The sequence below is a fragment of the Choristoneura fumiferana genome, chromosome 22 (assembly GCF_025370935.1).
Source record: "Choristoneura fumiferana chromosome 22, NRCan_CFum_1, whole genome shotgun sequence".
In the NCBI taxonomy this organism is placed as follows: domain Eukaryota; kingdom Metazoa; phylum Arthropoda; class Insecta; order Lepidoptera; family Tortricidae; genus Choristoneura; species Choristoneura fumiferana.
Genome location: NC_133493.1, coordinates 4,822,532 through 4,879,776, shown reverse-complemented (window position 1 = coordinate 4,879,776; position 57,245 = coordinate 4,822,532). Strand labels below are relative to the sequence as shown.

Here is a 57,245-nt window from a genome sequence, read left to right as displayed (position 1 = left end):
GTAATTAACTTTTTACTCTGACCTTGAATAGTCCAAAATTTTATGCTAAGAACTTGAAACTGAGTATATTCGAATTCAATGGAATCAAGCATTCTGGTAACAAATGTGGTGACTGACATTGACGCTTGACTGACGACTGGCTGCGACTGACTGACTGACGTTGGCTCTAGTGATGTAAATGCTCTTTAAGATACTTCAATCAGCTAAATAATTATTTAGAATTTATTCATATTTCATTATTTAATGTTTTCCCTAAGTGTTACAATCCCAACTTAAAAACATTCCGTTTTTCTTACGAATTTTCCACCAACCTTATAGTCCCCTTAGGGCTGAAATTTTTAAAAATGGCGAATCACGTATTCTCTTATCTGTTCAATTCAAGAGTCATTCAGAATGTTTCCATGTCCCTTTTAATTTTAAATATTTAATAACATTTTCACGTAGTTTTAGAATTATCTTCAAATATACCTAACGTTTTTTTCCATACAAACTTCACTCCTCTTTTATACCCTTTAAGGGTAGAATTTTTAAAAATGGGTTACATGTATCCACATATTTTTTGACGAATATTTTCCCTGAGTTTATGATGATGGAGAATTCTAGAATTGAAAGGGCCAGTCAAATATTTATTAATTTAGAGACAGGCATTTTTAAATTTACATTAGACAGGGAAATGAGAGTAGACACAGGGAAGTGATTATTACAAATGATTTTTGGTCCAAAATGGACTCCACAGTTAATTTATGATATTAGTAAATAGAAAAAAATATATGAAATCTATATAATATGTAGCTACTACAAATACCATTCTCTTGAATCTAAGCCTAGCTGTTGTTATTTCGAGATTTTATCCCTATCCCGTGGGAATATGGGGATAAAAGTAACCTTATATGTTATTTCAGACGTCACGTCCACCTATCTACATACCAAATTTCATGACTCTAAGCCCAGTGGTTGTTATTTAGAGATTTTATCCCTATCCCGTGGGAATATCGGATAAAAAGTATCTTATGTTTTAATTCAGGTTATAAAATAACTTTTTTGCTAAATTTCATCCAAATCCGTCCAGCCGTTTCAGCGTGAAGAAGTAACAAAACATACTCACTCATTCACAAACTCACTCACTCACAAACTTTCACATTTATAATATTAATAGGGTCACTGGTCTCCGCGATACAGGTGCAGAGTCTATTGCTAAAGTCGTCGAAGAACTATCATAGTTAAAATGTTTTCGCGTCACATTTTACCAATATCTTAGAGCAAAATACCATTGCTTATGGAAAAAATGTGATACCATGCTTCCTACATAATAATTCTGGTTCTACTACCGTTAAATCTCTATTTGCTTATCCATTTCTTAGGTACTATTACACAGCAAGAGATTTACTAACTTATTTTATTTTATTAAATGGGTTATTGTTTGGAAACAATAGGTACAAGTTATTTTTGCTAAATTAAATTAAAGTACCCGAGCGACCGAGCTTTGCTCGGGCTAAATCTCGTTAATAAGCGTTTTCCCATATTTAGAGCTGCTTATTTCGATACAAAAATGTGTATTTTATGCGTATACATTCCACAAAAATTAACTTTAGATCCTTAAGTAAAAGGATTGTTGCAGTTAATGTTTGCTGAATATACATACGTTTTTATTTTTGTACTTACTATAAAAATAAATAAATAAAAATCATTCATTAGAAAAACAGGTTCCATGTGTCTATGTCATTCAACACGTACTTAAATTTAAAGTCAAATCAATAAATAGGTAAAATACTGGTTGTGAAAATTCAAGACGTACGAGTATTATTTATGTGAAGTTAAATGAAAGCTTTTAAAAATGTGACATAGCTAAGTGAATTGGTTCGTTGAATTGGCAATGGGCAGGCCATATAGCACGGAGAACAGATGGCTATTGTGGCAGAAAAGTTGTTCTCAAATGGAGACCGCAGGCAAGCGCAGCGTAAGACGTTCACCAACAAGATAAAATAAATTAAAATTATTAATTCTGCAATCAACCTTATGATATAAGGAAGTTATTGAATGTATCTGACTGAACTTGTCAGCGCTTATCGGTGAGTTTCCGGGATGGGGGCCTGGAGATCTGTAATACAGGTTTTACCTAGTTCAGTTCAGACTCCAGTCCCCCACAAAAGTTACCAGTACCAGTACCTACTTATTCTAAAACTACATTATATATTTTTCACAACTATTGCTGTCCTGTGTGTATTGCTGCTGTATTGTATGTACCTATGTACTTTTGTGAGGAGAAAATAAATGATTTTTATTATTATTATTATTAACTTAAAGCAAAATACAACGTTCAATAGATGACGTTCAAAACATGGACGGATGACGTAGTCAAAGCCGCGAGCGCACGGGGTATGCAGGATGCTTTCAACTGAAGCAACTGGAGCCCTGGAGGTATATGGGGGAGGGCTATGTCCAACAGTGGACGTCCTACGACTGAAAGATGAGTTATTTATTTAAAAAAGGTAACTACAATGAACGATCCTTGGCGGTAAATGCGGGGTATTAAGAATTTCGATAATAAATTAAAAATGTGCAAGTTACGAAATGGTCCTAAATAAGCAATCTGCCACTGCCTGCGAACGACGCTAATCTTTCTTTGAGACTATCTGTTCATCATACATTGAAAAATAAAAAAAACATTAAAATGAAGTCAAACCGATATTACGTGGGCAACGTAAGCATTCAGTGACATACGAGGCACACATGTACGTAGTATTATGTGAAACCCTAAAATAAGGGATGATCATTTATTTATTTTATGGGACAATGAGCCAAAGTGGATTCTTTATCCGAAAACAGACAGCGGATTGTAAATAGAAATATTAACATCGTTTTAACGAGATATTCTTCTTCAAATTACTGGTTTCTATAAGTTCGTGAAGTGCCTAGTTTTAGAATAGTACGGTTCTATAATATCTTCTTGTGGGTATCATAAAGGTTCTCTCTTCTCTTCTTCGTCGTGCTCTTCGTTCCTGAAGATCGTGCCCGTCTTGAAAAGCATTACGGACGAACTGCTTCCACACCACTCTGTCCTCGGCTTGTTTCAGAATTGCATAAAAGGTTACTAGGGATCTAATGTACGAGAATTCCAGACTCCTAGTGAGGGTTTTCAAAGAGGCGAAATATCGCTAGATGGCGTTAGTATCGTGAGGTCCGTTTGACGTTTGATGTTTGTTTGCGATTGGCTCGTTTTAGTACATTGTGTCTTAAGGGCGGTAAATAAGGAATTACGAACGAGAGTCTATTAGAAGCCCGAAGTCGAAGACTGAGGGCTTTAATGAGTCGATGTTCGTAATTCTAGTACCGCCCGTGCGACATACAATGTTTTTCATCACATTTGCAAGTAAAATTTTATATTTGTAAAAGAAAAAATATAATTCTTCCTATATTGGCGATACCTTAGGCTGTGCTCTTGGCAACGTCGCCCTCTACCTCCCTCGGCATGCGCCGCAACGTGCGTGTGCATGTGGTCCATGTAGTCCTGCAGCAGCGCGCGCAGCGCCATCAGTACGGGCACTGACTCATTTACCGACCTTGGGCTTCATGGCAAGATAATGTGTACGCGCAATGACTCATTTACCGACCACGGGTTTCATGACAAGCACATTAAGGTCGAGGGTTTTATTTGGGGGGTTGCAGCCAAGGTAGCTTGCATGTTACGACACTGTTTACGAGCAAGTGTGATGAAAAGTTATTTTACCAATCACGAGCAAACGTCAAACGGACCTCACGACACTAACGCCATCTAGCAATATTTCGCGTCTCTGAAAACCTTAAATTTGTGGTGTGGAACTCAAGAGAAACCACTACCATAATTTTCTTCAAGAAATTCGTAATGAAGATTCATTAACTGATCCCTATCTGACAATCATGACCACTCTGTCAAAACTGTACCGACATGGAAGACAGTTGAACAATACAATAGAATAACTTTTTATTGATGACCTCATAGTAAGCCATCGACATTGTGAGAGTTGGGATGGATGCAAGTGGCGAGTTGTCGTTGATTGCGGCGTTCGAAGAGGCCTTTGTTCGGAAGTAGACGTTTTCCGGCTGAAGATGATACTGTTGATCGATTGAACTTAAAATTAAAACAAATCTTTTTTTACAACAGCACGGAATTGTTGATTAAACTTTTGATAATCTATTTCAACTTTCGTTGATCGGAGGTATAGGTACTCCATGCGTCTCTCATAAAAATGATCTTAACTGAATAACAGGTGAAAGATACTGTGATCCTAATATAAGAATTCCATAATACCATAATCAAGAAATTAAGCAATTAACAGTCAAAATGAAAAACTTCATCTCTAATCATTTATTCTCTGAAATAAATTACTCCCGAATCAGTAGTCGTTGATGCTGTAGAACTTGTCCTAGAATCTTCTTCTATTACGCTATGAATCCAATCCTTGTAGGCGAATACTTTAGTGTATACTCCTGGGATATCTTGGCCGCAAATTTTTGGTCCAAAACTTACAATGCCACCAAGCTCCATCTTATTTCTATTAAAGTACATGAGTGGACCCCCAGAGTCACCCTGACAGGCATCTCTGTTCTTACTTCCAGCACATAGCTGTTTATCTGTCAAGGTAACTTTAGATATTGGTTTGTATTTTATTTCACAAATCTGTGAACAATATTTTGTGTTAGAAATATACACACTGCTATAAAATAAATCAGGATTATTTCAGCAGACAGTTTGTAAGTTTGATTGAATAGTCATATAAATGGTTTTCAGGCTTTTTGAGTAAGTTTTTTTTTTTCGTAGAAAACTTAATATTCATAAAGAAATTTCAATTTTACATCAATACCAATTTGACCACCACTTAATTTTATCACCTTAACTCATAGGTACATAATAAAAACTTTGCATTTAATTTTACAACTAAGCAAATTTTCGTAGAAGTAAGCTAATTTAAGACAAAATATCAATGAAATCTTACTTGCATATCCACAAAAGGTACATGAACTCGTCTTAGAACGTTGCTTTTTTTGATTAAATAATTGACAGCTCCCCAACCTGCTACTGTCATGTATAAGTTCTTCGGGGCGTGAAGAGTAATGTCCAATGAAGGCAGGCAGATGGGTCGAATAAAATCTGAAAATTAAATAAGGATAAACTGTAAGACATTAATACAGGCAAAAAAGTTGGCTGGTAAAACAGACAAACTTTGTTGACAGTGTAAATAATTTCGTTATCTTTTCCTTTTTGTTCCATATTAGTTTTTCATCATCATTTGGAGCTAATATTTAGATTACCGTCATATCATCATCATTGTTTTCTTTTTCTTCTTTATAACTTTATTTTTATTATGTGAGATAAAGTGCTGTTTATAATAAGTCTCCTGAAATGACTATGTAAGAAATAAAAGCAAAAAATTAATATAAAAAGAATAAGTGCATAGCAAAAACTACCAGTTTATTTAAAATGTTTGCAGATTTAGCAAAATTAATATTCCATTGCTAATAATAATTTAAAAACATTATTTTACCGGTATAAGGAACTGTCCTTGCCAGTTTTAACAAAACAATATCATCATTCTTTTCTGTTACTTTATAATTAGGATGCGATGTGACTTTTTCAATAGGAATAGAAATAGCACCATCATTGCAGGTTTTTGGCCTGGTTTAACTTCAACACAGTCTTTTCCTTCATTATTTGTTTCATATTCTCCAAAACGAATATTGACCCTGAAAATGATATAGCATTTAATTTTGTAAATGAACTCAAACAGTTACTTTGCTCGCCCCGACCCTACGATAGCTAACAATGTCTTTACAAAAAATATGCGTTCATGCATTTTCTCCACCTCCACACTATAAGAGCACACACAAATCACCCAAACCTAACTATCCCACCACAACAAGAGTTCATCCTCAGAGCAGAGTACAATAGTGTAGTGTGATGATAGTTGGGTTTGTGTGATTTGTGTTTGTTCTTACAGTGTGGACGAGTAGGAACTACAACTGAACATTTATTGCATAGACGTAGCTATTAAGTCGCAGTTGAGCAAAATAATTACTTTCGTTGATTGATATAGACCTCCGCAACATAACAGCTGATTTAGTAAAATAGTATATTCCTCTTGCCGGGACACAGCTGCAGCAGCGCAGGGTTATTGATGCTTGGTTCCATAGAAAAACTAGGTGACATTTGGTAGCGATCCGATGGATTGTACACACAGATCTACCGTTCAATGACTATCATCATCCTTATTATCATCCTCATGGTCAGCGGAATAATGTCTACTGTTGTTGGAAATAGGCGTAGAAAATCATTGTGACACTGTCCGCATGCAGGTGGTAGGACCTTGTGCAAGGTCCGCCCGGATTGCTATCTGCTCGCTAATCCTGCATTGCCTTGAACTGTTGTGTTTCGGCGGGAGCAAGAGAAATTTCTGCACTTGAGGTACCCTTGGCCTATTGGCAACGCATTGCATATTCGCATTGCAATTCGGTGTCAGGTCGCCACTACCATCAGGAGACCCACTTGCCATCAAAGCACGCGGTTTATCAGACATTCATCTCGTCATTATCATCATTTCTGCCGTAGGACGGCCATAAAGAACACAGGCCTCCCATATCGACATCATCAATTCATCATTCAGAGGGTCAAGTTGGTGCCTCCCCCTAGACCTCTTTGGCTTTAACCAGGTCATCCGTCCATCTCGTTGGTGGACGTTAGCATTGAACTCTCTGTGCTTTAAATTTGGTAATTCTTCGATCTACCTACATAATATGACGTTTACTCGTTCGTTCGTCTGCGGATCTCTCTCGGACAGAATTTTTGATCATGCATAGTCCTTGATTACGGCAGTTTAAGTGACTCAAGTGATCACTATTAGGATTAATAAAATAAATGAAAACTTACGGAGTACCAATTGCACGAGCATGTTCAGTGAAGCATTGTGCAGCAGAGAGCGCATACTGACCACTAATCAAAACAGCACTGCAAAGCAATTTTATTGTGTCATTCTTCTTATATTCTATAACAGCCATCCAAGGGTATTCGTCAATGTCAGCTGCTGAAGAATCTGAAAAAATCATCATTTCAATTTAATGTGAGGTTAGAAAATTATTTATTTATTCGACAAGGTTGAATAAATGAAAATTACTCATTCTTTTTCTTATTATTATTATTTAGTCTTTCTCTTACAAAAATATAGTTTTTCACAGAGCCCTGCAGAACTGTTTTCACAGTTTGTCTGCAGGATAAAGTCTCTATAGCAGCGGTTCTTAACCTTTTAGTCAGGAGGGACCATTTTACAAACTTTCTGTCTTGCCAGGGACCACCAACTGTTTGAAGGTAATATACGGTAGGTAAAATTAAAACTGTAAATGAATGAACGGTTGCGACTGCGCTACTTGACTGGCGGTTTTGCCAATTCGTTGTCGATGGCTTCGCGGACCACTTCGAGTTCTTCGAGGGACCACCAGTGGTCCGCGGACCACCGGTTAAGAACCACTGCTCTATAGGAACATAAAACTGAATTAGTGTTTATACTTGGGCACAAACGGTACATTATTCTTAAACCTAATAAACATAATTACAATTGACATATAAACCAACGAAGCTGCCACCAATTATTAAAACAATTATAATGTATGAACAAACGAACAGGAAAATTAAGCCGACAGTTTGCTGGCTAAAAACAAATGTAGTTAGTAATTATACAATTTTGGATTTTTATTACAAGGTTGGGTAGGTACTATTTTATGGAAGAGTTTCTAAAAACTTCATTTACGGAGCTTTTAAATTAATTTTTGACAGTGTCTAGGTAGATTTTATTAGGTAAACTGTTAAACAAATTGGTAAACTGTTAAACTGTTTGTATCTAGTATAATTTAAAAAAAAACTGATAACATTTATTAATTTGAAAATTTAACTTCTCTGTCAACACAAACAGTTTTATTTGTAATATATTTTATACTCATTTTTCTTTTTTAAGTTCTGCTAACGCTCATTCAGTATGATTCTAAATGAAATGTGTTCATTACATTAAATTGATCGTCGCATGTGTCAATTTTACACTGATCACTATCCTTACAACTCACTTTTCTTCAATGAACTTCCATTGGCAACTCCGCAACATCCACTTTTAGGGTCAGGGGGGTTAACAGATGGAACACATTGTTCAGCGAAACATAGGTCTAGAATGAGGCAAGAACTAAATTATCAACACCAACAATCGACTTATTGACTTACACTTCGCCATCGACGTCAGGGATTTTGAAACTAGTGAACAGATTAATATTGATTTTTAGTCCTGTGGCACTCGCAATCACATTCGCCTTCTCATTCTACTCTCGTTTAACACCGTATTATGGAAATAAAATGGTAAAAACTATGGTGTTTCCGAGTGCGTTAGATAATTAGGTCTGTAAGTGAACTACTCTTTAATTAGGTTTCTGATATTTTATGCTTAAATAGAGAATTATAAAATCCCTGAGAAACTTCGATATTAATCGTCGTAATACGTACACAATTGACACAAAATCACATAAAGAATAAACAAACACTGATACATGACTTAAATGAGATCATCAAAACACGTCTGTAGTAAACCAAACCAAACAGGTATACTTCAAAAATGTTGTAAAGCGCGTAAGCGTGACAAAATTAATAATGCTGCCGATGTAAATTGAAACCAGTTCCTTGTCTTCCATACTTACTTTATCATGGATTGTAAAAATAAGTTTGTACAGGAAAAACCAGTTGCTGTATAGCAGGGGTCTTCAAACTTTTTGACTCAAGGGCCACACTGCACTTAATGTAAATTCGTGCGGCCAAGACTTTGGCTGGTCATGGGGATAATACATTAGTTAAGTAGACTTAGGGCTTGTTTCACCACTTGTCGACTAACTTTAAGTGATGGATACCAGTGATGCCGTCTCTGTTTGTTGATTCAGAATAAACAAAGATGGCATTACTTTGATCTGAAACTTAAAGTTAGTCGACAAGTGGTGAAACAGGCCCTTAGTCTTAAGGGGGTACCTAGATACGAGTAACGCATAAGGAACGCACTTGGTGTTGATTATGTTCATGAGTGGCTATCTATGATTATGACCAATTACCTCCCGCTTTCTTTCCGCGGGCTGGATAAGAGTGGCTCGCGGGCCGGACTTGGCCCGCGGGCCGTAGTTTGGTGACCCCTGCTGTATAGGAACAACCTTTGTCTAAATGTGTCTTAAGTTGAAACATAGTTACTACACTAGATACTTATGGATTTGCTTTTCAGGTAAAGGGATTCATCCTTTAAAGATAAATACGAAGGTCAAACTAAGGTCAAACATATTTTTACCTATATATTTGTAACCCTTAAGTATTTTTAAATCAAAATAGGACAAAATTGTTCAAAAACCCTATCCCTCGAAATGGTTTTCGAATCAGGGTACATTGGTAAAATATGAACAGTGCCAATTCTATCAATAAACGCTAAGAAATAAAAAACTTAATTTCTTCAATTCTTTATTCTCTAAAATGAATCACACCCGAATCAGTAGTAGTAGTAGTAGTAGTAGTAGTAGTAGTAGTAGTAGTCGTAGATGTTGTAGAACTTATTCTAGAATCTTCTTCTATCACGCTATGAATCCAATCCTTGTAGGCGAATACTTTAGTGTATACCGATGGGATATCTTGGCCGCAAGGTGCTGGTCCAAAACTAACAATGCCACCGAGTTCCGTCTTATTTCTGTTAAAGTACATAAGTGGACCTCCAGCGTCACCCTTACAGGCATCTCTGTTCTTACTCCCAGCACATAGCTGTTTATCTGTCAAGGTAACTTTAGATATTGGTTTGTTTGTTTGGTTTTGGCGAACATTAAGTGTTTCACTGAATTTGCTATTACAAATCTGGAAATATTCAAATATGTAAAATTTCTGATTGCACAAAATATTTATAAAGTCGTTTAAACAAAGAAAAAGCTGCACGGAAAAAAGCAAAATTCCCTCAGAAAAAGTATATAAAGCAGACGAAGTGTGGCAATAGCTGGTAGAGAAAGTGGACTAGAACATTTTCAAGACTAAATACCATTTCATCCTTAAATATTATTTTTTTGGAAACAGGAAAAAGGTTAAACAACTTTTGCCTACAGCTTCATCTGCCAAGAATTCGTTTATCACAATTTTCTAAGTTAAAGATTGTCACGTGTTCTTCCGCAGATCTCAGACCATCTCTATACCAAATCTCAACTCAATCTAAATCAGTGCAGCAGTTCTGTTAAGGCATGCAAAGGTAACAGATACACAGAGAGAGTTACTTTCTCATTTACAATATTAGTAAGGAAGTAAGGATAGGGGTGAAGCAGCGGTAGCCTAATGGTTTGATCTATAACCTCTCAAGCAGTTGATCGTGGGTTCAAACCCAGGCTCGCACCTCTGACTTTTTAAAAATTCATGAACAAAATTACCTTTCGAATTTTACACGAGCTTAACGGCGATGGAAAACATATTAATTTATTCATTGTAATGTCATGTTACCTACATAAGGTGTTCGTGTGATGTGTGTGTAGCGTGAAATGATGAAAGGTAAGGTAACGGTTACTAATGAAACCTTACCTGCTTGTCTACAAATGGTACATGGACTCGTCTTAGAACGTTGCTTTGGTTACCGTACATGTTACTGTATATATCGTTTCCCGCTCCCCAACCAGCTACAGTCATGTACAAGTACTTCGGAGCGTGAAGGGTAATGTCCAATGAAGGCAGGCAGATTGGGCGAATGAAATCTGAAAAACACAAGCCATGTTTAAGTTATACCCGCGCATTGAGGATTCCCTACAAATTTAAAAGCCAGGAAAATATAATATGCCATCTCTGCCTATAATGTTCACATGTTTCACAGGCACACCAGAGGTCTAAAACGATCTTCGACCCACCTTTCCATCGGAAAGCAAAAGAAAGGCAGCCTTTGGTTTTAAGTAAATGCATACATCACAAAATCCCCACCCCTAAAGAAGCTTAAAATTGTAAGCAAAAGGGCTAGGTTTGGTCAAGGAAGAGATCAAATTTTAATGAGGATCTACAAAATAAAAACCGACCTAAGCACTCCACAAAGCCTGAGATAAGAATACATGCTCCTCTCCCGACTTCAGCAAAGAAAAGGTTCTGTGGGTACCTATATAAGAAACCTCTCTAACTCTCCCCGTAGCAAGCTTCAGGGAGTTGGGAACGTACAGCCGGGTTTCTTAGCCGCTGAGAGTCCGTCAATTTCTGCCCCCTGCCTCCCCAGTCGTCTATAATGTATTTTTCATCACACTTGCTCGTAAACAGTGTCGTAACATGCAGAATATCTTGGTTGCAACCCCCCAAATAAAACCCTCGACTTTAATGTGGTTGTCATGAAACCCGTGGTCGGTAAATGAGTCATTGCGCGTACAAATTTGCTTGCCATGAAGCCCAAGTTCGGTAAATAAGTCAGTGCCCGTACTAAAGCTGTTGCGCGCGCTGCAGCAGAACCACACGCACACGCACGTTGCGGCGCATGCTGCGGGAAGGGGAGGGCAGCGCTGCTAAGAGCAAAGCCTAAGCTAACGCCAATATTTGGAACAATTATATATTTTTTTCTTTTAGAAATATAAAAATTTACTCGCAAATGTGATGAAAAACACTGTATGTCGCACGGGCGGTACTAGAATTACGAACACCGACTTATTAAAGCCCTCAGTCTTCGACTTCGGGCTTCTAATAGACTCTCGTTCGTAAAATATTCCTTATTTACTACATTATAATGTATTTCTGGGCTACACGCCCCCATCTCCTAGAAAGAAACTCATATAACATTAAAAAACAAGTATACAAATGCAAGGATTTTGCGTTTTTGGCCCTTAAGTCAACTCAACTCTAAAAAAAAAAGATGATCGAGATTCACAAAAATCACATTAAATTAACTAACCAAATCAAAGGGAACGTTAACGCCGAATCGGCAAGAAGGGATGCGTGGCAAATACTCTATCGATGTAAAACTCTTAAAAACTGATAATATACTTATCCCCTGTTTCACTATCCATTGATGTCTCTGTTTGCTTTGTTCGAATAGACGGAGACGGCATGACATTTATCAGACAGTTAAAATTAACCAATGGGTGGGAAAACAGCCCCTTATACTACTTACTGGTGCTGCTGATGTTTATGGGCGCTGGTGATCTCTTACCATCAGGAGACCGACATGCTCGTTTGCCATCCATTCAAATAAAAAAAAAATACTACTTATTTATGTATTCTGTGTTTATTTACCTGTATATTGAACTTGCTTTGCCAGTTTTATTAAAGCAATATCATTACTACGAGAACGTCTAGAGACATTATAATTTGGATACGATGTGACTTTCTCGATGGGCACAGAAATAGCACCATCATTGCAGATTTCTTGACCTGGTTTAACTTCAACACAGTCTTTTCCTTCATTCTTGGTATCATACTCTCCCAGGCGGACGTTGACCCTGAAATACGTAAAATTAATGCCTATACTTAAAACTGCAATTCAAGACGAAAAAATCTATGACAATGTTGCTACTGAAATAAAATTTGTGGGGTTTATGGTGGCTAAATATGGTGGTTAAAACTGTTAAAAAAATATTTCATTTAACCTTTTCAAATTCCTTTCCTGTGATTTAATATGAGGCCTATTACTAAGACTCAGTTGTCCGTCTGTCATTAGGCTGTACTGTATCTCATAACATAAACCATGGCAGTTGAAATTTACACAGATAATGTATGGGTACGTGTTATAATGTATAAATTTAAAATACATATCGGTTGAAATACATACAGTTGAAATACCGAAAATTATAAAATATAATGCATCAAAATATACAAAGTTATTTGAAATAATTTATTGAATCAGGCGTTACTTTGCGGAGGTCCATATCAATGAACTAAAATAATTTCCGGGTGGGTGAGCAAGGAAATTATTTTAGTTCAAAGTTATTTGACATAAGTTCTAAACGCATAAGCTTGAAATGCATAGTGGTCAAAATATATAATGGTTACAATGCATAATGGTTCTTAGTCATATGGCACAAAATGCATATTTTCATAATGTATACGTTCAAAATCTATACAGTATGTTTTCTATAATGGTTGAAATACATACTAGACACTGAATTTTCACAAAGAAAAATGCATATTACAATTCTGGCTTTGGTCGTAGTTGAACCTAACACGCTCCTCCTCGCTTCTCTCGTCGTAGCACCTAAAGTTTCTATTCAATTAATGATCAGACTTTAGTTTAAAATGCAAGGTCTTGTTAGACAATACGGCTTTCAATCAGTCGGTATCTTATAGGTTAGGTTAGGTTAGAGTTTTGTCCAGGCGCGAAGCGCCTTACCTACGCTGAATAGGAGCTCCGCGAAGCGGAGCTCCGTCGACATTATCTTACAGTCCTTAATTTTTCAGAATTTAACATGTAAATACAACGTAAACGTATAGACTGGAGTTGATGATGAACCTAGGCATTATATAGTATGTATTTTGACCATTATGAAAAACGTACTATAGGAATTTTTAATTGTTATTTCTTTCAACTGTTATATATTCTGATTGTATATATTCTGAACATATACATTGTGAACTTAGTCATTTTAATTGTATGTATTTTGACCAATATGAAAATCGTGCTTTATGAATTTTGATTAATATTTGTTTTAACCATTATATTTTACAATTTTTGGTTTTTCAACTGTATGTATTTCAACCGATATGTATTTTAAATTTATACATTATAATACGTACCCATAATGTATTCTGTTGCGGCCATAACAACAAATACGGAAAAAACGGAATAAAATAATTATTCAGGACTACACTGTGGTAGAACAACGCAACCTTATCCTGTTTATATTCTATAAAATAAAATTGTCCCATTGTTAGTTGAGAGACAAAATCCTTATTATTAAATAAGGATAACAATACAAGGAATATTAAAAAAGGTTATTATTATTCCCCTCAATGGCGGCCTTAAGGCTTAGGCCAATGTCAGTTAAATCAAAGATAAATATATTCTTCTTCTTCACGTTGTACGGTGATTGTAACTATTATTAAAAAAAAAACTCATTTATCTTTTAAATTATGATAAATTTAGTAAGCTAAGCAAATAAAATGAAAACTTACGGAGTACTTAACACGATATTTTTTCTATAGAAACATTGCGCGGCGGTAAGCACATACCGCCCGCTAATCAAAATGCCACTGCAAAGTAATTCTATATCGCCGTCTGTCCTTCTTTTATATTCTATCAGGGCCATCCATGGGTATTCGTCAATTTCAGCTATCGAAGTATCTGAAATCATCGTAATTTCAACTCCATGAGAGGTTGCTTAGCTACCTTGTTACTACCTACCAGATTTTATTTAACTTGCAATGTTTGTTTATTATGTTATGTCCTTTATGATCTTGCTAGATTTTGCACTTTGATATTTTTTTGATTGAATTTCTGAGGGTTTTAAGTAAATACAGATACAGACAGACGTCATTTTTCGAAGATGATGCAAATTTTCGAATTCAAAATTCTAAGTAGCTATACTTGGTTTGGATAGGTATTTAATTAAAATGTAAATAAACTTCAGTTGCCAGATTTGGTACATTCATGGATTTTAAACATTTCACTTATCTATCATTGTAATACAAACTAGAATAAAGTATTTCATTTCACTACAGAAATGTAAATGTTTAGATAGTTTAATGGGGGAATTTCAATATTTAAGACACCAATTGACATTGTTTTGTTTTAATTTAGCTTAATACCTATCCAAACCAAGTATACTCATAGTTCATACAAACTTTGACCCTCCGTTTTATCGCTTGGGGGATGGAATTTCCGAAGTCGAAATAAATGTCTCTTTATCTCTAATAGTTTTATGCCTCAAAAATGACGGACTTTACTAATTATTTTAGTCTTAAAACAAAACATGTGAAAAAGGACAGCTTTTCAGGTTCGAAGGTTTAGGTCGAGCGTTGTTGCGTTAATAAGTCAGGTCTTTTAAAATAGGTAAATATAAATATATTATATATAGATTTAATTTCCTTTCAATATTCCAACAACTCACTTTTTTTCAATGAACTTCCATTGGCAAGACCGCAACACCCGCTTTGAGAATCAGGAGGGAAGACAGTTGAAGCGCATTCTTCTGAAGAACCTGGACCTGGAATGTGACAAAAACTAGATTAGTAAGGCTCCGATTCCACCAGAGATGACATTGTGCTAGGATTGTTGTGAGGAATGTGTTTTTCATGAACCAATAGAACTATACGCTTCACTTACATAGGCTCGCTCCGCTCAGCTGTTTTCACCAGAGATGTGCTAAGCGAGGATAGTTTAATGAATGAAGCGTTTCTATTGGTTCATGAAAAACACATTCATGCCAACTCATCGTTATGCCAATTTACATTATGCACATTAATATTGTGGGTATACTATTCAGTTATGCGAATTAATTGTGGCCTGTAATATAAGCAAATAATTAAAACATATATCATACCTACTCCTCAAACTGAACAACATTAGTTCAGCGACTTTTAAAAATAATTCGTCTTTTAACTTTTATTACACTTTTAAGTTTATTCGAAGAAGCAAAATGCTTGATGTTTGTAGCATGACAGGCGACGTCAGTTGGGTTCTAGGATGGCGTACATTGATAGCAGTATTTAATTTGTATGAAAAAAGGAAAATTCAAAAACTCCATTATTTTTAAAAATCGCTGAACTAATGTTGTCCAGTTTGACGAGGACGACCTATGTTTTAATTTTTGCTCGTGTTACAGGCCACACTCGGTATACATTAGAGCATTAAAGTAATTTTATATGTGGGTAGATTCAGTAGAAATACAAACTTTACAAGCATGAGAGATGAAAACTTAATTTGTGTTAACGAATTATACATACTTATTCCACAAAATAAAATGCAGACAAGAAATAAACACTGATACATGATTTAAAAACAAAACTATCTAAATAACTAGTTCATAAAATTAACACACGTTTAGGCACGACCAACTCGATAATGTTAACGGTGCAATTTTTAAGTTCTATAAATATATGTTTGTGCAGGAAAACATATTTAATTTAATGCCACTCAATCACAATTTAAAACGTTTTAAGTTGAGACACGGGCATCAGAAAGTCTACGTTAATACAAGTTAATTAAATGCTTAATTGAGTGTGTAATAACTTAGATTTACATATTTCAAGTTGTTACTAGTTCAATCATACGTCGTTTTGAGGATATACACCTCCATTATTATTTAACCTACCATGCTAACAACGAGTAAGTAATCATTTTGCATTTTCATTTCAAGTGTATTACTTACCCTTTACTTTTTTGCTGAAGTAGGTAAATAACAAACATTGGGTTCTTCTTACTCAGAATCACAAGCACTAACTGATTTTGACGAGGAATAAATATACCCTAATTTTTCATATGATTTTCATGAGTGCATTTTGTAATGACCCTTATAAAAGAACGCGAGAGACGAACGAGAATGAAAAAAGAGTTACAAAATTGACAAAAACAAAATAGGGACAGTTTTTTTTCATCCCAATCAATTTTGTAACCTTTTGTTTTTCCTTTTTGTACAATAAAGATTATAACAAACAAACAATTAGTGCTTATATGATTCTGAGTAAGAATAAAAAAACCCCGAAATAAAAAAACGCCCGCAAAAATAAAAAATAAGTTAATTTAGTATGAGTACCTAGTAATATTTTTTTTTATCTAAGCGTCGTCGGTGTCGGGGGACCGCTAAGGTTAACAGGTATTTTTTTAACCTAACCGTAGGTATACAAATAACTTAGGCTTATTTTCAGCATAGTACTAGGCGAATTCTTTTTCGGCGAGCTTTTTATTTTTACTGGCGTTTTTTTTGTCGGGAGTTTTTTTATTTTTTATTTCATGTTTTTTAAACTGGTATATTTTTTTTTAAAGTGTACTAGTGTGTTGGATATCCTGGCTGCAGCATGAGCTCATCGTGTTGCCACCACTGCATAGTGTGTAGAATCAATTACTGATCAAAACGAATCCAAACAAATAAAAAAACCGCATTCAAATCGGTCCACCCGTTTAAGAGCTACGGTGCCACAGACTGACACACAGACCCACAGACAGACACACATAGCGGTCAAACTTATAACAACCCTCTTTTTGCGTCGGGGGTTAAAAACCCAAATTTAACTAATTCCGAATAAAATAAAGGGTACCTACACTAATAATTAAAATGAAAATGCATTAAAAGCACTTTAATTAAATGTCTAATTACATCGACGTGTGGACACCCAAGGATGTCGTTCCCTTTCAAATACCGGGTGTTTATAGGTTAATTTTAGTTGTGGTAGTTCTTATATCGAACAGATAAAAAATAATAGCTGTGAGGGTCAAGGAACATATTGCAGCTGTTAAAAATCGCCAGGTTTTTTGACAGCCCTAAAAAAAATCATATCTCAGTTTTGTGGGTCACCTGATGGGAAGGAATCATCCCCGCCCATAGACACCGCCAACACAAGTGCATTACCGGCCTTATGAGAGACTGATAGGCTCGTTTTTACCCGACTGCGAAGAAGGAGGGTTATGTGTTTGACGCGTATGTATGTAAGTATGTATGTGGGTCTATTCCTATGTCCTCTTGTAACTACTCAACGGCTGAACGGATTTTGACAAATGATACTTCATTGGATTCGTCTTAATGACGCAAGTGACACTGGGTACATGCAATTCTTAAAAAAACAAAATGGCGGATTTTTGGCGCCAAATTGTAAGTTTTCAAAAAAATATTATTATTGAAACCTATCGAGTGGGGTATCAAATTAAAGCTAATAAGTAGCCCATTCTTAAAATATAGTTGTAAACGTTTTAATATACCATTTTCACAGAAAATTGTGAAATAAAACAATTAATTTAATAAATCAAAAAACCCGACTGCCTTAAAAATACTGAAAAGAAGAAAACAAGTCTAGTGGGCTAGAACTTTGTTATGTAGCTAACTTAAAGTTCAACAGTCGGGATCCATTTAAATCGTGACGCTCAGAAATTCTTACCTAATGGGTCCCGACTGTTGAACTTTAAGTTAGCTACTTAACAAAGTTCGAGCCCACTAGACTTGTTTTCTTCTTTTTAGTATTTTTTTTAAGATCCCTAAGCTGTATCGCTCTGGAAACAATGTCCCAGGAAGCTGGTTCTATATTTGGGTCGTGCGTGGAATAAAACTTTGCTTATTTAAAGCGGACGGTGCTAGATTGCCAAGACTACATGTTTATGCCAAACGATAATTTAATTTAAAAAAAACTTGGCAAAATTAAACATGACCAAGCAATTATTTGTTAAACAATAACTTTCCATAAAAAAATTGTTAACTGTAAAATTGCGGCAAGTTGTTTCGAGAACAGGAGTGCGCGCAGCAGCATCAGTACGGGCAATGACTCATTTACCGACCACGGGTTTCATGACAAGCACATTAAGGTCGAGGGTTTTATTTGGGGGGTTGCAACCAAGGTAGCCTGCATGTTACGACACTGTTTACGAGCAAGTGTGATGAAAATACGTTTCCTGCATTTTCTGATAATCAGGATTCAGGAACTACCCAATTATTCGTAGACGGAGTCACGGGAAACCTAGTTATTACACCTCGCTGGCTCCGCAGAAAACCAGCGCCGTTGACAACGCTAGTCGTGCCAACGGCACCGCTGAGTGGAGACCATTTCGGCTTCACATCATTATTTGTTTGTTCTAGTATTCTTTATAATTTTGTAAATGTGTTTTCTCTTTTTTTGTCATGATGTGTTGGCTGAATAAACATATTTCTATTCTATTCTATTCTATTATTAGTTTAATTAGTTGTTAGTTCTTTATTGTAAATTCATCCGTATTGTTGTTGGTTTCCTTGTTTCCTTATTTTTAGCAACAGGAAACTGATTGCGGTTGGTCAAAATACTTTATGTTTACAATGTTTTTTGTTACCAACCGACATAGTTCGAAGAGTATGCAAGGCGAATAGCAATGAGCGGGCCACATTGCTCGAAGCAAATAACCGTAGGGAGAGAAAGGTCGTCGAGTGGCGACCGCGAACTGGAAAGCGAAGCGTTGGCAGGCCTCCGATGGACTGACGACATCGTGAGAGTGGCGGGCAACCGGCGGATCCAAGAGGCGAGTAAAGTTGTCGTTCACTGTGGCGGTAGGGGGAGGCCTTTGTTCATCAGTGGACGTCTTCCGGCTGATGATGATGATGAACCAACTCAGAATAGTTGAATAATACAGCGTGTATTTTTGATACTACCTCAAACTTTAAGGGTTGTTAGTGAAGGCCCTAATTATCACATTTTATTATGTTTTAGTTAAAAAATTAGACTTATTATTTTCCTTATAAAATTAATTAGCACGCAATGTATCACTACGTGATACTTCTTTGTTTTTGTTCAAAACGTCGCACTTGTTAACGTGACAGCTGTCACAGAACGCTTCTCTCTCGTATCAAATTATTGTACGCATTACATTGCTGCTCGGAAATATTTCAAAAATTAATTACGCTCTGGTAGTTGAGTCTAAATTAAAAATTTGTTTTGATATCGGTTCACAGCACTTAATTCTTCGTCTAGTTACAGTTTGAGGTAGTATCAAAAATACACGCTGTATACTTAGCGGCACAAAATTTGGCCCACTCTACATACAAAATTACCTATTACTGCATACATTTGAGGGCCAGATTTTTTGCCGCCCAGTATAATCGTTTTCAAAACACAATATTTAAAAAACGGCTGAATTGATTTTAATTAAACATAGCAAAGAACATTGAAAAAAATGCAAGTGCGAGTCGGACTCGCGCGCGAAGGGTTCCGCAACGTCTATATACAACATTCATTAGAGATTAGCAAAAAATGGAAAAAAATCCGTTTGTTGTATGGGAGCCCCCACTCAAATATTTATTTTATCTTGTTTTTAGTAGTTGTTGTTATGGCGGTCACAGTTATAATACATAATCTGTGAACAATTCAACTGTCCAGCTATCACGGTTCATGAGATACAGCCTGGTGACAGATAGACAGACGGACAGACGGACGGACAGCGAAGTCGTGGTAATAGGGTTTCCGTTTTTACCCTTTGGGTACGGAGCCCTAAAAACCGCATTGAAATTGCTTCAACCGTTTGAGAGCTACGATGCCACAGAAATACATTGGCTTGGCGTCAAACTTATAACACCCCTCTTTTTGCGCCGGGGGTTAAAAAAACGTGCATTGGAGGCCGATATTTAGTTATTTGGTACCACATAAGCTCACTAAGGGCAGAGGCGTGTCGCGGTCATTCTTCAGCTTGCTCGCCTTTCCTTATGTACGAATGAGGACTTACGATAATAAAACGACATGGTATTTGTTTATTGTGGTAAAAAAAATATTAATAAAAAAACGGCCGTGCGTGCGGACCACGCGTGGCGTAAGGTTCCGTACTATAGCATGGGAAAAATGTCCAATAAGTATTATTTATTTTTAAAAGCCTGTCACTCGTTAACTTGTAAACCCTAAGCAATAATAGTTTTCCTTTTGAATTCGTTAGAATACGAGAAGCTTTTGTTTTTTTTACAGATTTTTCAAACCAACGATTTAGATTACTTTATTACTTTTAAAATTAGTTTAGTATTAAGAAAGCTGACATTATTAATATTGTTTAGTTAGGTATAATACGGATCTTTTGTAGTTGGTTAAATTAGATTTAAATATGTTAGATTTTTTGCCTGAAACACAGGGAATCCAAGTCCAGGAACTTGTTGTAAATAGATATCTTACAGTATATATATTAGTTCTTAGTTAATAGTTAATAACAAAAAGTTGGAAAACCCCCGACTTTGTCACTTCAAAGTTCAATATCTCAAAAATGGCTGAACCGATTTTGATCAAACATGTCTAAAAACCATTGCTAGAAAACCAGATTAAAAAAAGCCGCATCAAAACCCGTCCACCCATTTAAGAGCTATGGTACCACAAACAGACACACAGAAAGACAGACAGGCACACATAGCGGTCAAACTTATAACACCCCTACTTGCGTCTGGGGTTAAAAACGACATTACGTGTGCTTAATTATTCTAATCTCGATTTTATAATAATTATATTACATCGATAGTCCGAATAGCACAAGCAATAATGACTCTTATTACTCCAGCATTAGGACGCGTTCCGCGCTGATGGCCGCTTGATGATCGTGAATATGGCTGTCACACGCAATACGTCATTTTTGGCATCGTGATAATTTACAGGAATTTAGAAGGATAATCATCCCAGCTTTATAGTATACGTCCCACTCTTGGCACGGCGTCATCGCAGAATGAGAGGGCTTGGGCCTTAGTTCCCACGCTGGCCCGGTGCGGATTGGGAACTTCACACACCATTCAATTGCTTCATAGGTTTGTGTTTCCTAACGACGTTTTACTTCATCACAAAGCTCTTGGTCAATTTCAAATGAATTTCGCACATTGATTCCGAAAGACTCTGAGGTGCGAGCAATAGGGTTAGACAAGATAATCTAACTGTCGGACTAAATACAATGCTATATTTTTAACCCAGTCTTCATCCCTAGTTCATATCTACGAACTTAACCAAATGCGAGCGTACGCGCTCATTACTGCGTTCTAAACGCTTGAAAAAAACGTCCGCATACGTGCGTGCACGCCCTTCAAAAATGAGCTTTTACGCGCAAATATTCGACTTAAGTGCTGTAATTTTTTTAAGTTTTTGCGAATAATTAAGAAATGTTTCTTTCTTCTCTTTTTCTTTTAATCTGAAACCGCCCGGTTTCAGATTTTCAATTAATTTGAAAGAAAAAGGCTTGTCAAACAAAATACAAAAAGGGCGAAACTCTGTATGAATTGGCTGCGTATTGATACGGAATCCTTGCGCGTGATCCAACTCACACTTGGCTGGTTATTTTTTTTAATCACTACTGTAATACGGGAGTTCGTGATGGTGGGGCGCAGCGGTGAATGAGACACGATGTAAGCTCTTCAGACGTATATTTGACAGAGACGACGACAGGTACAATGACGGGTACTGAGGCACTTATGGCTAGGTACGACGTGGAATAGCCACCAACGAGAGGGGCCACGTGAATCCAGGGAAGATATCACGTGACTTGCTCCGCACCGGCGGTTCCCTATGCGAGTACGGAAGGTCCAAGCGCAATCCAATTCAGGATGTACGTTGTACGCTATGGTACTCTCCTACCTAACGCGAGTAGCAAAGAGCCAGTCACAATTCAAGTGAAGATGTATGCTGTACGCTTCGGTTACTCTCATAACAATGCTCAACTCGACAAAAAATTTTAAAGAGCTTATTGATTTAAGTTATAACATCGATACTTAGTTTCAACCTACAACTAGCGCCATCTATCGGCAGTTAACAGTAACTATTTATGTAAGCAAAACTTATTAATTATCATGGAACATCAGCTGTAGCCATGTCAAATGATTGATCGTACAAATATACAATATTTATATTAACAACATTCGTGTTTTGTGTCTTGCAAAAACTGGGGTTGCCAACGCCTTCTGGTTGAATCAATAGTGAAACTACAACTAACTACTTCTTATGACGATAATACCTCTTATGTTTCGGGCTTTGAACAGTTAAAGTAAATACACGCCGCAATAGCGACAGAATATGTGATACTACTTACTATTATAATATCTACTCTGCCTACCATGTTCTTGGTGAATAAGGAATTTATTTGTTTGTTTGTTTGTTTGTAAGCAAAGCTTGTACTATATGGGTACTAAGCATCAGATAAACATACTTATATAGATAAATTCATGCAAAGGAACTCTTCAGTCAACTGGCAAAGAGACTGGTCAACGCCACCAGGGACAAGAGGGCTGGCAGCTTCCTCGCACAGCGTTTTGGCATCGCCACAACAGCGAGGAAATGCTGCCAGCATTCTTGGAACCATGCCACAGGGGGCCTTTCTTAGATTGATATTAGTTGACGACCGGATGGCCTAGTGGTTAGAGAACCTGACTACGAAGCTTGAGGTCCCGGGTTCGATTCCCGTCCCGGGGCAGATATTTGTATGAATAATATATACAAATATTTGTTCTCGGTCTTGGATGTTTAATATCTATTTAAGTATGTATTTATCTATATAAGTATGTTTATCCGTTGCCTAGTGTCCATAGTACAAGCTTTGCTTAGTTTGGGACTAGGTCAATTGATGTCAAGTGTCCCATGATATTTATTTATTATTTATTAAAATTAAATGTTTTTTCCTTCTTTCTTTCTTTCTAAGCTTGAAAGGGCCAAAATGAACTTCGTTCTGTTTCAAACAAATCGCCCTCTAAAGTTTTAATGTTTTAAGCGACTTTTACAAAATAATAGCTAACGCGTGCGAATTTATGAGTCGAGATAAAAATGTGACTTCCCCTGGTGACAGAGATTAATCTATCCCGGGTAATATACGATATGCGGCACTTTTAAAAGGCCATTTTATTTCATTTGACAAGAAAATTTGATATATCTCAAAAATAGCCAAACCGATTTTGATAAAACATGTCTAAGAACCATCGCTAGAAAACCTGCTTTAAAAAAAAACGCATTCTAATCGGTCTACCCGTTTGAGAGCTACGGTGCCACAGACAGACACAGACAGACAGACACACACAGACACACATAGCGTAACTTATAACACCCCTCTTTTTGCGTTGGGGGTTAAAAATTCTTGTGATCTCCGTGTCTACTTTTGTCAACTTTTCATTAAGCTTTCATTTGACTTGCTACGTTTGTCTCTTATTACGTGTATGTAACACATTTGAGTGTGTAACACGAGTTTTTAAATGCATAATAAGGTTGTACGAATGCTCGTCACTGTCCCAGTAGTCGGCATTTTTAAACTTATGTCATCAGCATTAGAAGCGATAGCAGAGTGTCGTTTATTGGGCATTAGTGACATTTTACACTATGTACAGTTACATTAAATGCTTTATCTTCACACATATAACAAAACAAATTAAACTTTTCAACGAGACAATCTAAACGTCAAAAATTATAAAAAAAAACCGCCGAAAAAACCGAAAATCAAAAAAAAAATTAACCTTTTTCTCCTTTCTTTCCTATTTAACCTTAACGCATTTATTTTCACCTGACTTCCACAGGTGCCACCGACGCACATGTGCGTTCAAGATGTATGATGTATGAATAATTATGACAGCGGCACTGGGTGAAGTTCCGAAAACGCATATACACGCGTGGCAGTAAATGCGTTAATCTAGGGCTCTAGTTTGAAGTCGGTGCCTAAGCACTAGTAGGATGAGGCCCCGACTTTAAACTAGTAAGTACCTAGATTAAGGCTAAATAGGAGAGAAAGGAGAAAAAAAGTTTATTATTTTTTGCTTTTCGATTTTTTTCGGCGGTTTTAATTTTTTTGTTAAGAATTTTTTATTTTATACTTTTTTCCCACTCTCGGGGTAATTTTATTCCAAATAACAGAACATCCGCTTTTTTTGTCGCTTAAAAATCGATTTAGATGTATTTAGTGTTATTTTAAGCAATAATAACATTGAAACAGGCAAGAAATTTCTTTTAACGAAACAGTTTATCAGTATGATGGTCATGATTTTCGGTTTTTGAACGCATTATACCTAGAAAGTTTATAATAACGTGATCACTTCATGAAATCAACCATAGGAGTCCTCTGTCAGACATGGCCTCCCCAATAGTGCGTACATAAAAAACAAAACTTATCAAAAAATACTGTTTTACTTTGACAAAAAATTCACCCAAACTTGCACTGCTTAATCTGAGCATAGATGAACGCGTTCCCGTTAATTTATCTGATCCCGTTCATTTCGCGTCTACCCTCAAATCTTAAAATTAATTCCCTCAAACGAAGCGCATTGGAGCAGACAACTGACTCAGCAGTGGCCCAGTTCTTTTTAAAAATTCAATTCCAATTCAATTAGTGCCAATTATTCAAAGGAGACATTGAATTGACGGATTCCATTTTGATTGAAGCAATCTTTTATCAATCTAAAAGTGCGAATAAACGTTTGACTAATTTCATGGCCCCCTATTTTGTATCCCGTAATAAATCTCATTTAATTGAGTGAGTGGGGCGCGCTGCGTTTGCGATATTATCACACAGTGTGTTTGTTGAAAACAATACTAGAACTGTCTCCTGATGTTAAGATATCGTATGAGCGACCGTGGTCGGAGGACTTTAAAGCCGAGTTTAGACTTGCAAGAAAAATCATGCATTACATTTGCAGCACTCGATTGACCACAAAGAGTTAGTACCAATATAGAAAAAGAGTGGCAACTCTATGGTCAAATTTGCATGTATGGTAACAAGCGCTATCTGGTAGCTAGCTGAAGAACTAAATCTGCCATAACACACACATGTACATGCACACACACAACAAGCTTAACGTCTATAAAGCCCAGTTTAGACCTGTAAGAAAAATTCCGCAAGTTGCATTACATCGCGAGGCCGGAAAGCAAACGAGTTTATGGTGGTCACATCACTTGGTCACCCGAGCGGAGCAATGTAATACAACTTTAAGAAAACAGCAAAAAAACAGATAAATTTAAAAATCATCCGCGAAAGCCAGACTGCCAACAGACAGCGGACAGATTGAATTTTTCAAGTCCAAGTATGACACATTTGTCAATTTAGTGCAATCATTTTGTCGCCAGAGGCGCTAACGTGTATCTACGTGAAACGGTGACGTTTTAAGTGTGCCCCCACTGATCGACCACTACAAACTCGTTGGGTTTGCGGCCTTTGCTTTTTCTTGCAAGTCTAAACTCTGCTTCAGGTCTCTACCCGTTACCCCGTGTACCCATGACCGTAACAGCAACGTATGAGACATGGCCTACCAATCCCTACAAACTATATTTAATACAAAAAAACAGCAATAGATGGCACTACTATTAACATTTGTAAATTATATAATGTGAATAAGCCGAATTAAGTAGAAATATTAAGATTAAAATAAAGACTAGCATATTTTATAAACACAACTTCACATCAACCTTAATTCAACTCCTTAATTTGAAGATAAGAAACACCATAAAAATAATAAATTGAGAATACGAAAGTATAGGCTACATGTGGCTACATTTTAGCTATGAGGCTTTCGTAGTGTTTTGCAATTGTGACGCTAGATGGCGAATAACCGGAATGCGCTTGCTGGGCTTGCCCCGCGCTTGCTCACATTCGTCGAAACTATTTGAGACAAACATGCCATTCTCTTCTAATGACGTAAATAAGACAGAGACATCATGCGTATCACTAGTCGTCTAGGCTCAGTTGGTGAGCTTGTTGGTTGTTGTCAGTGTACCGTATCCTTAGTGTCTCACTAGATGGCAATACGTATCGTGTTATTTGTGTTCTCACTGGTGCCATCTATTGGAAAATCGAAGGATAGAAAAATAGCCAGTTGAATAGCCAGTATTAGGGTGATACCATTTGCTTGTACTAGGTGGTGTCTCTGTATGAGACTATGCTTGACATTCCGTTCCTGACACGTTCCTATTACGCTCATGGCATGATACGGTTTAGTTAGGGAGTTGTAATCTTTATTGTCTAACCGTTAGACTCTAACGCATTTGGAACCACTATCGCGTCGATTTCTTTCTGTTTTATGCAATGCATGTTATAGTTAATGCATGTTCAAGATTTGACTTAGCTAGATTTTACGTACATTAGGTGCAGGTGGTAGGGCCTTGTTCAGATCCTGCCGTGAAGCAGCAGTGCTTGCACTGTTTGTGTTTCGGCGTGGATAGTAAGACAGCCGGTGAAATTACTGGCCCTTGAGGTATCCCATCTTTTAGGCCGCTAGGTTGGCAACGCATCTGCAATCCCCCTGGTGTTGCAGGTGTCTATGGGCGGTGGTGATCTCTTACCATCAGGAGACCCATTTGCTCGTTTGCCATCCAGTTGAATAATAATAAAAAAGCGTTTTTTGCTAAGTGTACATTTGTTGACTATGCTTGGCATTGTCATCCAAAGTAAATTTCATTTCAAGTCGATGCCATTAATCGCTGAAGATGCGGAGACGATCCTGGCCGGACTATCAGAATTTCACTACCACAGTAATGTATTGATAGCGGTCTTCACAAGTAGGTAGGTATGCCAAATTTCAAGTCGATCTGACCACTCGAAGTAAGTCAAAATTCAGATGCAAGATTTGACCCGTACCTATATACTTACTCGCACATACGAGTACATGTGTATGTATGATAAATGATGGTGGATTTGTGTTCATAAATGATTTGATGTAAACGAGCGGACCGAATGACCGAAGACTAGTTACTGTGTGTTCTGTGAAGTTGGAGTTACGATCGGGTGAACAATTTTCTATGTGTGTTTTCCGTGGTTTTGCTTTCAACGTATTCTATATTATAGAAATTTATTTTTTAATTAACATTTTTTTTTAATCTCAATTTTCGAAAGTTTCTTTCCTTCATACGTTCCCACATTTTGCATTGCATACATTGAAAGTTAAATGAAGGTTAGTAATAAATAGATAAATTAAGTTTGTATTCTGTGTACTGCATTAAAGCTGACTCGTAGAGTCTCGTTATAACTTTCCCGATCAATACAAGACCTTCGTTAGTTGACGAGCCGAAATATTACGAATTGCGATTTTCTAATACAAATCCAGCAAAAACCGCTTTTTGTTCTTGTTTAGTTCAAATTGTAACGAATTAAGCTGAGCTTTGTTATTAGGTTTAGCAAAGTTTACATTTCATTAGTTTTATAAATATTGCGAGCAAAATATTTAGAACTAGCTTACGTCTACGGTTTCGCCTGTTTTGTTCTACATAAAATAGTTTTTGTAAAAATCATATTAAATTCAAGCTTTATTGTCTGCATTGTCATTCGACATGAGTTCGACATCCATTGCTGGTAATTCGATTTGCTTTAAATTTGGTACAAAAAAAAAACAAAAAAGACAATCAACAAAAAAAAATTTTAACAAAAACGTCACAGACTGAATTGTGTAGCAATTTTATTCTTCGTTTTTAGGGCTCCGTACCTCTGTTGGCAAAAACGAAGCCCTTTAGGTGTACAGTCGGATCCCTAAAATTGTAGTAATTTTGAATTTGAATACTTTGTATTTAGAAGACGATTGCAATGGAACAGAGACAAGTATCTTCTAAACTACTTTATACCTTTATACATTCACACGTATGATAGTAGCGACTAGCGACACTATACTATCTTACTGCGTGCGTGCGTGTGTGCGTGCGTGCGTGCGTGCGTGTGTGGGCGTGGGCGTGGGCGTGGGAGTGGGCGAGGGCGTGGGCGTGTGCGCGTGTGTGTGTGTGTGTGTGTGTGTGTGTGTGTATGTTTGTTACTCCTTCACGATAAAACGGCTGGATGAAATTGGTACGCAGATAGCTGCACGTCTGTAATAACACATAGGCTACTTTTTATCCCGATATTCCTATGGAATACGGATAAAATTTTGAAATTTCAACCGCTTTGTTTGGTCTTGAAATTTTGAACAGTTGTTCTTAACACAACTTCAATGTAGACCACGCTATAAATTTTGGGAATTCCCAGAGGATTTTTTTAAAATCCCGGAATTTTAATTGTAACTACCAGATCGAATAGTTTACGCGTGCGAAGCCGCGGGTAAACTCTAGTTGTGTCATATTATGGAATTAACAAGGCAGCCGTCATTAGATCTGTCCACCTAGTGAGGACTTTCACACTATTGCATCTTTCAAGACGCTCGTACCTTCTAAAATACCCTTTAAAAAAATGTTTAATAAATGTTTTCTTCTTTCTTTTTCTTTCCTTTAAAATCACCCAACGTCCTGTCAGCAAGATTCATTTCAAATCACTTGAGACATTCAATAAAATTTAAGGGTTGACCCAAAAACCTTAAACCAGTAGGTATAAGCATTAAAAGACAAATGGATGCTTGTAAACCACGACTGGGTTCCGTGAAATTAAAATTTGTTAAAACCCACTAACAAAAACGGATGATCTGGTTAAAGCAGCAGGTTCAAAGTGGATGCAACCAAAGTCATCATCATCATCATGGCGGCCTTTTGGTTATCCAATCTTGGATGTAGGCATCTTCCCTTTTCTTCCACTCTTGGCGATCTTATGCCCGTCTAATCCAGTCCAATCCGCGCTGCGGTGGTCTGCCGCGCCCCCGAGTATCCGCTCTGGGTCTCCATTCAAGGACTCGTCTTGTCCAGCGACTCTCGTCCATTCTCGCAATGTGTCCCGCCCATGTCCACTTTTTCTTTGCTATGACAGCCATGACGTCTTTTACTTTGGTCAAAACGCAACTGCCTGTGTTTCCCTGCACAAGAAAACCAACAAATTTCATTTAAAGCGAGGTGTCAGGCAAGGGGACACAATATCACCGAAGCTATTAACCCTAGCGCTAGAATGGATATTCCAACAGATGCAATGGAAGAGAAAGGGCTAGTGATTGATGGAGAGAGAATGACCAATCTGAGGTTTGCTGATGACCTGGTTTTGGTCTCGAAGAGCATTGGAGAAATGTTACTTATGTTGGAGGACTTGAAAGTAGAATCCGAGAAAGCTGGCCTTAAAATGAACGTGGGGAAAATCAAAATAATAGCAACCAAAGTAACTAGAAAAAAAATAATAAAATGAAAATGACGATGAAAACGTGGGTAGTTGTGCGGCGGTGTCAGTTTCGTCGGGAAGTCGCGCGAGCAGAGCGGCGGCGTGCAGTGCGCGTATGCAGCACGCAGTCGTGTTGCTCTAACGGAAACGTGCTGACCGACGGTCGCGCGTACGGTCGGTCGAGCCGTCGGTCCGGCTCGTCGGTCGCGCGGCGTCGGTCGACCGACGAGCTATGAGATTGTATGGATGCGTTCAGTGCTTCGCTGGCGGAGTGACCGACCTGTGAAATGTACACACGCCCCGCAGTTCGCCGTCAGCGTAGCACTGAATGAATTTTTGCAAGCGATGGTCAGCGGTGACGTTTGGGACGTACGGTCAGGACGTACCGTCGGTCGAGCAGTTTCCAGCCTAACAGGAAGGGCTACGGATTAGCCCAAAACATATCGGGCTAAACTCGATTTAAGACGTGAGTTATCCGGGTCAATATATTTAATATGAGTGAGTCTCACGGTAGTTTCATGTTCAAAAAAGTAACTAGAGGCCTATCATCATCAATCAGCCATAAGACGTCCACCGTTGGACATCCTGCATCCACCTTCAATCCACGGCTTTAACCAGGTCATCTGTCCATCTCGTTGGTGGACGTCCTACGCTGCACTTGCTGCTCTGCTATGATGTGATGATGATGATAAACCCGTGGAAAATCGGATTCAATAATCAGGTAACATTGCAGGTGGAAATTTTGCAGGTGGTAGGACCTTGTGCAAGGTCCGCCCGGATTGCTACCACCATCTTGCTCGCTAATCCTGCCGTGAAGCAGCAGTGCTTGCACTGTTGTGTTTCAGCGTGGAGAGTAAGACAGCCGGTGAAATTTCTGGCACGTGAGGTATCCCATCTTAGGCCTCTAGGTTGGCAACGCGTCTGCAATACCCCTGGTGTTGCAGATGTTTATGGGCGGTGGTGATCTCTTACCATCAGGAGACCCACTTGCTTGTTTGCCATCCAGTCGAATAAAAAAAAACCCTAACCCTCAGGCCGAGGCCGCACTACGTCTAAACCGGAGCTAGCCGTTGCCCATTTGGATGGGGCTCACGTACCATTCACACGACTCCCCGATCACAGCTAGAGCTATTGTCGAGGTAAACAAAAAACTGAGGACAGGTAAGCTACGTGCATAGTGTAAATACAGTAATAAATCTACATTTTGGGTATATTTATTTATCGTTTGGCGATTTAACATTGGTTAACACATTTGTCAAAAATTATCTAATGCAATTAATATTATGATTTAAATTAAAAATTACAACTCTTCAGATACAACTTCGCATCACTTGTCAGGTGTTCAAAGTCCTCAGCCGGTCCGTTGTATCTAGTGATGGGGCACTCGAATTACAATGTGGTGTTGTGTGGTTGGTTGTGTATTTGCTGGGTGCGAAGTACTAGTAGGGGGTAATGAAATCTATCGCAGCGCTCATAGTGGCCAAAAGTAGAAATAATGTAGGCTCGGTCTTTTGTCATACTCATGTGAATCTGTCATTAACAAAGCAATTTGTTTAGACTTAACTACCTAATTTTAGTAAAGCTTAATAATGCGTTTTTCAAAGCTTAATAATGCGTGCTATCAAAAATAAAAGTCTTCTGTTTTTTTTATTGAATATGAATTTTACAGCTCAGTATTTATTGTCATGCTGCGATTTTTTATTGAGAAGTAAAGAAACAAATAAAACAAAAAAATATTTTCTAAGCTACCTTTACATACCTAATGAGAGAGTTGTAAAAGTTTGAAATTCATGATAAGACCGAGAAAGAAATGCTTTATGATATTTATTTATTAATTATTTTATCTTCGATAAACATTGGCTCTTTATTTATATTTTAGTATCATGGCATATTCATAAGTTGCAAAAAAAACCTTATTAGGTACGTTTGTAGATTGTCTACTGTTTTATACTATGCTACAAGGACTAAAGGAAAAAGTTCGGATTTTTGTCACTACAGCAAGAACTCCGAATAATTGCAATTTTTTTTTGATGACAGTGCATTGTCCATACCCAAAGGGTGCCATCGGAACCCTATTATTGAGACTCCACTGTCTGTCTGTCTGTCTATCCGTCCGTCTGTCACAGGGCTCTATCTCTTGAGCAATAATAGCTAGGCACTTGATTTTTTTACAAATTATGTATTACTTTGGCCGCCATAACAGCAAATACGAAAAACAGAATAAAATAAATATTTATGGGGGCTTCCATACAACCAACTTGTTTTTTTTGCTTAATGCGCGAGTACTCGTAGTTGGCCGGTTTTTTTATTCAACAAGGAAAAACTGGACAAGTGTAAGATACAAGTAGTTAATTGGAACAGCTGTGGTGGCCTAGTGGTTTGAGCGATGGCCCCTCAAGTAGAGGATCGTGGGTTCAAACTCGGGCTCACACCCCGGAGTTCTTCGAAATTCATGTGTGAAATTACATTTGAAATTTGAAAAACGTGAGGAAATCCCTGAAGCACGCATCAGTTACGTGTGCGAAGTTACCAATCTGCACTGGCCCTGCGTCGGAACTACGGCCCAAGCCCTCTTATTCTGAGAGGAGGCCTGTACCAAACAGTAGGACGATGGTGATGATACTGAATGACCAGTATATTTTATATTACTAAGGGGCTGTTTCACCATCCATTGATTAGTGTTAACTGACGGTTAAATGTGATGCCGTCTCCGTCTATTCGAACAAAACAAATAGAGACGGCATCACATTTAACCGTCAGTTAACACTAATCAATGGATGGTGAAACAGCCCCTAAGACTAGCCGTTACCAGCGACTCCGCCCGCGTAGAATTCGGTTATCGCTATCGCTATTCGAGTATGCAATTTTCAGAGATAGGTAAAAGCTATCTTATGTCTGTATACCGAATTTCAACTAAGTAAATCAGTTTAGGCTTAGGCGTGATGAACAAACAAACAGACTTACAAACTTTCGCATTTTTAATATTAATTGGATTTCTTTGACTTTTCAGCCTCATTGCAGCGGTTGTGGTCAGGAGTAATCACTTTGACATGATAAGAACCGTCGCTAGAAAACCTGCTTTCAAATAAAGAAACCGCATTCAAATCGGTCCACCCGTTTAAGAGCTACGATGCCACAGACAGACACACAGACACATTGCGGTCAAACTTAAAAACCCTCTTTTTGCGTAGGGGGTTAAAAAAGATTCTGAAAATAAAACAGAACTAGCAAAGTATTAAAAAAGATCATAATCATTTGAATATTTTTATTGCACAAAGTTAGCACGCCGTTTCTAATTTAAAAAAATATATTTTAATACCACTGCATCTTCAAGCAATTTAAGTATTTATTCAACTTTACTTAACCGAAACAAAAGCAACACTTTATGCTTAGATACACATCCTACAGCTGATATTTATGATGAATGAGGAACTACTCAACAATATTCTCCCGTATCCAATCCATGTATGCAAAGACCTTAGTGTACACTCCTGGCTTTCCAATCGTACCGCAAGGTTGGAATCCAAAGCTGACAATACCGGCCAGTTCAAACACGTCATGTTGGTACATCAGTGGAGCCCCTGAGTCCCCAGCGCAAGAGTCTTTTCCTTCTCCACCCGCGCACAGTTGGCCGCTCCCCAGTTCAGGAAATCGTGCATTTTTTATTGCTGACTTACACGTCTGTAAGGGAAAATAATTGAATTGATTTAACGTAAGAAAAAAAGAAAATGTATATTCGGCAGATGTCCGAGTGCTGGTCACTGTCCCACTAGCTGCCATCTTTAGTTTTATGCCATTAGCAATAGAAATGACAGCAGTGGGCCATATTTTACGCAATAGCATGCAAAACCCTAAGGTATCTCTAACTTATGTACCATCAGCCAAATAAGTGGTCTATCAATTTGTAAACAAGTTCCTATCAAATGAATATGTCGCTAAAGTCGAAATTTCAAGTTGAGAGACACCTCTATTGGCGTTATTGTTTTATGACATGCAAACGATTATCAACTCTAAGGTGGTAGACCACATATTTGGCTGATGGTACAAAAATAAGTAAGTATCAAGTATAAAAATATGTTTCAAAAATTTGTACCACAGGTTTTGACGTAATAAGACCATAGTGGCCATGGTAACATTTTTGAGTGATTCAAATAGATACTTATTTTAGCAATCTACTGTAGGTACAGTCGAGTCCAAACTCAAATAACCGATTTACGATTGAATAATTCGAAACAGCCTGTTTATAGAGATAGTAAAATATATTTTTAAGTAATTTAATCAAATAATTAACAATATTAGAGCTGTTTTGAGAAAGAACTCTAAAAACTCGGTATTTCGGACGTTGTCCTAAGAGTAAAGACACTGTAGCAATTACTCCACTGACAAGAGTGCAACTCTTTAACGTTGATGATATGATAGTAGGCCAAAAATGGTTTGTACTTTGGCCTTCCAATCCAAGGTTAAGTGGATTCAACCCGGGCGCTTTTGAATTTTCCGAAATGTTAGTCCGTATTGCCATCACTAAGCTATATTAGTTAAAAATAAGTTAGATATTGAAAGTTTCTTACATCAGCGTCGATTAAGGGCAAGTTTACGTGATGAAGAATGTTACTCAGAGAACCCGTGTTGTTAACGGAACCCCATCCAGCAAGCACGAAGCTACGCGGCGCATTAGTTACGTCCGATGTAGGCAGGCAGATGGGACGAATGAAATCTATAAAAAAGCAAAACGTTGGATAAATTTCACGATATCAAATCTCTAGATAACAAAAAGAGAGCATTATTCTATACTAACTCAGCTAGTGCATTAACCTAACCTAACCAACAAAAAGTTGGAAAACTCCCGACTTTGTCACTATAAAGTTCAATATCTCAAAAACGGCTTAACCGATTTTGATGAAACATGTCTAAGAACCATTGCTAAAAAACCTGCTTTCAAATAAAGAAAATCGCATTCAAATCGGTCCACCCGTTTAAGAGCTACGGTGCCACAGACAGACAGACAGACATACAGACATACAGACACATAGCGGTCAAACTTATAACATCCCTCTTTTTGCGTCGGGAGTTAAAAACCAAGTACCAAGTAGTCTAAATCCAATGTACGCGGACTAAGTAATGACCGCGATAGTCTAAAACATTCTGTCAGCTAGAGCACTACTAAAGCATTGAAACTCGACGACATCTTTATATCACCTATTGCTCACGACGTAAAACCGCTAGGTAACGAATAGAGAGCATTATTCTTTACTAACTCAGCAAAAGCATTACCTAAAGCGCTAAAAGCTAAAACTTGATGACACCTTGATGTTACCTGTTTTGCTCTCTACCTACATAAAACCAATGGGTAAAGAATAGAAAGTATATTCTATACTGACTCAGCTAATGCATTACCTAAAGCACTGAAACCTGACGACATCTTGATGTCACCTATTGCTGGTGACATAAAACCTCTGGGTGACGAATAGAGAGCATAATTCTATACTGAGTCAGCTGATGCACTACCTAAAGCACTAAAACTTTATGACACCTTGATGTCACCTCTATTGTTCATTGCATTAAAACACTGGGTGACAAATAAAGAGCATTATCTATAATATTCTATACTAACTGAAACAAAACACTGAAACTTGAGACTGGAAATTTGGAAAACATATTCCTTGAAGGTCATAGCGGTGCACTAAGAAAGGAACTATAGAAATTTCGATGGAATAACGCAAAAAAAAAATTGTCTTTTAGTAGGTCGATCTCCATAATATATAAATTACTTTTTATTTCCCCGAAATCTAGATGTAAAATCCCGAAAATCTCAATAAGTCTCGGAACATAATGTTTTTCATGAGTAATCTTTGTATTATCGTAAACGAAGACCATGTTTAGATCTTGGGAATCCTAATGGGAATTTAGGAAAATTCTAGAATTTAAAGTCAAGTGCCAGGCACAATTTTTTTTTAACTAGTCTGGTAAACTGTACCACTGCTGGGCAAAGACCCCTCTCTTGACCTCCTCACCTCCTGTTCCAACGCAATGTCAGGCCAATCACTTGCATACGACGATTAAAGACTCAGTAATAAGGTTGCGTTTCTACCAAAGATGTGCGAGGATGTATTGCGAAGAATGTGTTTTTTCATGAACCAATAGAAGCGTTTTATTTACCAATCTGGTATCTGGTGGTTCATTTACCTTCGGTAGAAACGCAGATTAAGGTAGTAAAAAATATTTACCAGTATATGGAGCAGTTTCTTTCAGTTTTATCAAAGCGATGTCATGCTCACGGCTTCTTCTGTTACTTTCTTGATATTTGGGATGTTTGATGATCTTCTCAATGGGAATTGTAAGAGCACCAGTGTTACAAGATTTGCCATCTCCGTCATCTACGCAGTCTGGACCATCATTAGTCACATCGTAATCACCGAGACGAATATTGATTCTGTAAAAACAAATAAATTAATGAATCATTACTATTTTATTTATATAACAAATAAACTTTTATAATGCAATGGTCCAAGCAATAGTCACTGTTCCGGTAGCTGCCATCTTTAATTTTATGTAACTGCTAATCAATGTGTCCTCTATTGGGCATTGATAAGTCAATACTCTAGGATACAATGTCCTACGTAATATCCCATACTTACAATTATTGGATATGTGTTCTAGGACTGTAATGTACGCTCTAATTACACATTAGACATTAGAACATAAATTATATTCCGAGATCATTTATTTTGAACATTTCGCACATTTAGTAATTTAGCGTAATATAGCATAAAAATAAGGAAAATATTTTTTCATTTGTAAATACATACGGTACCCCGATGCGTTCTGTGTTCCCAGAGATGCACTGGGCACCTGATAAAGCGTACCGTCCGCTTATCAGGACTGCACTGCATTTTAGTGCAGTCTGGTTACGCTTCTTGTATTCCACCAACGCCGTCCATGGGTACTCATCGAGAGCGGGGTGGAAGCCCGCTGTAATTAAGAAAGTTCGATATAAGTTAGACTTCACTCGAGCTGGTGGAGATACGTAGAAAAATGAGGATCCCGATATAGCCAAGCAAATTAGCTCGTTGAAGTGGCATTGGGCAGACCATAATATACAGGGTGGCTCATTTAGATCGATCAGTACGGGAAAGTCTGAAACTATAAGACATACGAAGATCTGTTCTTAGGAACCATGTCATCGATATCAGTAACAAGAAAAACGGATTCATACATTAAAATTAAAAACTCGTACTCAGTTCGGGAATCGAACCCGGTTGTTTTCAAAAATAAAACGTAGATTAATTTTATTCTGGCTCATGCATACATGTTTATTTAACGTTTGGGCAACACATGCTGAGTGGAGACCCTTTTTGATATCCTGTCCTGCCGTGTCACCAAGTTACATAGTTTTAGTGCTAGTTTTAGTCTTAGTTTTTAGGTGGTACTTATGGAGCCAAAATAAACCTTTCTTTCTTTCTTTCTTTTCTTTCTATTTTGAGTGGAGTGTAGGTCATAAGCAATAAATGTTACTATGAAACACGGTATCTATAATAAATAAAGTGTATTGTATTAAATATTCTTTAATAATGTAAGTTTTGTTCTTCAAAACATCCGCGCTCGATACTCGAGCTGAGTACAGTTTTTTTTAATGATGAATAAAAAATTTCTTGTTATTAAAATCGATGACATGATTCCTAGAAACAGATCTTCGTATGTCTTATAGTTTCAGACTTTCCCATAATGACCGATCTAAATGAGCCATCGTGTATAACACGGAGAACGTATTGCTGTTGGGGTCGAAAAGTTTTCGAATGGAGCCCGCGGAGCGGCAGGCGCAGCGAAGGACGTCCACCAAAGAGATGGACGGATGAAGTTGCTAAAGCTGCGGTTTCAAATTGGATGCAGGCCGCTTCCATTCGAAGCAACTGGAGGTCCATGGGGGAGGCCTATGTCCAGTGGACGTCCTACGGTTGATATGATGATGATGATGACTTTACTCTCGTCTTACATGCGTGATGCACCTAGTGGAAGGTCTGCCAACGCTTCGTCTTCAGGCTCGTGGCCACTGACCACCATTGCTTACCTTCTATTTCTTCTCTATGTATTTATTTTGTGTATTAGTTAATATATCGTGTTCAATAAACAGTCATTGTATTATTAAATATACTGTAGTAATGTATAATGTATAACAAAAAATTTAACACACACAAAAAACCATGAAAATAATTTTCTACCAGTCTGAAGTCGGTCGGTGCCTCAGCACGAGCCAGCAGGAGTGATTGAAGCCCAATATAAAGTGCGTAGGTGAGGTAGATGACCACTCCTGCTGGCTCTTGCTGAGGCACCGACCGACTTCCGACTGGTAGAAAATTATTTTCATGGTTTTTTGTAGTCGGTTAAATTTTTTGTTATAATTTTTATTTTTATACAGATATTTTTACAAAATTGCGTAGTTATTCAAATAATTCTTTCTAAAAGCTTATTTACTAGTCCTCACAGTGTGCTCGGATAGAATATTTAATGTGTTGGTAATGTATATAAATGGACGAATTTCATCAAAAGGTCACCGATAGAGCGAGTAAATATCCAAAAGGTTAAGGTCGTGCCGGGTTAAGAACTTGTATAGCTACAATAATTGTCGTTTTTACAAAATACATACCTACACCACTAACACGGCATAGCCACGTCTGTTCTACTCATTTTCTTCATCCAAAGGTGCACCCACCAACCGCTTTCACACAATTAGGCATGCAACAGCTCAGGTAAGGAACGGCCGTGCTCTCTGCTATTACTTGTCCCATGGGACTACTGGGACAAAATCGTGTCAGTTGTCCCATGATGGGAAAACTCAATGGGGCTAGTGGGACAGACGGTATTATTTTGGTGTATTTACGACTGGTACTTACAAATTCTTTTAAGATTATTAGCTGCCACTCCACAGCAGCCACTGTTCTGGTTCGGAGGTTGTATAGAAGGTATACATTTGTCAGCATAACCTTAAAAAAAACATTTTTTTTTTTTATTCAACTGGATGGCAAACGAGCAAGTGGGTCTCCTGATGGTAAGAGATCACCACCGCCCATAAACATCTGCAACACCAGGAGTATTGCAGACGCGTTGCCAACCTAGAGGCCTAAGATGGGATACCTCACGTGCCAGTAATTTCACCAGCTGTCTTACTCTCCACGCCGAAAACAACAGTGCAAGCACTGTTGCTTCACGGCAGGATTAGCGAGCAAGATGGTGGTAGCAATCCGGGCGGAGCTTGCACAAAGTCCTACCACCTGCAAAAGTAGGTTAACTAAGTTAGAACTCTGATCTACATAATAGTAAAGTAACCAAGTAAGTTTTCCTATAGATTTAATTTTCAATTGTATTTTTATTTTGACTGTAGACTTTGTTATTGCGTTCTTACTATAAATCATTGAATATAGTTCAATCTTTGCTTACATTGGGGCAGGGTCGACTGGTGTACATAAATTACTCCCTGATTATTATTTTTTGATTGGCAGGTGGTAGGACCTTGTGCAAGGTCCGCCCGGATTGCTACCACCATCTTGCTCGCTAATCCTGCCGTGAAGCAGCAGTGCTTGCACTGTTGTGTTTCGGCGTGGAGAGTAAGACAACCGGTGAAATTACTGGCACTAGAGGTATCCCACCTTAGGCCTCTAGGTTGGCAACGCATCTGCAATACCCCTGGTGTTGCAGATGTTTATGGGCGGTGGTGATCTCTTACCATCAGGAGACCCACTTGCTCGTTTGCCATCCAGTCGAATAAAAAATAAAAAAAATAAAAAAATATACGGATATCTATTAAAAATAATTGAGGATCAATAATTTACCTGAATTCAACTTTGAAAATGTTACAAAACAAAATTAGCTCAGTTATGCAAGTAGAATCGAACTCCATGGTCAGAGGCATCCTGTAGAATATTTTTTATCCCAGGAAAACACAAAGTTTACCGCGGGATAGCGACAAGCAAATTCTTCGAAAATGGAGTCATAAGCCAAAGCTAGTTAAAATTGAATATTATCATAGAGCTTGTCTAATCTAAAAATGACGCACCCTACCACCGCATTTATGTACATGAGCATGTTAAAAAAAAAACGGGCAGCAAACACAAATACATAGACATGACTATATTCAAATGTATGTTGTCGCGATCCTTCCGACTGCCATAATTTTATAAGTCATAATGTAATGTTTGTCATAGTTATTGTAAGTCATAATTTTTTTCCCTCTAAAACCAAACACTTTTCATAATTTTTTAAATGGTCAGCCTGTAAAACTCTATGAGTTAGGTTTGTTTTAAGAATTCTTAAAAATAAATGGTTTCAGAGAAAAAAAGAGTTATGTCAAACATTATCATTTTAATTACCTGATACACAACACAATATGGCAAGCAGCCACAAATTTAATAAAACCATGATAAACACTTGGTTTTTCTTAAATTATATTAAAAACTTGGTTCTCAAGCACGTCTTTGTCTGTACAAAACAATATTTAAAATAAATTCTCAGAAAATGTGCCGACCACTCTATAAATGCTGTTCACAAACTTATCATTTTACATTGTGATCTCATACTTCTGCTTTAAAGTGTATCTTGTTTCGTCTGCATATGCAAGTTTGCACTAAGTCCCTAGACGGTAAAATCTATATTTGTAACAGTGACGAGAAGTTACTAACATAACTGGTTTTAAATCCTTCCTATTCAAAATAGAGCATGAAATAACCCACATGCAAGTAGTCGGGTTACTATTTAAAAAAAAAATTTAAGATACGTCGGCTGTTACTCCAGGTTACCTATATACAAAATGTATATTTTAGGCTATTGTTAGGAATCCTACTTAATATTATAAATGTGAAAATTTGTGAGTGAGTGTTTAGTTTATTTATTCATTCAATACATCATTACATTATAATTTACATAAATGCCAGTTATAAGAATTTGTATTGAAATCGTCAAATGTAATAAGATAAGTAATTGTAAAAAAATGAAATTCTAAGCATGTCATTATGTGAATGAAAACATTTAAAATAAGAATGGTTCTCCTCAAAGGATCGTCAGAATAAAAACACATTGAAATTAACATTAAAGAAGAATAATGGCCAAAATGTCAAGGATATGTAAACAATTTAAATGTCAATATAAAACAATAAAATAAAAACAAGAAATAATAATAACAATAGCTCAAGCTTGAAATATAGGGTGACTGGTAGAGATCCTTTAAAAGAATAAGTTCGCCTTGAACAGTCAAGGAAAATTAAATCACGTATGTGTGGTATTTTTCTTCTTGCAATTCTTTATGCTGTACGAGTAAAACGAGAGAACGTTTCGCTGGTTAGACTCTAGCTTTTACTGGTTAAATTACATGAGGCACCTAGACAGACATAATCCGTTTCAAACAAGATTTTAAAGTAAAGATCAAGTTATATTTAAATTCAACTCTGCCCCACAAGTTCATTGATCCTAAAACTTCACAGACGCATATAAATGTCTGTTTTAAAATAATACGATGTTTACCTACTCTATTTATTAAATTAAACACCAGGGCATTATAAGTTATCTTGCACAATTACATTAATTGTTTCGTTGTGTCTGTTTCTTTCAGTTACATTATGGTCCGTTTTTTTGAGACAGAAATCCAGAAGTCAAAGTCAAATAAATTTAATGAATGTAAAATAAATAAGCACTTATGAATATTAAAAAAAGGTTCGAAAAAACCCTCTGCTGAAACCCGGCAAGAAACTCTAAGAGGTATGTGTATTATTTATTAAAACACATTTACATGTTATAAATATTAAGACGTAATGGAGGCAGAGGTGATGTTATGTCAAAACTACCAAAATAAACATACATACACAAACATGTGTGTGTCGTCCCTATTTCCAGATAGAGATACAACCTAGGGCTCTTCAGGGCTAGAGTGAATAGGCTGTTACTGAACCTGTCAGATACTTTGGTTTCATCTGTACTTTCATCTGTTGAGATATGGGTCAATCACTGGTCAGATTTTAACCCCCGACGCAAATGTAGGGTGTTAGTAGTTTGTCCGCTATGTGTGTCTGTGAGTCTGTCTGTGGCACCGTAGCTCTTAAACGGGTGGAGTGATTGAATGTGGTTTTTTTATTTGAAAGCAGGTTTTTTAGCGATCGTTCTTAGTCATGTTTTATCAAATCTGTTCAGCCGTTTCAAGATCATTTATTTATTTATTTATCAACAAAAAAATTACAGCATTACAGTGAAAACACCAATGCGCTGTAAAATTCAAATTATACAAACAAAGAGACATAAAAACACAAAAATTACATACAAAAAATCTAATTAGAGATTTTTGAAAGTCGTCTTCGTCGCTACCCTAAAACGACGGAGCATCGCACGCTCCGGCCAGAAGTTGGAGCACAGGAACATCTGCTGGTGCTTGGCAGGCACTTGGAGTCTAAATGAGCTGAAATTGTTAGCTCTTTGAGACTCGAGCGGGAGGATGGACAGCTTGTATTTATCCAGAAACAGACGACGGGATCGAATTCCATTTCTTAGCAGTTCGCATTATGAAAGATGAAGCAAACCGCATCGTGCGGGCCAATGGAACCCTAACTACATAAGGGTGAAGACCCTCCCCCCGCCTGGATCCTCCAAAGCCATCCTGCATTCGCCATCTAGGCCAGGTCGCCTTTTCGACTAACATAACATTGAACTAAAAAAATGAAAAAACCCACACACCGATCAATGAACCAACTAATAACAATAACAACATCTAAAACCTCAATAATCTCGAAGCACAAAGAACCTGTCTTCCCGTCCGATCAAAGGAGGGATCAGAAAAAGGTACGGGCAGTAATATTCAAAAATGTTTAACATTAACATATTCCTTTTGGCCGGCACTTGCCCTCTAGACATATTTCATTATCATACTCAAGAAAGCAAGCGCTTTGGGTTTTCCCTAGGAGCATGAAACCTAATGAAGGCGACATGCACATTTAATAATTTAATACCAGATATACACATTAAATCACGGGGGTCTCGCTGTAGTTTTATGTTTAATACAAGATAGCCAGAAATTTACCCTGGAGTAGGTTTATTAATGTAAAGCATACTAAATTGCCTAAAGAATAAAAGTATTTTATGCAACAGTTGTATAACAGGTTTCAAAAAAGGTGAGTGGGGTGAGTTACGATGTGTGATTTAGCGAACATCGTAACAAAAACACGCCACGAGTTTTTTTTGACTTACTTATACATACAATTATTTTTCTTCCACTGGGTTCTTGTTAATTAAAATACAAAATTAGAGAAAAAGTAAGCTTTAAACGTTTTCATACTTTAGTAAAAAGTATGGCAAACCCAAAGAGAAGGTAAACAACAATAAACTTGAGAAATATAAAAATGTGTAGGTACATTTGTCTAAGTAAAGTTTTGTTTTTGCCTAACGTTTACTTGTCTGTTACGATTTTTTAAAATACGCGTTACTTAAATGTTGGCAGGCTATGGATTATGTTCGGAAAGTTTTTATTCTGTATAAAAACCATATAAAATATAACTGGCTGCACCTTAGAGCCTGTCTGTACGAATTAAGAAAAAAAAAGTAAGTGGTTGCAACATTACGATACAGTGCTGTTCTGGGGAATACACAAACATACACAAATAGACTTTTCCAGAATCTTGTTATGTATGCTGTTATATTACACTGTTCGTGATTACGTAAATCACAGATTATTTTATAGGAGTAGAAAATAGTATTTTATGCAACTGTTGTATAACAGGGTTCAAAAAAGGTGAGTGGCGTGAGTTACAATGTGAGCTTTAGCGAAGGGGTTTAATCCGCGATCCTCTGTTTAAGAGGCCATGTGTCAAATCGTTAAGTTACCTCGGCTGACTACAAATTTATAAACCATTTACCCTAACCTGTTCATGTGGTTTTACAACGTAGCACGGCAGCCGATGACTTGTCCGGACGGTTTACTGCTCTAAGGGTCAGCATGTAAGAGACGGCATTTGCGAAGGTATGTCTATTATAAAGGATGTTTCTTGATCGTCTGATTGAAATGAAAGTCGGGATTGTGTAAAGGGTGTCATGGGTTGCCAGTACGAGCTATCGACTTGTTTATATCGTGTTATAAGCATCATTCTACATTTTGTTTGAGTGTATGCGAGATGAAGAGAAATAGAGAAACATGTATTTCACATATTCGATATGCAGAAAGAAATTGGGTGATTATTCGATCTTCTCAACCGCCTCAATTTTCGTGATCATATTTTTTTATGAATAGATCGTATGATTTGATAACATTTTCGAATATTTTTTAGATATTTTGTACTACTAGGTAACCTGAAATTTGTAACAGAATCTTCACTTGAGGCGTAATAGATACTTGAAACTTTCACAGATGATGTATTCCTGTGGCAGCTATAACAACAAATACGTAAAATAAAATAAAGTTAATAATTAAAGGAAGGCATTATACAAGAAACGTGTTTTTGGCAGCGTTTTTTGGTTGCCAGGCAGCCAGCCAATTGCTAGGGACTAGTTGATTCATCTTTTGGTAACCAGGGGCAAAAGTGCAGTCAGCAGAAACAGAAACAGAGTTTTTTTTAATGAAAACTTACCGTAGGCACGGAACCTTTCATGTACTAGTCCGACTAGCACTTGAACGATTATTTTCCGTAGTCGGGTTTCAGTTTTCTTTGTAAAACTCTGCAAGCTTTGTGTCACCAGCTCAAAAATTGTGTTTAATTGAAGTTTTGTTACACTATTTATAATACGTCAAACCCTGTAACGCAAAGTTGTCTACCATGCAGCTTCATAAATCAATTCGGTTGAACACACATTAATTTAGGATCACGCTCAAATCATATAAATCAAAACTCAATTTTGGCTTTCAGTGTAGCTGGGCACGCTACGACGTAAAAGTTTGATTTTACAGTTATTTTTTTGACTTCTGTAGCAATGCGGTAATCACAGCGATGTACTTATATTAAAACTTAAATTATGTAGACATATTTATATTTTACTTTAGCTTTTATTTTAGCATTTAGTCGATCGATGTTTATTTGTTTTCTTTTTTTTTCTAATTGGTCATTATTCGAGTGTTTATTGTATTTGATTAACGTGGGCACATTTTTGTTGATAGCCCTGTGACAGACGGACGGACAGACAGACAGACAGCGGAGTCTCAGTAATAGGGTTCCGTTAGCACCCTTTGTGTACGGAACCCTAAAAACACACTGTAAGAAGTATGAAACAAGAAAATATTCAAGAATAATACACAATTGATTTGCTCCTCCGCGATCACAAATATTGAACTTGCGCAAAGTAATGCCTGATTCAATCAAGCAAGAAAATATTCTTGTCCAAAATTCTCTTGCGCAGACTGCAGGAGAAAGGCGTGGTCACATGCTCATAAAATTAATTGTTATGTAAGCAACCCTTAAGGTAAGGTGGCATCCAAGCAAGGTAGTTACATTGTAGAGGCGGAGAAGCTACATTAACATTTTTATCTACATGCATATCATAACTTCCCTATTATATGTTCAGAAACGACTATCAAATGGCCTTTATTAAGAAACCTGGTATCTGCGGGTGTTCACATTAAAGTACAGTGCATCTTAATGTTTACATTAAAGTATCGGTAATACTTTTTTTAACAATGCATATCTGTACATATTGTAGAAAACTTATGACATGCATGTAGATAATAATTATTATTCAAAGTCAAAGTCAAAGTCAAAGTCAAGTCAAAGTCAAAGTCAAAATCAAAGTCAAAGTCAAAGTCAAAATACAGGCCATATCTGAACATATTATAGAAAACTTATGATATGCATGTAGATAAAGTTATGTATGCGGCTATACATAATTAGGCATTAAAACACTCGTGTGATCTTATTATGAAACTCGCCTTCGGCTCGTTTCATAAAACCACACTCGTACTTTAATGCCTCTCATTATGCACCAGCCACATAAATAACTATTGTTGCACAGATGTAGCTATCATAAAGTCGCTGGTAAGGGTTGTTTTTAGTTCATTCATAAATCATAATTTAACATTATTTTTTCTTAAGCATGGTATTCGTTATTTATCTGATAGGATACAGCAAATACAGCAGTGGGACAGCCACACAAAATCGTCTTTTTTTCCAAAATTACCTTTACCGTAAAAACCGGCCAAGAGCGTGTCGGACACGCCCAAAATAGGGCTCCGTGGCCATTACGAAAAATTAAGTAATATTTTTCTAAGGATTTCGTATTTTATACGGAATCTTCCAATTTTAGGTATATTTTATACCTTAGGCTGCTATTTACTATTAAACTACTAATAATTCTTAAGCAAACTTAGCCGTTATAGTTTTCCTTGCAAGTTTGATATACTTACTATTTTTTCACTTTTTTCCACCCACCGGTTTAGATTTTAAATAAAAATTTGCACTTTAAAGTTGAATATTTCGCAAACAAATCACTGAATCGCAATCTGCAAACACAATCGGTTTTAAAAGAGCTATCCAACGATACCCCACACTATACGGTTCGATGAGAGAAAAAATCACCCACACTTTACGTCTATGGGAGTTACCCAAATTTTTTTTTCTTTAATTTTTACTGTAGTATTTTGTCAGCATAGTTTATACATATATATATCCGTGCAAAATTACAGCTTTCTAGCATTGATAGTCCCTGAGTAAAGCCGCGGACGGACAGACAGACAGACATGGCGAAACTATAAGGGTTCCATTTTGCCATTTTGGCTCCGGAACCCTAAAAAACGCGACATAAACACACCCCATTGTCGTTGGAACCGTTACAAGAACCAATACACTTCAATAATTGAATCCACAAAAAACCTTTATACCAAACGAACGGCAATTGGTGTAAGCCTACATATCATTAAACAATTTGAAAGGGAAGTAATATACTCGTGACGGGTTTTTTCATAAAATTGGCACGCATTTGCACGAATATAAGCTTTTCATCGAGTCCGTAACAAAGCTGTGGGTAAAAGCTCTTTTATTTGTTTTTAACATCCGATGGGAAAGAAGGGTTGTTGTTTTCCATTGTTTTTGTTATGGTTCCGTCAGTAAGGAATTAGTTCACCACTATCCTGCAGGAGGGTACGTTCCTTTTCTGTCGTTACAGTCTTTGCAGTGGGTAACTATAATGTTTCAGTGTAATTAGTTTAGCAAAAGTTTATTTCACAAATAATGTTGTTGCGAGAAATGTTTCGTATTAAAACGTAAAACTTATTGCTTGACAACTGGTGCCCATTATACAAGCTTTGCTTAGTTTGGGCTAGATCAATTGTTGTCAATTGCCCCATGATATTTATTTATTTATTTAAAATAGTATAAGTGTCACAAGTTTGGCAGGTGGTAGGACCTTGTGCAAGATCCGCCCGGATTGCTACCACCATCTTGCTCGCTAATCCTGCCGTGAAGCAGCAGTGCTTGCACTGTTGTGTTTCGGCGTGGAGAGTAAGACAGCCGGTGAAATAACTGGCACTTGAGGTATTCTATCTTAGGCCTCTAGGTTGGCAACGCATCTGCAGTACCCTGGTGTTGCAGTTGTCTATGGGCGGTGGTGATCTCTTACCATCAGGAGACCCACTTGCTCGTTTGCCATCCAGTAGAATTAAAAAAAAAGTACATTTTTACTATCATTTATGTAAATGTTGTTTCATAGAAAATCATTCCAATTATTACACAACTTCTTTCCAGACTTACATAACTATTTAGATGGTCATTAAAAAACAACTCCAAAAGCTTCGCTTCACTGTGCTCCTTCATAAATTTTAAACCTAATAATTTCGAATCGCGTCAGCTCCGGTCCATCTTGCTCACTTAACCTGGTGATCCGTCCATCTCGTTGGTGGACGTCCTACGCTGTGCTTGCCGATCCGCAGTCTTCATTCAAGAACTTTTCGGCCCCAACAGCCATCTGGTCACCGTGCTATAAGACCTATCTGTTGCTAAATCACTTGGCTATGGCGATAATCCACGTTCTTCTACATTATCTCCTCATTTTACCAATAAGTTAAAACAAACAAAATGTGCTTAGGTAACCGGTGTACTATTAAACTAGAACGAAATTCCAAAAACTAACCGTGGTACAGAGAGCCAGCCATTTTTAACTCCCCAACAAACAAAGGTAATCCTTGGCTATTAAGCGAAAACTTTCCGGCTTTCACACCATCATATAAATCTAGAGCTTTTCCCGCGCTAACACTGTTTCATATCTCAATTACGTTTAGCGTTCTACACTCTCATATTGCTGTAGCCAAATTAAACCGTTTTTTACTGGGTGCTGTATATTATATTAAGTAAGGGCTAGTATATAATATACTGGAATATTTTGCAGTCGTGCGTGGTAGGGTTACGTAGAAAAACAAAATAAACCAACTGTGATAAATATGATAATAATGCTGAAGTATCCAAAGGAATGTACGATTTAACTAACAAACTGTGCCGGGGCACTGGTAATATTACGAACCTAGTTACAAATTGACTTCAAAACTACGGATTGTTCATAAATATGACTAACTTTTGGCATGCCTAGGGAGGCGTGTTGTAAATAATACTAAGTTCAATTTTGAAATTCGCTATGAGCTTTTCGGCAACAAAAAACGATGCCGCGCCCGTTTAGGATTTGTTCCAGCGTCTAAATGGTTATCCGGAAAGCTCACTATCAAGCGATCATCATCATCATCATATCAGTCGTAGGTGTCCACTTTACAACATAGTTCTTCCCCTTCCAGTTGTATCATCAGTGGGGCGGGGTTTCCACTACTCACCACCAGGGGCGTAGCTAGGTGGACAAGGGCCCCGGTGCATAGAGAAAGAATCGGGCCCTCACCCCCTCTTTCCACGTAGCTTAAACTTATATTGGCCTTCAAAACATATTTTTTAAATGGCTCGAGCCTGATCACAAGTTTTTCTTTTCTTTTATGCTCCTCTTTTTTCAAAGCTTAGGTTAGAGGGCCCCCTGAGCTCCGGGACCCTGGTGCACTGCACCACCTGGCCATATGATAGCTACGCCACTGCTCACCACGCTTTGCAAGCAGGTTGGCGAGCGCAGTATAGGATATAAGGTTGTCAAAAAGACGCTGCTGCCCATCTTCTGTTATTATCCTTCCACTGGTTTCTACGTCGTCCACGACAGGAGAGGGAGGGGGAGACAACATTATAACCAACCAACACCACACCACGCTATGGTCAGCCACGGTCTTATCAAGCGATAAGACTGCCTATTGTCTATTTTTTTTTCACTTTTGTTTATTCACTGTATGATTTGTGGCGTTCAATAAATGTTTTTAGGGTATATGATTTTATCCAGCGCAGGGAGAGCTGCCTGCGTTTTAGTTGCTATGGTCAAAAGTATGACGTCCATTGAAGTTACCAGCATAAGTGTTATTCAATCTTAGCTACAATGTTTTTAGGGTTCCGTAGTCAAAATGGCAAAAACGAAACCCTTATCTGTCTGTCCGTCCGCGGCTTTCCTCAGGGACTATCAATGCTAGAAAGCTGTATTTTTGCACGAGTATATTATTTAAACTATGCCGACAAAATGGTACAATAAAAAAATTAAAAAAAAATTTTTGAGTAGGTACCTCCTATAGTCGGTAAATGGGGGTGTTTTTTTTTTCCTCATCCAACCTTGTAGAATGGGGTATCGTTGGATAGGTCTTTTAAAAATATTAGGGGGTTGTTACAACGATTTTGCGATTCAGTGTTTTGTTTGCAAAATATTCAACTTTAAAGTGCAAATTTTCGTTAATGGCATCGACTTTAAATTTGGTATGCAAATGTAGTTTGGGTGACAATACAAGTACAGTCAACAAAAAGTACAGTCAGCAAAAAAAAGCTTGTATTAAAAACGAAATTTTACCAAAAACTTATTTATTATTTGATCGTTGTCGCGGGGATTGAACAGCGTATTATGCATTCAGCGGTCTATCTACTATGGATCTCGAGATGCTTGTCTGTAACAGGGCCAGCGTAAGGACAGTATGATAATAGTAATAGCGTTCCATTTCTCACTTTTCGTTAATGGAATTCTAAAATCTGTCATATTAGGAACAGCTGTGAGCAAATCTGAAATTCTGATCTCAGGGATTTACTAAAAGATTTTAAGCGAAAAGCCAGATCTCAAACTTCCGAAACTACAATTATAACCAGGCCATACCTAAGCGGACCACCTCTGTGTTGAACCGAAATTGGTACAATTTCAGCAGCACTCGGTACTAATTTAGTCTTTACGACGTCTCTAATGGGCTCTCAGAACTTGGAACTGGCTGGTGCCTATTGAAAGTTTTTGTCGCCATTTGTAAAAAAAGAAATTGCGTGAATATTTTGCGAGTTGAAGTTTGGAACTTATGTGGCACGAGTGCTTTAGAGATTCATTTTTATTATAGCGTTAGTTTTTAATTTCATGTCTCTTTATTGAATTGAAATGAAAATAGCTTACTACGCTTGAGTTTTAAACAAATTTGCTCGTCCTTTATTATCTAAGACAGCTAAGGAGTAGAATACTCAACCAGTTTCTGTGTTCCCTGATCGCTACAATCTGGCAGTCTTTAAATCTATTTAGGGTGAATAGGCAGGGTTATTAGGCAAGTCTACACATCTTCCCTTACCATGGGCATCTATGGACATTGCTGTTGAAATAAATTATTATTATTAGGCAAACTTGCTTATCTTAGTCTACACATCTTCCCTTATCATGGCAAATAAGCAAATAAGCAAAATATCTAAGTAAAGTCTTGGAAGACAATTTGCCCTCGAATTTTTTTTTCTTATGAGAGGGAGGCAAACGTGCTGGGGTCATCTGATGGGAAATGACACCACCGCCCACGAGTACCAACTACACAAGGAAATGCCTGTAAAGGAACACACCTAAGTACTATTAATTAATTAGGGATTCGTTAGGTACAATGACGAACGAAGCGAGAACCTATATAGCTAAGTCGAGTAAAGAGCGGCGAAGCGCTGGTAGCATTTTTTTTTCAATTTTTTTGCATCTAGGGCATCTTGCATTTGAGATATTTTGCGGTATTAAATTTATGTGCGAAATTACTTTTAAAATTTGCCATGACCTGGAGGAAAACATTGTTAGAAAACCTTGACACAATATTATGCGATGATGTACGTGAAGTTCACAATTCGCACTGGGCCGGCGTGGGAAATACTGCCCAAGCCCTCTCACTGTAGGATGCCTGTACTCTACAATGGGACGTAATAGGCCAAAATAATAATTATTAAAATTTGACGAAGTGGACTTTTGTCCTAAAAACCTTTTTCTTATTTCGATGTCAACATTTCCCTGTTCATAAATAAGGAAACCGAAGTATTTTTACAAAAAAATAATGTTATTGGAACATAAAACCCTGAGGTGTTTTGAGGTAAAATTTATTGTTGTATTTATAAATGTCTCTGCTTACGGAAGTAATGCGAGAAGGGATCGTGGTCGCTTTTATTTTCCGGATACAGATTGTTGCTAAACGTTTATACGTATTTGGAATCCTACTACTAATATTATATGCGAAAGTTTGGGAGTAAGTATGTTTGTTACTTCTTCAGCCTGAAAGGGCTGGACGGATTTGGATGGAATTTAGCAGAAAGTTAGTTTATAACCTGGATTAAAACATATGATGCTTTTTGTCCCGATATTCCCACGGGATAGGGATAAAATCGCGAAATAACAATCAATGGGCTTAGAGTCAAGAAATTTGATATGTAGGTAGCTGGACCTCTCAAATAACACATAGGCTACTTTTTATCCCGATATTCTCACGGCATATGGATAAAATCTTTAAATTTCAACCGCTGGGCTTAGACTCCTAAAATATTGGACAGTAAAGTTGTTTTTAACACAAACTCAATGAAGACCACAATATAAATTAAAAAAATATGTTTTTTTTTTTATTTTTGTGAGAAAATCTTAATACGGTTCGCAGAATACATCTAGGTACTTACCAAGTTTCAACAGTATAGTTCTTATAGTTTCGGAAAAATGTTGCTCTGACATACGGACGGATAGACAGACAGACAGACATGACGAATCCATAAGGGTTCCGTTTTTTGCCATTTGGCTACGGAACCCTAAAAAGTGCAGTCGGGGCTAATAAGAAATCTTGCGCTAGCCGTGGCATTATGCTGTGGGGATCTATGTAGCGTCATGTATGTTTCATATTTTTTCTTTTGCTCTGCAAACATGGCGTTCAAAAACGTTAAATAAATCTATTTTATTTCTTACAAATCCGTTCTCCCAGCTTCATCTGTCTCTGCCCAGCGGTAGGACATTACCACAGATAATTAATAAAAAAAATATTTAACCTGCGTTTACTTACCAGACCATTATTTACCAGAATTAGCCATGCTTGCATCGCCCGCGATGACGCCATGGCGTCCCGGTGATTCAGAGCTTTTATACAGCGAAATTGGGTCACTATACTACAGAAAATTGGACCAAGAGAGAATAAAACAGCAATAGTCATGATCACCTTTGCAAATATTAGTCAAATTGTTACATTTGCATTGAGAATTCGAAGTGCTAAACAAGAAAGTGAGAAATTATGCGACAAATAAAATACGCGCCAACCTGAACTCGAGATATGGTAATTAGAACGCGGTACATAGTGCTAAGAGCGAGAAACCGGGACCTTTTTTACCCGACTACGGCAGAACAAAAAGAGAGTTATTATCAGAGCTCGGAAAGGATGAGCTATACTTACACCCTGATAATATACACCCTGGAATTACAGATTAAAACGAAAGAAAACTTTACTGTAAGTAGTTTTTTATTCCGTGGCAATTTCTCACTGCTAGGCAAAGGTCTCCCCAGGATTTACACCTAGCCCGGTCTGCACTAATGTCTGACCCAATATATCTATTTGATCGTCATCCTCGCATTGCCATTAATATAGTGTGGGCGCTACGGTTTATAAGTAGGATACTTAGGCAGAGACTATAGTATCGCACCCTGAGTCTCCTCGTTGCCATTGAGTGTGGGCGCTACGGATGGATAAAGAGACTATAGTATCACCCCTGGCTTCAGGACAGCGTTGGTCACAAGTCAACAACTTGCAACGCAAGCTCGGCTCCTCGCTCTCCCCAGCTGGTGTGTCGGATTATTTACATAGAGAAATCACCGTGGTTACCTAGCATCAACAGCTTTCAACAGAAAAAAAACGGTCATCGCACCGCTGGTCACACTTGCACCAGTCTTGGGCAGACCATTTAACAAATAAGCAAACAACCAACCCTTTTTAAGCTAAAACACTAATTAAAAACCCGCTCCATCTCAACCTCTGCCCTGACCCGATGTTGTTAAATAAAAGTGAACATTCCGTATAAATTTTCGCAAGGCTCGGCCAAATAATCGTGTTTTCGCTTCATTTGGTCGCTTCCTTTGCATAAATTGCTATCTTCCAGCAATCACGGGGATTTTTCAAGCAACGACCATTCCAAGGTGGATTGTCACCGTAATTCATTATGTATTCAGCTTATGCTTGGTGCAGGTTTTTAGGTCGGCTTGTTTTACTGAATTGGGGGGACATTGCGCTTACCTATTACTATCGTGTCATTAAACTGAAGGCGCTGAAACGCAAATACAAGTCGGTTTTTATACAATAAAAGCGAACTGGCAAATATGTAGGTCACCTAACTGTAGGTGACAAAGAAAATACAGACCAGTAGGACAGTTTCTGAGAAAAATCGTACAGCGAAGCGAAGCGCTTCTACTATGTGTCGTATCATTAGGACAGTTTCTGAGAAAAACACAGCACGAAGCGCTTCCTATTGTCCATCATCATTATCATCATCGCCATAGATAATTTCCAATTCTGCGAATTAAATAGCTTTATCAGAAGGAGAGGGCTTGTGCCTGTAGTTCTCACGCAGCCCCAGCGCGGTTCGAAAACTAAAATTGCTTCTATGTCGCGATGGTAGTGAAGTTCTAGTGCTCTGTCCGGAATCGTCTCCGCAGAAGGGAAACTCTTCAAAGGTTAACTAGCAGTGACTTATATTTATTAACATTATCATCACTTTCAGTTTTAATTCAAGAGTAAAACCTAAGGTTATACAGAAGACCCTTAATAATATTGAAACTTAGTTAGTAAGTTAGTTAGTTTTCTCTCTACACAGACTTACCTGTTTTCTATACTGCTCACTATTTTTGGTGTACAATAAAGAGTCATTGTATTGTATTGTATTGTATAGGTATGCCGTTACCAGTCACCACCTAAACTTATTTGTGTTAGTTTCTATAATATGCAGATGGCTGACTGAAAGAGACAGTTTTTAATGATAGGACTATTTTTTGATTTTTGACTTTTTTGTTTCTTTGTTACTGCTTCGTGGTATTTAATAAAGAATATTTGTTTTGTAGTCATCACCATCATCATCATGTCAGCCGAAAGACGTCCACTGCTGGTCTCCAATCAGACCGGTCTTGTGTTTTTCGCATCCACCGCGATCCCGCGATCTTAACCAGGTCGTCGCTCCATCTTGTTGGAGGCCTACCGACAGCTCGTCTCCCGGTCCGCGGACTGACGGGTTGTTTTGTAGTAACTAGCTTGAACTCCAAAAACAACCCGTCAAATAAAGGCAAAATAAATTTAGGTTGTACTCTGTGATGATGACTACAGAGGTAAATGTAACATTCGCCAGTCATGGCAATAGATTATATTAAAGCACCTAAGTGCAAGTAGCGCTACAAGACAAATTACCGGGGCAATGTGGCGTGAACAGTCGTTTGTTTCTGTACAATATATTAGTGCAACTCCCGAATAGAAATAAGCCTACTTTATTCCTTAATGTGGAAACTATCTACTTGTCTAATCTAAATTAATTTAGCGGTTTACCATGAAGAAACAAAAAATAAATAAATAAGAGTTTCTTTCACTTTCACACAAACTTTTGAATATGTGTGGGAATGTGGGAGGATATTTGTAAGAATGATTGGATGTGAACAAGCGACCGTATGACCGAAGAACTCGTGTGGAATGAGTGAGACGAGCGAATGAGTGAAAGAGCCTATGCGCTAGTTGTGTTTTCTGTTTTATCTCCTGTATTTTTTTCTTTGTTTTTTTAACGTATGCACTTTAGGAGTTCCTTGCTCAATTTTAAGACCTTTGTCCCATTTACGTACATTCCAGACGCATCAATTTTTGGAGCATTTTGACCAGATGGCATTCAATATATCTTCTAACAATTTAAATCTAACATAATCTTATAACATTTTGCATTTTGAGGATAGTAGGAGGTTGAATTAAACATAAAATATTTACTTCTTATACAAGAAGTATCAAAATTATCTAACGGGCTAGAATGATAATATGTCAATTTTGACAGTCTCAAAAATGATACCAGATTAAAGTTTCGTAAAAAGTGCTTGGACAACTTTCGCTGGCCAGAGTCTATGTAGGGAAATGCTAAAGATGAATCTATTTTCTGACTTTAATTATAGGGGAATCCTATGTACAACACTGGACGTCCTGCAGCTAATATAACGATAATGATGAACAATTTAAACAAGCAAACCTTTTGTCCAATATACCTAACCCTTAATGGGAGCACGTAAAATATACTTTCTATGTTCAATTTCATACTTTCGACGTGCTTTCCGGTGGTTGCTTTTACATATTTCATGTTCAAAATATCCCTGCCTTCACTCGAACTTCACAAAGGCACTTCTACCAACCAAGCAGTAACTTACTTATCAGTAAGTTTTAGAGTGCCTAGGTACTATAGTAGACTGTGTGTATGCTAACACAGGAAATCGCAAAGTATTAGTCCAAATATCTCTCAGCTCTACATAATCGGAATCGCGTAACATTCGCTACAGAATAGACGTATGTTGGCGAGGATAGGTAAATGAAGTTTTTCTATTAGCCTGGCATTCGTTTTGTTTCCCAATGGATGTTTCCTCGGGTTAACTAACCAAACTTTCGTAATGAACACGGGTCGGACAAAAAGTGCCGATGACGTCAAACCACTTATAGGATGATTTCGAATAGTATTTTTGATTTTCATAAACAATTATCACTTATCATTTATCAACCTCTTTATTAAACGATATGAAATTTATTTTATTCACTGAATTCCTAATTTATTGAATCAGGCGTTACTTTGCGGAGGTCCATATCAATGAACTAAAATAATTTCTTTGCTCACCCGCGACCTTACGATAGCTAAGCTTATGCAAAATATGCGTGTTCATGCAGTTCCTCCACCTCCACACTGTAAGAACACACACAAATCACACAAACCCATCTATCACCACCACCACACTACACTGACGCGTTTCGAACTCAACCAGAGCTCATCTTCAGAGTGACACAACCGTACACCATGCCACATGGAACAGTCTAACAACTGGTAGCATCGCGGGTGAGCAAGGAAATTATTTTAGTTCACTTAATTCCATTGATTTATTTACGATTATTTTGTTACTTCATTAATGCTACTTTGTTACTACATGTCACACGGAAGTTTAAATAAAAACATCATCTTATGTGCAAGATTACGACATTTTTACGTCATCCGCACTTTTTGTCCGACCCCTGGTAATGAACTAGTATATAGTTCGAAACAAGTTAGGGTTTTTGGTGGTATTTTTAACAGTTAGACCAGTGTGTATATATTGCTTGATTTGCAAGAGGAGAAGGACAAATCTGCACATTATAACATAATTACATATTTCGCACTGATTTAGCTTTAGTACTATTTTAGCAAATTTTAACAGATACAAATCAAATTTTGTCATAATTTTCAACTTTTTTGTCGCCAAAACTTAAGCAAAAGTCGTCATTTCCAACTGAAAAAATCGCTATATTGGCGACACTGGGTGGCTTTTCCCACCTATATTCCCAGTGTCAAAGCCCGATAGCCAGAATCGAACTGTAATCGTCTAATTCAGTTAACTTTCCGCACGGACGCCCAGTCGTTTCCCGAACACGACTTTTTCATTAAATTTAAATCTGTAATTTAACTTGGAGAAGTTTCCAGTTTAAATTACGTGCCGGTTTTGCTGATCTCTAAAATACTCGTGGCTTTAAGATTTCGCGGTTTCAATTAGGTTTTATATGGTTTTAGGTTCACAAACGAGAGGAATGTTATACAATTAGTTGATTATTAAAAACTGAAAACCTTGGACCCCTTATTTTCTTTTTATTTTAAGATAGATTAATGCGTATACTATTTCAAAAAATACTCGTTTGTTTTGCTAAGTCACTTTTGATGACTTTTGAATTGTGTTTACCTATATCAAAACTACTTAAAATTGCTATGAATGTACTACTGTATGGATATCTTTGATCCCGAAAATGTGAGAAGGGCGGTAAATGAATTCTCCTACGATAAAATCCGGGGCAACAGATAGTAAATAGTTATTTATGTAACTGATATACAATGCCTGTGCAATGTCAGCTAACATAATTTATTGAATCAGGCGTTACTTTGCGGAGGTCCATATCAATGAACTAAAATAATTTCCTTGCTCACCCGCGACCTTAGGTACAATAGCTAAGCTTATGCAAAATATGCGTGTTCATGCAGTTCCTCCACCTCCACACTGTAAGAACACACACAAATCACACAAACCCATCTATCACCACCACCACACTACACTGACGCGTTTCGAACTCAAACAGAGCTCATCTTCAGA

At 37.4% G+C, this 57,245-nt stretch overlaps 3 protein-coding genes across 5 annotated transcripts; all 3 read right to left on the bottom strand.

The window, feature by feature from the left end:
• Window positions 1-5,526: 5,526 nt before the first annotated feature.
• Window positions 5,527-8,630, bottom strand: LOC141440117 (phenoloxidase-activating enzyme-like). 2 transcript variants are annotated; one of them, XM_074104585.1, is made up of 4 exons: window positions 8,513-8,630; window positions 8,237-8,266; window positions 6,902-7,064; window positions 5,527-5,721 (listed from the first exon to the last, which is right to left on the bottom strand). In XM_074104585.1, exons 1-4 carry the CDS (start codon window positions 8,556-8,558, stop codon window positions 5,580-5,582), a joined length of 381 nt encoding a protein of 126 aa, XP_073960686.1. In that variant the 5' UTR covers window positions 8,559-8,630; the 3' UTR covers window positions 5,527-5,579. The 2 variants fall into 2 exon arrangements, with proteins under 2 accessions (XP_073960686.1, XP_073960685.1); XM_074104584.1 differs by lacking the exon at window positions 8,237-8,266 and adding an exon at window positions 8,086-8,181 and having other exon boundaries at window positions 8,513-8,624.
• An 856-nt stretch (window positions 8,631-9,486) lies between these two features.
• On the bottom strand, window positions 9,487-16,042 carry LOC141440114 (phenoloxidase-activating enzyme-like). Of its 2 annotated transcripts, none has more exons than XM_074104581.1 (6): window positions 15,911-16,042; window positions 15,076-15,171; window positions 14,141-14,309; window positions 12,266-12,471; window positions 10,589-10,758; window positions 9,487-9,883 (listed from the first exon to the last, which is right to left on the bottom strand). In XM_074104581.1, the coding sequence occupies exons 1-6, from the start codon at window positions 15,954-15,956 to the stop codon at window positions 9,500-9,502; spliced, it is 1,071 nt and encodes a 356-aa protein (XP_073960682.1). In that variant the 5' UTR covers window positions 15,957-16,042; the 3' UTR covers window positions 9,487-9,499. The 2 variants fall into 2 exon arrangements, with proteins under 2 accessions (XP_073960682.1, XP_073960683.1); XM_074104582.1 differs by having other exon boundaries at window positions 9,487-9,801.
• A 16,938-nt stretch (window positions 16,043-32,980) lies between these two features.
• On the bottom strand, window positions 32,981-40,108 carry LOC141440116 (phenoloxidase-activating enzyme-like). The gene is made up of 6 exons (XM_074104583.1): window positions 39,971-40,108; window positions 38,498-38,587; window positions 36,416-36,578; window positions 35,834-36,039; window positions 34,178-34,323; window positions 32,981-33,290 (listed from the first exon to the last, which is right to left on the bottom strand). Exons 1-6 carry the CDS (start codon window positions 40,017-40,019, stop codon window positions 33,042-33,044), a joined length of 903 nt encoding a protein of 300 aa, XP_073960684.1. The 5' UTR covers window positions 40,020-40,108; the 3' UTR covers window positions 32,981-33,041.
• Window positions 40,109-57,245: the final 17,137 nt, after the last annotated feature.

Coding starts and splice junctions, on each gene's coding strand:
- LOC141440116 (XM_074104583.1), bottom strand. CDS start 40,019: ATGGTTTTATTAAATTTGTGGCTGCTTGCCATATTGTGTTGTGTATCA. Junction 36,579..38,497: donor TAATAATCTTAAAAGAATTT/GTAAGTACCAGT, acceptor TCTTAATTACAG/CGGGCTTCCACCCCGCTCTC. Junction 33,291..34,177: donor TGCCCTTAATCGACGCTGAT/GTAAGAAACTTT, acceptor TTTCCCTTACAG/ACGTGTAAGTCAGCAATAAA.
- LOC141440117 (XM_074104584.1), bottom strand. CDS start 8,558: ATGTATCAGTGTTTGTTTATTCTTTATGTGATTTTGTGTCAATTGT. Junction 8,182..8,512: donor TGTGATTTTGTGTCAATTGT/GTACGTATTACG, acceptor GCCTCATTCTAG/ACCTATGTTTCGCTGAACAA. Junction 7,065..8,085: donor TGGAAGTTCATTGAAGAAAA/GTGAGTTGTAAG, acceptor TGATTTTTTCAG/ATTCTTCAGCAGCTGACATT.
- LOC141440114 (XM_074104581.1), bottom strand. CDS start 15,956: ATGTATCAGTGTTTATTTCTTGTCTGCATTTTATTTTGTGGAATAA. Junction 15,172..15,910: donor CATTTTATTTTGTGGAATAA/GTATGTATAATT, acceptor GTCACATTCCAG/GTCCAGGTTCTTCAGAAGAA. Junction 10,759..12,265: donor AAAGCAAGTTCAATATACAG/GTAAATAAACAC, acceptor TGTGTTTTTCAG/ATTTCATTCGCCCAATCTGC.